The 72,089-nt window shown below is 46.3% G+C and overlaps 1 protein-coding gene across 3 annotated transcripts; it reads right to left on the bottom strand.

The window, feature by feature from the left end:
- Positions 1-54,210: 54,210 nt before the first annotated feature.
- On the bottom strand, positions 54,211-66,451 carry LOC140910039 (threonine synthase-like 2). Of its 3 annotated transcripts, XM_078852402.1 has the most exons (9): positions 66,229-66,451; positions 63,888-64,082; positions 61,104-61,256; positions 59,774-60,004; positions 58,744-58,892; positions 56,218-56,343; positions 55,180-55,318; positions 54,847-54,865; positions 54,211-54,504 (listed from the first exon to the last, which is right to left on the bottom strand). In XM_078852402.1, the coding sequence occupies exons 1-9, from the start codon at positions 66,449-66,451 to the stop codon at positions 54,303-54,305; spliced, it is 1,437 nt and encodes a 478-aa protein (XP_078708528.1). In that variant the 3' UTR covers positions 54,211-54,302. The 3 variants fall into 3 exon arrangements, with proteins under 3 accessions (XP_078708528.1, XP_073196253.1, XP_078708527.1); XM_073340152.2 differs by lacking the exon at positions 54,847-54,865 and having other exon boundaries at positions 54,211-54,507; positions 55,167-55,318; XM_078852401.1 differs by lacking the exon at positions 54,847-54,865 and having other exon boundaries at positions 55,167-55,318.
- Positions 66,452-72,089: the final 5,638 nt, after the last annotated feature.

The raw sequence follows: 72,089 nt of genomic DNA, 5'->3' as shown, positions 1-72,089 counted from the left end.
TAAGTTCAAGACTGCAGAGTTAACACTTGTAGCAGAGCAGCCAGTCAGGTGAGAGGGATGGTGAAGAACTATACAGGTGAGTTAAGTGACACTAGTGACAATAACAAGCAGCAAACAAAGGGGCAGAAATGGTTCAAGGTGTTTCCTGCCACATGAACTGGTCTTTTGCCTCCTGGGGGAGGCAGGGGTTGGGGCAGAGAAAAGTCAAATACCTAGATTATTATTTTTGTGGATAGATCCAGAAATGTGTCCAGACTAGAATCCCATTTCTGAACCTGGGGCTAGCTCCCAACTTTACTGAGCCCAAACTGGAAAGCCAACTCCAAACACCTGCAGTTTAGAGTTAATTCAAATCTAATCCCAGGTCCAGCCATCATGGTTCTCTCATGAATACTGGGTCATAGGCAAGGTTTGAAAGGATTTTAACTTCAGGGTACAGGCCAAACTCCACCTTGGCTTATTACATGCTGCCCACTTCCCCGTCCCCTTGCAGCTTTGATTGGTTACAGTCTTCTACACGGCCTTTCCTGCAGTCTTGTGAAAGTTATTTACATGCCCTTTGTTCATTGTATGCCCTGTTGTCACTGCTCAATTCAGGATGGGGCTCCGAAACCATTTCTTTGTATAGCCTCAACCAGAGCAGAAATATAACAGAGATCAGCAGTCCCTGAGGTATGAGCAGATTCCAGCTTAGTCAACATGGCATGAACACATTACGCCAATTTTCAGTTAGGGGCATAAGTGTTCAGGGGCATGTGGCAGGCCTCTCGTTCTGCTTTAATCCCAAAAGGGAAATGGGTAGCAGCCCACTGAAGCAGATGGGAAATGAGTCTAGTGATAAAAAAAAAAGTCTTTGAGAAAAGCTGGGGGGTACCAGCACAAAAGGATGGAATTGCTAATGCAAGTTTGGGATCATGGATATCTAGAAGATTATGAATAGTATTAATCTGTTGTTTTGGCCTGGAAAATGAAAGGTAAAGAGCAAAGCGTGGCATTTAGACATACATTAGAAAGGAACAGTAAATAACAGGCAAGAATGAAGCCAGGAACTGAATGATTTAGGATTGACACAAACAACAAAAGTTTGTCTCTTCCACTAACTGAAGTTGGTCCAATAAAAGATATTACCTCCCCTACCATGTCTCTCTCACAAACGACAAAGGCAGCTAACTGCAGAGTCTGGGTGACTGAGCATCAGAGTAAGGAATACAAAGTCAAACCGGGCCTGATCCTAGGCGATGGAGCACGTACTCAACTCCCTTTGAAAGCAATGGCCAAAACTTCCTGAGTTCCTGTCAAGGTTCCTTCCCCACTCTGAACTCTAAGGTACGGTTGTGGGGACCTGCATGAAAGACCCCCTAAGCTTATTCTTACCAGTTTAAGTTAAAAACTTCCTCAAGGTACAAACTTTGCCTTGTCCTTGAACCCTATGCTGCCACAACCAAGCGTGTTAAACAAAGAACAGGGAAAGAGCCCACTTGGAGACGTCTTCCCCCAAAATATCCCCCCAAGCCCTATACCCCCTTTCCTGGGGAAGGCTTGATAAAAATCCTCATCAATTTGCATAGGTGAACACAGACCCAAACCCTTGGATCTTAAGAACAATAAAAAAACAATCAGGATCTTAAAAGAAGAATTTTAATTACAGAAAAAGTAAAAGAATCACCTCTGTAAAATCGGGATGGTAAATACCTTACAGTGTAATCAGATTCAAAATATAGAGAATCCCTCTAGGCAAAACCTTAAGTTACAAAAAGACACAAAAACAGGAATATACATTCCATTCAGCACAACCTATTTTACCAGCCATTTAACAAAAGGAAATCTAACGCATTTCTAGCTAGATTGCTTACTAACTTTTTACAGGAGTTCTGAAGAGCATTCCTGATCTGTTCCTGACAAAAGCATCCCACAGACAGACAGACCCTTTGTTTACTGCCCTCTTCCCCCCCTCCAGCTTTGAAAGTATCTTGTCTCCTCATTGGTCATTTTGGGTCAGGTGCCAGCGAGGTTATCCTAGCTTCTCAACCCTTTACAGGTGAAAGGGTTTTGCCTCTGGCCAGGAGGGATTTTATAGTTCTGTATACAGAAAGGTGGTTACCCTTCCCTTTATATTTATGACAGTTCCTTACTCAGTTTTACTTCCTAGGGAGTCGTGTCAGAGTAAGGATTGAAGATGAAATGAGTACGGAGCTATGTATTTGGCCAAATAGGGACCTTCCACACAGGGCCGTCCTTACCCATACGCGAAGTACACAGCTGCATAGGGCACCAGGAAATTTGGGGCACCAAATTTCCTTGTGCCCTGCGCAGCTGCATGCTATTCCAGCCCCTGCCCCGCCTCCTCCCCAGGGCCCCCACCCCTGCTCCACCCTAGCCCTCCCCTTCCCGCCCCTGAGGAGTGCAGTAGGGCTGGGCCTGCACTCACCGGCAGCAGGAAGTGCAGCGGCCCGGCCCCAGGCGTGCTGCCGGTGAGTGCTGGGGGGTGGTTCCCCCCTGTCCTCCAAGCCAGCTCCCCACCCCACGGAGGGCTGCCCCCCCCCCAATAGGGGGGCTGCGTAGGGCCCCAGAATAGCTAGGGACAGCCCTGCTTCCACATCTCACAAGATCAGGCCTCATGTCACAATCCAGGCTAGTTGCCATGCATCTGGAGCTGACAAGAAAGGAGCTCTCTCACACCCCAGAGTAGGTAACTGACGACTGAGTCTACCCCACAGAGCTGAGTGCATCAGCCAAGAGGAGGAATAGGAAATAATAAAACAGGAAGAGGGCAAGTTTGCAGGGGTCTTGCCTGGTATCCTACAAAGCAGCCTGCTTCAGCTTCTGACTGTAACTGAAAAGAGGCTCCATGTGGAGGGTGAGCGGCAAAGGAGGTGGTAGGGTGGAATAGTGACACTTCACTGCTCTAGAGCTGCTTAAGCCAGGAGCTGCTAGAGCTTTGCAAATGGAAAAACCAAGGTGCAAGAGTAGATGTAAGGGCATGCGGACACCACAGCTGCACCTGGCACCCTCCTGACTGTGATGCCCCACTGGGGCCGGGAGCTGCCTCGGTATAGCTTGTCTTTCACAAATTCAGCTCCCATTGGAGTGAATGGAAAGAGCTCCATGTTGAGATAATACACTGCTGGTAGCCATGTAAGTACTCAGAGTAGACAGAGATATAACTAGATTCTGCAGAATTGGAATGGGGATCTTAACAAAGAAACAGATAGACAGGCCAGGGCATTCCCAGTGACGGATGGTGTGAGCAGCACCAGCCTCCTGCTGGCTTAAGTGTCTGAAAATCAGGTTCCTTCATTTAGCTTTTTGAAAAACAAATGTTTAAAGTAAGTTTGATGGAGTCTGGGGATCATCAGGATAAGCCAAAGACAATCAAAGCCTTGGGAGAAGCCCTCCTCCCTGGTTCTGTTGCGCATACACTAGACCAGGCCGGCACTGCAGTATCTGGCCCTGTCTCACAGAAGACGGATTAAGCCAGGACACTGAATCTTGCCAAGGAGAGAACAAATTGAATTCTCTCTCTCTCTCTCTCTCTCTCTCTCTCTCTCTCTCTGTGATAGTTTTGAGAGCCTTCTCGCTGCTCGCCCAGAACAGAGACCTGTCTTGAGACAGCCTGGAGTTCCAGTCTAAGGGTCTGTCTATACATGCAGTGGCATAGCTGTACCGGTACGGCTGTGCCCCTGCAGAGCGTCTGGTGCAGACGCTCTATGCCGACGGGAGAGAGCTCTCTCCCGTCAGCGTAAAAATATCACCTCCATGAGCAGCAAAAGCTATGTCAACAGCAGAAGCTCTCCTGCCCCCATAGCACTGTCCACACGAGTGCTTATGTTGGTGTAACTTATGTCGCTATGGGGGTGGAATATTCACACCCCTGAGTGGCATACGTTTTGCTGACATAGGCTGCAGTGCGGACATAGCCTTAGTGTACTTTCTGCAACAGAATCTGTCCCCGGAGTACTCCAGTCATCCTCGGAGCTAAACAAGTAGCAAAGCAGCACCCACATTGTCTGCCAGCCAGTGATTAATAGCAGAAACAGTGGCATTCATTGAAGAAACCAGCCTGTTGAACCCAGTTCATCCACTTTAAGGGACTGAATCAGATCAACAGGGAGTTCCATATCCCTAGAATCTCACTTTGGCAGGTGCCAGATTTATTCCTTATGTCTCACCAGATCCATTGGAAGTTCATGGGGTGGGAGAGAGCTTGCAGACGTATGTGGTCAAATATGTTCAAAGTTCAATCAGATCTATATTTTTTTTTAGTCTAAGATGTTTAGGTTCTTATGTTGTGTCCATCACCATGGTCCCGCAGCACCTAGATCTGCAAAACTTCATTTTCTCAAAAGCAGGTTTTTTAGAACTCAGTTTAATTTCTGACAGGTTTCAGAGTAACAGCCGTGTTAGTCTGTATTCGCAAAAAGAAAAGGAGTACTAGTGGCACCTTAGAGACTAACCAATTTATTTGAGCATGAGCTTTCGTGTGCTACAGCTCACTTCATCGAATGCATACCGTGGAAACTGCAGAAGACATTATATACACACAGAGACCATGAAACAATACCTCCTCCCACCCCACTGTCCTGCTGGTAATAGCTTAAATAGAATTTAATTTCTGAATTATCCAGCACTGATTACTTCAAATCTGAAAGATTATGGCCTTTAAATTGCTACGGCACTGGTATTCTACTAATATAACAATAAGAGAGCGACCTGGAACAGATCCCCCCCAGCCAAAACATTCCCATCCCCAAGCTTGGGTGGGTCTGACTCCAGATCCAGATCTGAATTTCACAGACACTGAGCTGAATCAAAAACCCGGAAGCACATGTAATGGCAGATGGCCAAAAACATACAGACCCCACTGCCACCCCCAGGCATTGAACCATAGAGTTTCAGCACCAAAACCAAAGACCTCTACTATCTGAGCTAAAAGAGAGCTCCTTTAACCATGGGTAAGAAGCAGGCTGACAGAGTCACTTGAGGTCAGCCACTAGCTACAGTAGGGGTCCCCAAACTGTGGGATAAAGTTGGGGGAGCACCAAATTTTGCACCTCTGCTCCACCTTTAATAAATGCAGATTGCGAATAGCTATTGGCATTGAATGGTGAATCTTCTTGGTTTCCTGGCCCTTATCAAATGGCAAATGTTCTCATCCATTCTTGAACAAAGGATTATTCTCTGTCATGACAATAAATGAATGGTGCTACTCACTGGCTCTCTAGGTGGTCGCATATAAAACTATTTGACTTAGGCAGAACATCAGAAAACCTATCCAATGCATTTAAGAAGTCCCCACAGGGCTGACAAGGCAACCATAAGTACATAGTATGGGCCAGATTCTCTACTGCTGTAATTCAGCGTTGCTTCGTTGATGTCAATGAAGCAACACTGATTTACACCTGCTGAGGATCTGGCCCTATATCTTTAAGAAACTTGATACAAAAAGTAGCTAATCTCTCACGATTTAACTTTGCAAAACAAGTTATAAGGCATTTCAGTCAGTAAACAAAACATTAAGGTACAATGTGCTCAACAAATGAAACAGGAAGGTACTTCTCTGCCTGGAAGAAACATCTGTCTAGAAAGATTTTAATAATGACTGCCTTACAAAAGGGCCTTACTGAAGGGCAGCGAATGTACTCATTCAGCCTGTGAAGAAGATCCTCTTAATCCCAGTGCACATGTTTTCCTGTAAAACCAGACTCCTAGGAAAGAATAAATGTGGAAGATGCAATCAAGGGAAGACACTGGGAAGATTACCCATCAATTACACAGTGGCCGGGGATCTCCCTTCAAAGACCTGTTCAGTTAGACATCCGATTTGCATGTCTTTTCCATTTGCTGTAGGTGCTCATTAGGAGCATTTCAATACAAACCCTGATTTCAACCTCACAACGACTGGGGTGGACGCTTTTGAGGACTAAATTTTGTTTTATCTGGCTCTCAGAAGTTGCAATTACTGTGGACCATTCAATAAATTGCTTTATCTCGCCTCTAAATCTTCTGGGATTAACCTCCCTACTATTGTAAAAAATGCCATTGGGCCAGTAAAGACCACAAGTGATCAGGATCTGATTTATTAAGTTCCATTTGAAAGACAAGTATACCCGGCAGAACAGTGACCCCAGAATTCCGACTTTTGACTGAGTTTGTAGCCAGCTGGCAGCAGGGTTGGCTCTCAACATGGGTTGTGTCTACCCACTACCAGGTTAAGGCTCAGTTGTTGAAACTGACTGTATTTTACCCTGACAGAGACCTAGGCTGGTACATGGCTGTTTTCTTAGCTCAGCTCTCTGTTTTTTGTGGTGGGGTTGGGACTTTCGTGCTGTCCTGGTGTGACTGGTTTTGCTGGTCCTTTTTCCTCCCAGGTTTTTGTGCAGCAGAGTGCATTTTCCCACATGCTTCTGGTGGCACTCTGTGTGCATTTCCCCTTAGCACTCTGTCACCTCCTTTGAATCCCCCTATTTGGATTAAGAGTGTCCTATTTCAATGCAATTTAAATTGATTTCCTACCAACCTGATTCAGTTCAAAATAGGACACGTTTCATCAGAAATGAGAGTGTCCATAGACACACTTGCACTGAAAAAACTAAAGGTGGAAATGACAGCCAATGCATTCTTTGGTTCTAGTTTTCATACAGTCAAGCCAGTCCATGCCCACTCGCAAGGAAGACTTTCCACACTTAAAAGGGGCAGGGAGACCTTGCTCCGTGTCAGAAGTGAAACAAAGATGCCAGCTGTGAGCAACAACGATATTTGCAGGACTCCGCACATTCTGTGATGCAGGATCACCCCTGCACTGCAAAGCAAGCAGCCCGGGGCAGAGTAAAGGAACACTGTTGTTTTTAATAGTGATCTTAGAGTTTGTGAGACGTGCTAGGGTGGATAACACCAGAAACTGAACTTTCCTATCCAGAGAATGAGTCCAGCCTAGGGTTTTGCAGGGCTCCGTTGACAAAACTGTTCATGAAAGCCCAGGACTGAGTTACTAGGGGGTGGTATAGGTCAGAATATACGTGAATTGGCAGACCAGTGTAGCAGTCCATCATTAGAATAGCAAAAGGTACGGTAGGTCAGGGTGCTACACTGGCAAAGCTGTGCCACACTAGTATAGCAGAGGGGGTTGCAGGTTTCCTTTGAAGTGCAACGGCAGAGCAGTGCATGGGTGCCCAGAACTGCAGGCATGGACTGAGGTGCTTTGGCAGAGATATACACGAAGACCGAGGATGGGAATGATGGGGTGTGGCAATGTCTAGACTGCTCGCACAATATCTGCCTGGCTGTATTGCCCGGCACTCCAAGCCCTCCCTTCCATGGGCACCAATAGGCAAAAAGCTTTGTAACAAAAGAAAAAAAGAGAGTTGCTCTTACGACAACACCCTTTTCTTTTCTGCTGGGATGCTATAATGTGCCTGTGCTATAAAGGGGGGTGCTTCTAATGGGATTACACATTGCAGCAGGTTGTGAGCTATTAAAGAGCTGTTTCCAGTGGGATTAAAATGTATAGTACACGGTTCTGGAGTAATTGCATTACAACAGTAAGAGGAGCCTGCATTGTAAACTGAAGGCAGGTCAGCGACTTGGTGGATGCAGTCTTGCTTCAGTATCTTCTTAGACGCCTTCCCATTTTAACTTTTTTTCTCTCTTGGATGGAGAACAAAGAGGGAGAAGATTTAACACAGTGTCAGGAAGTGACTGCAGGCTAATCCCTTTGCTGACACTCCCCAGCACCAGGGGGAAGTAACTGAGATCAGCCAAATTGGCATATCAAAAGCCTTCTAATTATGTCACTGGTGACTTGAGCCAATTCCTAACATTCTTATTCATGGAGTTTCCAGCACAAGAAAATGCTTCTTAGGCAAAGCTGCTGCTTTGGAAAATGTAATGTCATGGGCTGGCTTTTGTTTGTTACCGTTCAAATAGCCAGTACTTGGTGTTTATGGCATTTCAGGGCCTGCCCCCACTGAACTCAATGGCAAAACTCTCATTCAATTCCTGCGATTACTGTTTGTATTGGAGTAGCACCTAGGACCCAACCGAGATCAGGCTTCTTTGTACTAGGCACAATACAGACATATCGTAAGAGCGAGTCCTGGCCAGAATACAGTATAAACAGACAGGCCAAAGTGTACGAGGGAAAATAGAGGTGAAACAATGTGCCCACGGTCACACGGCAGAGCCAGGAATAAAACCCAGGGCTCCGGTCATCCTATCTACTAGACTACAGTGCCACCCTTTCACCAGCAGCAGATGAATGGCTCCAGTGATGAATGTTTAAAGTGTTACCAATGACTATGCACTTCTACAGCACCTTTCCTCTCGGATCTCAATTCTCTTTACAGATATTACATCCATTACAAATATGTCTTTACAAATATTACGGATGTTCTTTTGGTTTTGTGTTTTGTCTCAACCTATTTAACACAAATGCTTGAAAAACACTTGGAAGAAAAGATATCTTTGTTAAAGATGCAACACTTTGCCTCTTCCGTGAAGAGCTGAGAACACACAGGGTATGCCTAACCCGCAGTTAAACACTGTGGCTCGCCCAGGCCAGCTCTCTGGAGCTTACAGGGCTCTGGCTAAGAGGCTGTTTAATTGCAGTGTCATTGCCTGGGCTCTAGGACCGTGTGAAGTAAAAGGGTCCCAGAGCTTGGGCTCCCGCCCAAGCCTAGAAATCTGCACTGCAATTAAGCAGCTCACAGTCTGAGCCCTGGGCGGCGGCCAGCCACAGGGTTTTATTTGCAGGGTAGACATACCCAGAGTGCACATCTAAGACCTTCCGCATGGTCTCCAGCAAAACTAGGGAACGCCGGACTTGACATGCCAGGTTTTCTTACTCTATTCTTCATGCACAAGGAAACAAGGGCAAAACACCCATTTTTGTTCTATGTAGGTGACCACTGATCTCCAGTACCCTCAGCTGTGTTTAGGGCAGAGGTACACAGAGATCGTAACATTATCTTGCTCTAGCATCTTCCCCTGGAGAAACTGGAAGCCCGTTAACTCTCAGAGGTAGGTGAGTATTATCCCTATCTTACAAAGGGGGAAAATGAGACTCAGTGATTACTCGAGGTCACACAGCAAAGCAGTAGCACCCTTAGGACCAGAACCCAAGCTCCTGATTACTAGGGCTCTGATCTAATCAGGAGACACACCCTCCCTTAAACCCAGCCTGAATCTTCACTGAAGCACTTCCATGGGAAAAAGCTCAATGGGATCAATGCTTTCCTTGCAGGATTTATCTTCCCATGCAGCACTCAACCACAAGTACGAGATAAGCCAGGGAAATGAAATGATGACTCACCCCCTTTGAGAGGGCTTCATAGAAAAGCTCCAACAGACAAGAATGGGGTTTAATGCCAAATACTTAGGGAAAAATTCTGCCCTCAGATCCACCCAGCTGCTCTAGACTAACACTGTTCTCTCGCTAAGCTAGGAACTCTGAACTCCCATCCAATATTCCACACTCCCAACATACATGGAGCTATAAGATCACGAAAGCTCATGCTCAAATAAATTGGTTAGTCTCTAAGGTGCCACAAGTCCTTCTTTTTTTAAAAAAACATAGTGACTTAGGCACAGGAAACAACAGGCAATTGTTTTTGTTTAGGTTGAATTTATACAGTGTTTGTGTCATGTCTGGGCTTCTTAGAGTAGATATTTATTAATTATTATATTTTATTTATTTATTTATTAAAATGCATTGGACACTTCACAGAAGATATTTGCCTACCCCAGAGAGTTTGCAATCTACAGTTATTCCATGGCTATGTCTTTACTGCAGAATTAACTTGGGCTCTTACTTGGGCATTGGTCCTAACTTCTCTCCCATCCACACACAAAACCCTCTTACCTGAGTTTGGTAGGACTTTAAATCAGGACTTTGCAATGAGGACACAGGCTAAATCACTCGAGTGCTGACATATGCAGTATTGTAGCCACATTGGTCCCGGGATATTACGGGGACAAGGTGGGTGACGTAATGTCTTTCATAGGACCAACCTCTGTTGGTGAGAGAAACAAGCTTACACAGACCTAGAGCTCTTCTTCAGCTCTTCTTCCTGTAGTGCCGCTAGTCCTCAGAATACCTTCCTAAAATTCACCCTGCCCCCCCATGTGCCAATATGGACCTGACAAGTTCTCCCACAATTCACTGGGAAAGATGGATTGAGCAGCTCAGTTTTCTGCAGCACAAAGACCCGGGGCTATGACTCCTGAAGTCCTAGTGACACACCCAGGTGACATGAGTGCTGCTCCAATGAGGACACAGTAACTCAAGTCTGGCTTTGCAGTGTGGCTGCTTAGACCTGAGCGAGGCTAACTGGGCGCTCTGACCCGGATACGGATCACCTGGGTTAACGCTGCCGTGAAGACATACCCTCTGAATGCGTGCTGTCATCATTTTGTGACTCCTGCCTATATATTAAAATAGGAAGCCATTTATTTTTTAAACAAATAATATACACATGGCCACACCTGTCAAGAATGGTGACTAGATGTTTCCAGCAGCCTGAGCAAATTCAGTGAGAGCTGAATGCTTGTGCAGTTGAAGTGCTGTGCTTTCTCTCCAGCCAAATCTGATTCTCTCAAGTCTTTGTGAAACATACGATGGTATGAGATGTGTAGCAAACCTGTCATGAGGTGCATAGACACCCATGCTACTCCAGCCACTAAGGGGTTAACAGGAGACTGGCTAGCTCCCCGCTGAGGCTAATTGCTGGAGTTGTACAGCTGGGAGGACACAAAGGCTCAGCTGGAAGGACAGGAGTGGCTACCAAGGAGACTGAGGGACTACTAAGGCCTGGACTACACTAGGAAACTAGGATGATATAACTACATCTCTCTATAACTATGTCTCTCAGGGGTGTGAAAAATCCACACCCTGAGCAATGCAGTTAAACCAACCTGGACCCCCCCCCAAGTGTAGACAGCACTAGGTCGATGGGAGAATTCTCCCATCAGCCTAGCTACACGGGGAGGAGGAGTTCCTACGTTGATGGGAGAACCTCAGGTAGTGTCTTCCCTGAAGTGCTACAGTGGCACCGCTGCAGTGTAGACAAGGCCTAAGCCTAAGTGTAGACAAGGCCTCAGAAGTCAGACTTCCAGAGTGGGAGAATCAGAAAGTGATCCTGGGAAAAGCCTGCAGGAGACGAGAGGTAGGAAGCAGTAAGGGACTGGGAGGAAGCAGTTCCAGCTGCTTCACGCAAGGTCCCTGGGCCAGAACCCAGAGGAGTGGGTGGGCCCAGGCTCCCCTACAATCACCAGCAGAGAGGATAATAAGGGTTTGGAGCAAAGGGGTCAGTAGCCTACTGGATCCTGGAACTAGTGAACCTTGGCTAGGGTCATTAGACTCTTTGTCTATTAGACTCTTGACTGTCCTGGTAGGGGAGAGACAACTAATGACCAGGCTGGAGTCAGTACAGCAAACCCCCTGACACAGAGCTAAATGATTATTGGTAGGATTGGGGAAACTGAGTCAGCTCCACTGCACCACCCTGCCGTGCTCCAAGAGGCCGCCAGCTGGTGAAGGCAGCCCTGGATAGAACCAAAGGCAGAGAGTTTGCCTCCTCCAAGTCTACTGTATTTCAAGGAAATTTCACTGGAAAATGAAATCAGTTAAAGCAACAGTTCGACATTTTTCTCATATTTCAGGCAATCACCTGCCAAGCACAATTTACCAGGTGTAAAAAACTCAGCAGGATGGCAGGTAGCTGATGTTTTTACATAAAGGGAGAAGGATGGTGAAGAAGATTTAGCACAGATTTGCGATTCACTTGAGAGGTACTAGAACCCCAGGGAAAATGTCCGCAGTGACAGACATTTGTAGGCCCTGCATCAATGAGTCATTCAGTGCATCTGAGACAGGCTTAAAGCTCAGACATATGAAACTGGGGAACCATGTGACTCCTTAATAAAAGACAGGCTAAAATATGGCATTCCAATTACTAGAGCTGCACAGACTGCTGCAAGAAGCTGATTTAACCTTAATCCTGGCCATACATATTTGTGGAGCCATGGAGGACAGGAAGTTTCAAAAGGCCCAATTTTCCTCTTGCTTACATTTGTTTTACACCAGTGTTAGCTGTAGCTCACGAAAGCTTATGCTCTAATAAATTGGTTAGTCTCTAAGGTGCCACAAGTACTCCTTTTCTTTTAGTGTTAACTCTGTTGACCTCAGTGGAGTTACTCCCATTATTGTTATCTACTCGGGACAAACATTTAAAAATCAACAGGGCCAAATAACCAAGAATCGTAGATGAGTTGACCGAGGCGATTCCTGGCCTGCTGATGTTAATTTTTAATAAATCTTAGAATACCAGGGAAAAGGCAGAACATTGGCAGAGTGCTAATGTTATGCTAATATTCAAAAAGGGTAAGTGGGATGACATGGGCAACGTAGGCTGGTTAGCCTGAGATCAGCTACAGGCTGAATAATGGAAAAGCTGATACAGGATTCAACTGATAAAAAAAAATAAAAAGGATAAAATATAATTAATGGCTGTCAACATGGTTTTATAAAAAATAGAACTTGCCAAACAACCCTGATTTCATTTTTTGAGATTACAAGTTTGGCTGATAAAGGAAACTGCACAGATATATTATACTTAGATTTTTTCTAATTTATTAGACGTAATATCTCATGACAAAAAGCTGGCACTGCCTAATGTCAGTAGTGTACACGTTATCTGGAATAAGTACTGGCTAACTGACAGATCTCAAAAAGTACTTGTCAATGGGGACTCATCATCAGATGGGGTTGTTTCCAGCGGGGTTCTTCAGGGATCGGTACTAGGCTGGATGCTCTTTAACAGTTGAATTGATGATCTGAAAATAGATATAAAATCATTGCTGATAAAACAGGATTGGCAGAGTGGTCACCCAGAGTGATCGGGCTCTCTTGATAAACTGGGCCCATTCAATCAAACAAAATATGTTTTAAGACAGCCAAATGCCAAGTTATACATCTAGGAAGAAGGATGTAGGCCCTACCTATAGAATGGGGGACAGTGTCCTGGAAAGTAGTGACTCTGAAAAGAATTCAGGGGTCACAGTGGACAAGCAACTCAACCTGAACTCTGAGTATGATGCTGTGGGCAAAAGGGCTAATGCGATCCTTGGATGTATAAATAGGGGAGTAGTGAGGAGGCGTAGGGAGGGGATTTTACCTCTGTATACAGCATTGGTGAGACCCACACCAGAATACTGCATCCAGTTCCTATGTCCACAGTTTTAAGAGGATACTGAAAAATTAGAGAGGATGCAGAAAAGACCACAAAAATTATTCAAAGGCTAGAGATAATGTCTTAGAGAGCTCCAGCTGTTTAGCTTATCAAAGAGGAGATTGAAAGGTAACTTGATTACGGTGTATAGAAGTACCTTCCTGGAGAGAAAATTCCAGTTAGAAATAAGGCAAAACATTTTAACAGTGAGGGGGATGAACCATTGGAGCAAACTACGAGGGTGGTAGATTCTCCATCTCTTGGAGTCTTCAGATCAAGGCTGGATGCCTGTCTGGAAGACGTGCTACAGCCAGACACAAATGCTGGCATAGCTGGGTGAAATTTAATGGCCTGTAATATACAGGAGGTCAGTCTGCATGGTCTCTTCTGGCCTTAATCTCTATGTAGCTATGAATTATTTATTTTATGGTAGCACTTAGATGCCCCAACCAAAATCAGGGCCCCATTCCACTAGGCACTGTACAAACACAGAGTGAAAAAAAGTCCCTTCCTCAAAGAGCTTAGAGACTCAATGGACAGGACAGACCAGGGATGGGAGGGGATAAACAGGAAACAGAGGTGAAATGACAAAGTCACACTGCAGCTCAGTGATAGAGCCTGGAGTAGAACCCGGTTGTTCTGACTCCCAGATGCATGCCGTATCCTCTAGAATGATCATGCTGCTCCCTGAAGAGAGCACTTCCCAGCTAATACCTCTTACAATACAACTTGCCCTGTCTCTATGAAAGTTTTAAATGATATATTAGCTTGTTTTAAACTTGTTTTAAAAAACCAAAAAACTCTTCTAATCTAGGCAAGTCCATTGGTTGAGTTTACCTACAAGACTTTCACCATATATTGGCTTCAGCATTAGTTCCACCCAGCCTTTCATACAACAGTAGGTACCTTTGTTCATTATCTGCGAAGTGTGCTCATTGTTAATTACATTTCTTCCTTAAAATAAACACGTTATCTTTAAATGCTGTGGTTACACTTAATTAGCAGCAGAACTTCTTAAAATTAATTGTGTCCTTCTGGGACATCTATGTCTATAATGCTTTAAATAGTCTTAATTTTTCCATACAGTTTCTGAAACCAATCCTTTCCGTATTTAAGTCTGATTTCTCATGAAAAAGGATTTTATTTCCATAACGTCACCACTGACTAAACCATTTGTTCAATATTTCAGAATAAACCAAATCACAGAGTTTGTTGTTGTGGCTAATCATCCTCAATATGCATCTTCGGCAAAACGTAAAAAACTTCTGCTGTTGTGTCAGGAGGTAAGACCTGTGATCCATTGAGATGCATGTTACGGTTACTTATTATCCATATTCTATGGGTGTCCTCATCACAAGATCAGGTGTTGCCTGGATACGATGTTGATTGACACTTTGGATAGACAGATTAGGTTAGAGGTTCTCAAACTTCATTGCACCGTGACCCCCTTCAGACAACAAAAATTACTACATGACCCCAGGAGGGGTGATCGAAGCCCGAGCCACACCACCCTGGGCAGAGAGGCAGGTAACCTGAGACCCGTCACTCAGGGCTGAAGCCCTCGGGCTTTGACTTTGGACCCAGGCAGTGGGGCTTCAGCCTCAGGTCCCAGCAAGTGTCACGCCAGCCCTGGTGACCCCATTAAAACAGGGTCATGACCCTCTTTGGGGTCCTGACCCTCAGTTTGAGAACCACTGGATTAGATCAATTGTTTTTTGCATGTCCATTGTTCTTTTCATCTGAGTACCCCAAAGCTCTTTACAAGGATGGATGGTGTTATTCCCATTTTACAGAAGGGGAAATTGAGGTGAAGTGACTTGCCTGAAGCCACACAAAGAGTGATTCGGTGATGGAATTTGGAATCAAATGCAGGTCTCCTGGATCCTTAGAAGCTGCTCCACTCTGATACAGATAACCTATTAGCATAATGTTAAGAATGCAAGGCATGTGAAAATACTGTGTACTACCCTCTGTCAGACAGAATAAGAGCTTACAACCCTATGAGAACCCTTAGCATTCTGGATAAAGGGAGGAACAACTGGAATTGTCCCCAATTTGCACTTTTGTAAAGCAGTTATGATCTATTGCAAACAAATTCTAAAGGAACCAATTCTTTAACTGCCACAATTGCCTTCCTGGGCATTGACCTGAAATTTACCACATGCAAACATAGCTAACTGTGTTCACCTCTCGTTGTTAAGATTCTCAGGTGGCCCTGGTCAAAGGTGTTGTGTATGGCAGGCAGCATAAATCAGACCCCCTTGCGCTCAGACTCCTTTATGTGTACATTTTAACAGTGAAACTAATTAACCATTGGGACAATTTACCAAGGGTCGTCGTGGATTCTCCATCCATGGCCATTTTAAAATCAAGAGTGGATGTTTTTCTAAAAGATCTGCTCTAGAAATTATGTTGGAGAAGTTTCTGGCCGATGTTATGCAGGAAGTCAGACTACATGATCCATCTATGTGCAAGGGCATCTAAGCTGATCACACGCCAAGGAGCTGGAAGAAATTAATAGGCAGCAGGTGTAATGCAAACAAGAGGAAATACTTTTCCACACAATACAGGATGTTGTGACGGCCAAAAGTATACCTGGTTTCAAAAAAAGAACTAGATAAGTTCATGGAGGATAGGTCCATCAATGGCTATTAGCCAAGATAGTCAGTAACATAACCCTGTACTGAGGGCCACCCTAAACCTCTGACTGCCAGGAACTAGAAGAGAAAGACAGGGGTGGATCTCTCCAACTTGCCCTGTTCTGGACACTCCTCCTGAAGCTCTGGCATTGGCCAGAGATAGGATACTGGGCTAGGTGGGCCATTGGTCTGACCCAGTATGGCCGTTTTTACCTTACGAGTTTAACCCCACATACACAGCAATAGGTAAACTTCAAGCAAGTGCTCGTTTTTGTATTTTGCTACAAATCCAGCATTAACAAAGAGTTTGGCGAATCACCAAAATGGGTTGCCCAGGGAGAAGATTAGTCCACTTACAATGACTCCTCCTCAGCAAGCTCTATGCTTAAGGCATGGACGCATCTACCCCAGGCATGGGACGTGTATGAGCCACGCTTACCACTGCAGCGCGAACGTTCACAGGTGAGCTTGGAAAGCATGAGCTTGCATGCATGGGTACGTGGACCCGTGTATACTATGCAGTAGTATGCTATACATATTCTTTGTGCCAATATATGGTCTCCATTTCTCTGGCGTAACTCTATTGGCAGTGCTTAAAACGGTCTGAAAAAGTGTTTGTGGGGGAGGTCTATCACAGGCTGGGAGCAGCAGCTTTGGTAAGACAGTGCTTAAAGTGCGCTCCTCAGCAACATGGCTTGTTTGTTTAATTTATTTATTGACCAGGTCTGTGACCCCACCAACTTTAAGCACTGGCCATTGATGCCTGGTCTATTCTTCTTTACTTCCTGTCCCAGACTACACTGACATGTTTTTTAAATGGTGCATTTCCCATTAGTGGTGATCGCTACAGACAGACAAATCAATCTCCAGGTCCTTGTTCCATTTTTATTCAGTCTGGTAAACTCCCATTGAACTAAGGACCTCAAGATTTGAACCTTAGCTTCTAAAGTGCTTTGGGATCCTTTGGTGTTACATAAATGCCATGGGCTAGATCCTTATCTGGTGTAAACTGGTGGAGCTACACCTATTTATACCAGAAGAGAATAGGGCCAAATGGTGTAAGAGGCTATAGGCAAACTGTTTTTGCTGTTAAGTCATAGGAAGTAACTAAGCCAAAGACAAAACTGCCAGTTTCATTTCATTTCACACAGGAAAATGATAAAAGACAAGGACACGCTTTTACCAATGGGTAAACACTTTTCACAAAGTGATCACTCCATATCTGACCTCTCAGTCCTCATCCTCAAAGGAAACCTGCACAACACCTTCAAAAGACCAGTCTGGGAGCCTAAATTCATGACTCAGCTAGACACTAAAAAACATGGACTCAACGGGGAGACTGGTTTTATGGCTCATTACAACAATTTGCAACACCGCCCCCCCATCTCCCCCCCCCCCGCTAATCCTTAAGTATCCACTTCATTTTAAGTGGTCTCCCACAACATGTGTTAACCCCTTACGTTTAACAGCCTGTCTCAACTTGTATTTATCTCAGACACTCGGATTTCCTTCCCTGGACTGGAAGAAGAGTTCTGTTAATCTTTGAAGCTTGCGTGTTCCACCAACAACAGTTGGTACAATAAAAGATATTACTGATCTTGTCACTTTCATTAATACCAGACACACTCCCACCCTGCCCTGCTGACTCCTGGCACCATCTGCAGTGCCAGGGGCACCCTTTTCAGCCAGTCCCGCTGCCACACTAACCCACCGTTCTGCTTGCCGGTCAACAGATGTTGGCTGCCCTCTGCAAGCTGCTGAATATTTAAGGTGTTGGAAAACAAGACCACTGTGCACCTGTTTGGCGCATATTAGAAAATTCTGTTGCTGCCGGTACTTAACGGCCAGGGTTATCCCATCAGTTTAGCTCCAGTGGGAAAGTACCATTTTGTCTAACAGCCAGCTGGACCAACAAGGATTAGAGACACAATGCACCCTTCCATTAAAGAATGGGTGAGACCTTGTACTGTCTAAATCCTTCCTGCTCCTGATAACGCCTGATCTTCCCCCCAGCATATCCCATCATCCCTTTGATGTCAACTGGAGGCACTCTGTCTAAAGCAGCCATTAATGTTGATTAGGCCTAATCAGTCCCTAATGCCCTCTTAAATCCCATTTAAAGGCGAGCTATTCAGCGCATCCTAACATGGAGACAGCACTAGCTAAAAGAGACATTCAAAGGTCCAGGATCAAAAGGAGAGAGTGCTGGTCAGGTAATTCGATACAGCCCGGTGCACTTAATGCAGGTGCCATGCCTCCAGTTATCAGCTGACCCAACCTTCAGAAAAAGGGGAGGCATCACACAGCTCTTTGCTCCAGGGGGTTGAATAAAATATGCATTTCCCCCACTGGGGAAAATTAGGAGTAACTCTACAGAAATGAACAGCGTTAATAAAGGGTAAAACACAGGTCCCGATTCTCCACTGCCTCAAGCTGGGTGATGTCATTGACACCGGACAAAGACAGTATAAATTGCTGTTGTTATCCACTGGCAAATGTGCTACAGGCCCCTCTCTGTGCTCATCTGCAGAGGATATAACTGCTAAACCTGGCCTACACTAGAAAATTAGGTTGGTTTAACTATGTCTGTCTAGGGTTTGAAAAATCCACCCGCCTGAGCAGTGTTGTTAAACTGACCTAAATCCCCAGGTAGACAGCATTCTAGCTAACACTTCTGGGGGAGGTGGAGTATCTACACTGACAGGAGAACCCCTCCTGCTGGTGTAGGTAATGTCTACACGGAAGTGCTATAGCAGCGCATCTGCAGCAGGGCCAGTGTAGCATTTTAAGGGTAAACAAGCCCCCAGAGAACTTTAATTGGAGCTACAGTAGCGGCAGCTCATGCTTTTAGCTCTGAAAGTCCCCAGTGCAGCCCCCAGGGTGTCTGCTAAGCTAGCCATCACATAAAGGGGGTACTCCTGTAATACCCCAGTGGGTTACATCTAGGTTGTAATGATTCATTCACTTTGTCCAGGTGTAAAGGCCTGCACGTGGTCTAAAGCTGTGGAGAATGAGGCCAGGATCAGATCAAGCCCACTAAGCCTGATGGGATGTTGCCCAAGCAAAGTTTATGTAGAACAACAAGGGCATTTCGTTTTCATGGGCTTTAGTCAGCTGTTCAGTCCCCCAGGATTGTGTTCAGAAGCTTTTATAGGCCCTTAGCAGCTGAAGATGGGAAAGACCTAGTGGATCATCACATCCATTTTCCTGAAAGAAGTAGCAGATAGGCTCTGACAGAGGGCATATCAAGTGTAGTATTTGTTTAATATCTGATAGCCAGGCTCCAAGTCTCCTAGCCTCATGCAGCATGGAAGGAAGTAGAGGTGTGTATCCTGGAACTTGATCCCAAGTCATTAACAGACTACGCAAGAGTCTAAAAAGGCTTAACGCAGAAGTAGACAATCCTAAGACCTGTGGTCTGCCAATGTCTTCTCCCTGCGACTGTGTGATCTGCCCAGCATTTGCCAAATGCGGGGGGGGGGGGGGGCGGGGAGGAAGCCAGACAATGGTTGTGATGAAGGATGGCTCGTTCTGAATTTGGGGCTAATAGAAAGTTGGTCCAAGTATGAGCTGTCACATATCAGAAAGCACAGTTTCAAACAAAGCCCCTTTCACCAAGTTTAGTTGAGTTACAAGAGACTGTCCTGGAAGGCCGCGCCCCAGGAACTCCTGCAGAGTTAATATCTGACCCAAAGGTAAAAAACTGCTGTGGAAAATGCCACTAACCTTAAATGCTTAAATGCACCGAGGAGCCACTTGTAGCTGCCATTGGCAGAACCCAGGAACACTCTTTTAAAAAGAAAAGTGAATTTAGGGATTGTAAAATGGACCAGGGTTCAGATTCTCATGGGAAAGGCCCATTTCCCGTAGGAGTTAGGCACTTAAATACCTTTGAGGATCTCTAGGTGCAGGTGGATAGCCCTGCAGACCGAAGCCCTCTGTTGAGTCCAAACAGCAGCAGCCCACACTTTGTTTACCCCACTGCTCTGATAATGTGCCTTAAAGGAGACCACACCATCGGGTGTGGACCCTTTTTTTGTTGTTGCCTTTTTGTGATATAAAGGGACAGCCTGAAAAGTCTGTGTTTCTGTTGTTATTTTTCCTTTCCATTACATTGTGTTGTACTGTGATATTTTGATGAATGAATAGACTCAGTACTGGATTAAGTGTAGTGAAATCAGCCTGAGCTATGCCTGGCTGCTGTTTATTTCTCAATCAAAAGAAACAAAATAAACATCATTACTACATTACTACATTTGCATTACTACCAAAAGTTGTTATGACAAAGATCACAGCTGAACCGAGAACCCTAATGGGTTAGACACTGCGCAGTCCCCTAGCAGGAGACCTGATGAGCTTGTGTAAACCACTGGTTGGTGTGTTGTTACATGTCCCTCTCCATGACACAGCAACAGAGGACAGGAGGCTATTAGGGTATGTCTACACTGCAGCTGGGAGAAACCCTCCAAGCCCAGGTTCATAGCCTCAAGCCTTCCCAGCCCTCAGCTACAGATCCTGGCTCTTTAGCTCAGCCTGTGGGGCAGTGGTGGGCAACCTGCGGCCCACAGGCCGCACATGGCCCGTTAGGGTAATCCGCTGGCGGGTCTAGAGACAGTTTGTTTACATTGACCGTCCACAGGCCTGGCCGCCCGCAGCTCCCAGTGGCCGCGATTCGCCGTTCCCATCCAATGGGAGCTGCCAGGGTGGAGCAGGGGTTGAGCACCCGTGGGAAAATTAGAAGCCAGTGCGTGTGCAGCAAAGCACATACTTACATCTCCCTCTGTTTAGTGCATGCTTAAATACCGCTAACTTCAATGGGTGGCCGGCGCTTCTTTAATCACGGCTTGACTGACTTACTGAAGCTCAGAGCTGGGAACTGGAACGCAGTTTTTCTGAGTTAACCACGTGACCAACCTTCCTTCTTTAGCTCTAATTTTTTCCATCAACGAGGCCCTTATTACAATGAATTTTCTGTGTGTGTGGTAAGAGCGATTAGATCCGCAAACCAACACACCCACCAACAGGATCATGTGTCTGCACTGCCGTCACTTCGCCATCGAGTTCAGTCCTGCCGAGACTGTAACTAATGATTTTTCTATCTTGGCTTGAAGACAGTGCTGATTCTCTCACACGCACATCCCTGCAGTGTACATGTGTCTCATTAACATAAAGTGATCCACAGATAATGGAATTGTAAGAGAGTGGTTTGACTCACACACGGCGTTTGTATCTCCAGGAGATCCATACCCCTGAAAACAAAACCATATGTGATTTCATAGGCAATTTCCCACCCCTATACACCTGTTCACATTCTTTTCTTTTTAAGGGTGTGATTCTAATTTGAGAGATTCTGATTTTATTATTAGGAATTGGGCCAAAGCCCCCTGAAGTCCATGGGAAGACGATGAGCATTGGCATCAAGGGATTTTAAGATCAGAACTTTCATGAACAGGCCCCTACATAGTTTATTATTGTTATTATTAATTATTATTATTATTTGTAGGGTGTGTGATGATGCTTTACTGATGTGAAGGGGCCTGATCCTGATCTCACCTACACTGGATTTATTCCGGTGTAACTCTGTTGACTTCCGTTGAGTTACTCCTGATTTATGACTTGATCCTGCAAGGCGCTGAGCACTTCTGAGAGATGCTGAGCACCCTCCCGTCCCATGGACGTCAATGTGAGCTGAAGGTAGTCAGCAACTCTCAGATGACCTCAACGCCTTGCAGGATCGGGCCCCCAGAGGAGACATTTAGAAGGGAATCAGGCCCAAGTTGCCCGCCCTGTGGAGCTCATGGGATACCGACAAAAGGAAGGGGGTTGGACAGTGACACAAAGCAAAGTAATGGGTGGTGATAAAGCTCAATTCACGTCTCAGGACTTGTCTCTGGGGTTGGGGGGAGGGTGCACGGGTGTAGTTCCACTCGTGCAAGCATCTAGGGTATTGTAATGGAGGGGGGACCTATAACACACACTCACCAGTGGGTTAAACAGAGACAGGACAACAGCCTAACAAGCAAGACACACTGCACGGGTCCAGTTAATTTTAACACTAGGGTGGTGCATCTATTCTGTGGGGTTGCATTGGTGCAGAACAACCCAGTGTAGACAAGGCCTAATTACTGCCAACGTTTGTTTGGGAATTTTTTACCCTGAGTTTCCGGACGATAATTTTCCCTGGCCTGTTAGTTAACATGGCAGTGGTATTAATTATATTGCCATAGCGCCGAGAGGGGCGACTGAGCTCAGGGCCCCTTTGTGCTAGGTGCTGCACAAATGCAAAGAGCCAGTCTAAGCGGACATAGCAGGAAGGATGTATTAGCCCCATTTTACAGATTGGGAGCAGAGGCGCGGCGAGATTAAGTGATTTGCCCAAGGTCACATGGGCAGTCTGTGCATACACCACAGGGACAGCCTTCCTTTCTAGGGGCACTGGCTTTATAGGAGTTTAAGAAAAGATGCTTTTTAAGGAGGAGCTTAAAGACCTAGGCATGGGCTCAGTGGCCAGGTCAGGGAAGTGGTTCCAGGGTGGAAGGAGTCCCAGTGAGAGTGGGAGCTAGAGGGGATCACACAGACCAGCACCCCTGTAACTGGGTAGTGTTTTTATTGAACCTCAGCAGACTAGGATATAGTCTATACGGGATGTCTACACTGCACACTAAACCTGGCTCTGACTCAGGTCTGAGCGCAAGCCCTCCTTCCGTTCACATGCAAATCAGTCTGACTTGGGTCCACAAGCACTCAGGACTGGCGTCCTAGGATGCTGCTTAAGGGGTGGGTTAGAGCCCGAGTCCTGCTGTGCCTTGGGTCCAAGCCCTGTCATTGCGCAGTGTGGACGCAGGCCAAGCTGGAGACCTGAGTCAGAAGGTCTGCACAGTGCAGTGTCGATGTGCTAACATGGCTGTGAGACTGGGTCCAGAAATGGTAAACCCAGGTTTGCAATGCATTGTGGATGTTCAAGCATGGACTTGGAAATACTGAGTCCACCAGCCTGGGTCACATGGAGCCAGGCTTATTGTGAGGTGTAGACGAACCTGTAGTGGCCTCTGCATAACAGGATTCTTCAGTGCTTAAAGTGGGCTGCTACAAGGAACAGTCTGTATCCTGCTCCCCTTCCCTAGCCATCATTCTACTCCATGGGGGAGCAGCAAAGCAAAATTGACAAGATTTCCATCCTCTGAAGGTCTCTTGAAATTTACAATCTTTCTGGTGGCGTTACAAACCATATGCTTTTGTGTGTCTTTGTGCTCTTGTGTGTCCTGGGGACAGAAACAATGAATGAAGCTGCTCTAACAAAGCCTGGGCTACAATTCCACCAATCAAAACTGCATCCAAGTAGAGGCGGGGGCTCAGATCAGGGGGAGGAAAAGACAGTGTTACTTTTACAAACTCTGCCACAGAACAAACTTTGCCCACATTAGGTGCCACTGACAGCAGAATGGGCAGAGGTTCAAAATACAAGCACACAAAATCTCCGGGCTTGGCTCCCCAGTGGGTACATTTACACTGCAAAAAAACCAAACAAATCCCTCAGCTGTGAATCTTAGATCCAGATCACTTGACTCAGGCTCATGGGGCTCAATATAGCAGTGTAGACGTTCCCACTTGGGATAGCTGCATCTACACTAGGGCTTTTGCGGCTTGACACCCTGAGTGCCTTTCCCAGACCCGAAGAAGAGCTTGGTGCAGTTTTTAAAGCTTGGCTCTTGCACTAACAAAAGTTGGTCCAACAAAAGATATTACCTCACCCACCTTGTTTCTCTATCAAAAAAATCACATTTCTAGTTGACACCAGTGTACCGGCAAAAACGTCTGGTGTAGACCTGGCCTCAATTCTGGAGAACAGAAGGCATCATGAAAGACGGCACTGCACTGCTCCAAGGCCTAATGTAGGCCCAGTCGGTCCTGGGGATGTGTCTGGGAGCATGGCTACACTGGAAACTTCAAAAAAACTGCCGCAGGAGTGCTCCCGCAACAGCGCTTTGAAGCGCGAGTATGATCGCGCACGAGCGCTGGGAGAGAGCTGGTAATCCACCTCCACCAGGGGATTAGCTCCGAGCGCTGGGAGAGAGCTGGTAATCCACCTCCACCAGGGGATTAGCTCCGAGCTCTGGGAGAGAGCTGGTAATCCACCTCCACCAGGGGATTCACACCCCTGAGCCAGCAAGTTAGAGCGCTATAAAATGTTAGTGTAGCCATGCCCTAAATTACAGTGATGGGGGACCAGTCTTTGGTATAGCTGACTACACCAGTGCAAATTTCTAATATAAACAGGCAAAGCTACTACAAACGGTGATTTACACCTGCTTGAAGACAGATAGCTGCTTATCTATCCCAGGCCTGCTCTACACTAAAAAGCTCGGTTGACCTAGCTACGCTGCTCAGGGGTATGGATTTTTCACACCCCTGAGTGGCATAATTAAACCAGCCTCGCCCCCAATGTAAACAGCGGTAGGTCAACAAAAGAATTCTTTCGTCAACCAAGCTACTACCTCTCCGGGAAGTGGTTACCTACGCTGAAAGGAGAACCCCACCCATCTGTATAGATGGTATCTACACTGAAGCATTACTGTGGCCTTGTCTACACTTGCAAGTTAGAGCACATTAAATCAGCCCCTAACTCCTGAGGTGCCCTAACTCCTGAGGTGTCCACACTGGCAAGACATGTAGAGCGCTCTGACTCCATGGCTAGAGCGCTCCTGGTACTCCACCTCGGCGAGTGGAATAACGTTAGATAACTGGAGTGTGGACGCCCTGGCCTGTCAATGCGCTCTGATCGGCCTCCAGAAGTGTCCCACAATGCCTGTGCTAGCCACTCTGGTCATCACTTTGAACTCTACTGCCCTGCCCTCAGGTGACCAAATATCAGACCCGCCCTTTAAATTCTCTGGGAATTTTGAAAATCCCCTTCCTGTTTGCTCAGCCAGGCGTGGAGTGCTCTCAGCGCATCTTTCCAGGTGACCATGCCTCCATGTGCCAAGCGATCCCCAGTATGGAGCAATGGCGAGGTGCTGGACCTCATCAGTGTTTGTGGGGAGGAAGCTGTCCAGTCCCAGCTGCGTTCCAGCCATAGAAACTACGATACCTTCAGGCAGATATCAAGGGCCATGCTGGAAAGGGGCCATGACCGGGACACTCTGCAGTGCAGGGTTAAAGTAAAGGAGCTGTGGAATGCCTACTGCAAAGCAGTGAAGGGATTGAAATGTGGGTCCCATACACCCTGAGTGAATGGCCTCGCTGCTGGGCTATTGGGACACCACCCAGCCTCCAAAAAGTCCCCAGCTATAGTTTGGGCAGGGTAGGACCAGACTGGGGTGAAATAGGCAGGGGAATGCCCAGTTTGTGACTCCTGCCAGAGTTTAGGTGTGAGCCAGGACACTGAGCAGCATGGCAGTGTTGGTATTTAGGTGGTTTTGTGCATGCAGAAACTTAGCTACCGAGGGAATTTAGGTGCCTACAGGATTAGCCAGCAGCTGAGCAGGGGTTTTAAAGATCTCAGTGATGTCTTAGTGTTGGACTGTGGTGCCTAAATCCCATTATGGATCTAGCCCTGAGCACCTTCCAGTGGGGCGTTAAGCTACATGACTAACATCTGTCACATGTGGTTCATTTTCTCTTGCATCTTCTCCTCTCTGCTACAGTAATCGGCTCAGTATAAGAACCCAGACAGGCAACTGATCAACTGCTAGGAGCCTGCACACAACCAGCATTATAGGCGGCCCTCACTTGACATTTCTTGCAGACCCACTTCATTATAGGAACCCTAGGGAACAGCTTTGTTTAACGCAGAAAGAAGCAGTGCCATCTACTGGCTAAATCCCAGCATTGCCAGAAAGCTGGGGTCATAGTCTGATCTGCTTTGCACCAAAGCCAATCCAGAGTCATTCCCTTCATGAAAAAAAAAGGAGTACTTGTGGCACCTTAGAAACTAACCAATTTATTTGAGCATGAGCTTTCGTGAGCTACAGCTCACTTCATCGTGTAGCTCACGAAAGCTCATGCTCAAATAAATTGGTTAGTCTCTAAGGTGCCACAAGTCCTCCTTTTCTTTTTGCGAATACAGACTAACACGGCTGTTACTCTATTCCCTTCATGGTGTCAGTAAAGATCCTCATGAGTGTAAATGAGACCCGAGTCTAGCGCTCGGAGTCTAGTAAAGGATGGGAACAGGGCTGAGTTCGTGGATCGGTAATACCCTGCGCACCTCCATATGAGCAATCTGATTCATGCCCTGCCCGTACGTCCATAGCGTCACTCGTGTACGTGGCACAGGACAAGGTGCTGAATGCGTTAGTGGTAAACAAATGGCAGGTCCTGGCTCTGCTGGAGAGCTTAGAGGCTGCAGCGGTGAGGTGCTCATCTCCACAGGGTGTGGCAGAGGGTGAAGACTTTTGAGCTATTCCTTTAGGGACCAGAACTGGCTTACGAAAGTAACAGTAGAGCAGGAGTTAGGGCGCCAGGGAATTACCCAGTCACTAACAGATGAGCAGTCGCCCATATAGGGATTTGAAATTGGGATCGTGTCCTCTTTGTCTTATTTCAGATGCATAACAAAGTGCTGGAACGGTATTTTATTGAGTTTGTCCCCAGAAAAAAGGTTTGGGGTTTTGTAAATTTTTTTTTTTTTTGGCTTGGTTTTTTTTTGGCTTTAAAAATGCCAGGAAAATGAAGTTTTCTCTCTCCTGATTTTGCAGGAGTGCTTGATGGAGGATGGGCATTGCTAGCTCTCACACCTAAACTGAAGAAGAAGGGTTGCTGAATCTTTATCCAAGTCTTCTTTTCTCCACAAAGTTCATTAGTCATGAAAGCTAACTAAGTGCTAACCAAAACAAAAAACCGGACCTTATAAGCCGCCTGACTAAAACCCCCGCCCTCTCCCATTGGCTCAGCTTTCACTCCCAGGGCTTTTATGACGTCACCATTTCACTAGCCTCAGAGAGTCTCTGAAGGTATGAAGTGAGTGTAGCTCACGGAAGCTCGTGCTCAAATAAATTGGTTTGTCTCTAAGGTGCCACAAGTCCTCCTTTTCTTTTTGCAAATACAGACTAACATGGCCGCTACTCTGAAATCTGAAGTTATATGAGACCCGAATGGCTAATGCAAAAAACAAAGGTTTTAAAAAGGCAGCAAACTTTTCAGACTTTCTTCATCCATCATAAAGAAGCAAAAAGGGCACCGTCCCAATTTTTCCCCCCAAAGTCACTTTTCGTCATTACATCACGAAATAGCTGACAACTACCATGAACTCAAAGGCCCTTGGCGCAGCATTGTGCTAGCTGTACAAATGCACTATGCAGTAGTTTCTATTATTCCTGTCTGGACTAGTAACGGCTTTGATCCGGTGAGGTGTAGAGGAACCTCTTGGGCTCAGTGATGGATTTTTCACACCCCAGAACGCCACAGCTCTGTCACCCTAAATGTTAAGCGTAGACCGGGCTTTGTATCAGCATAGCTATTTCCATATGGGAAGGGGAATAAGCTGTAACTTAAGGGTATGTCTACACTACAGAGCCTACACCGGCATAGCTATGCTGACATAGCTCCCTAATGTAGACACAACTTATGCTGCCCGAAGAAGTTTTTTTGTCAGTGTAGGAACACCTTCTCCCCAAACAACATTAGCTGCATGGACAGAAGCACTCTACATTCGGGGGTTTTGTTGGCAGACGGTGGTCAGGGGGGTGATTGTTTCATGCCCTGACTGCTGTGGCATGGCTATGCTGACCTAACTTTTATGCATAGACCAAGCCTTATACTGGCATAGCTTATTCCCTTTCCCGTACAGGAATAGCTATGCTGACATAAGCACCTTTATACTGATATAATTGCACCCCTACTAGGGGTTGTACTGGGTATTTCAGTCAAAAAATCATGCCCCTAACAAAACAGTTACACAAGTACAAAAATCTGAGTGTATCATAGAATCATAGAATCATAGAATATCAGGGTTGGAAGGGACCTCAGGAGGTCATCTAGTCCAACCCCCTGCTCAAAGCAGGACCAATCCCCACTTAAATCATCCCAGTCAGGGCTTTGTCAAGCCTGACCTTAAAAACTTCTCAGGAAGGAGATTCCACCACCTCCCTAGGCAACGCATTCCAGTGTTTCCCCACCCTCCTAGTGAAAAAGTTTTTCCTAATATCCAACCTAAACCTCCCTAGGCCTGGTCTACACTAAAAAGTTCGGTCGACCCAGTTACATCACTCAAAAAAATCCATATCCCATAAAGACATAGTTAAACCAACCTAACCCCCGGTGTAGACTGCACCAAGTCAATGGACGAATTCTTCCATCAACCTAGTTACCACCTCTCAGGGAGGTGGATTAACTACAGCGATGGGAGAACCCCGCCCGTCAGCAGAGGTAGGATCTACACTGATGTGCTACCGTGGCATAGCTACGTGGCTGCAGCACTTCAAATGTAGTCAAGCCCTCAGGCTTGGTCTATATGTGAAATTTTGCTGGCCCAGCTGGGTCACCTAGGCGTGTGAAAAAAATCGCCCTCCGAACCAACACAGCTAGGCCGGCAAAACCTTACCATAGAGACATGTTTACCGGTGGAAAAGTCATCTTGACAATGTAGCTTATTCTCAGAAGGGGAATGTGCTGGGTCTGTTGTAATTGCTTGTTCTTGGCACGTAGGTGCAGAGCAGCTGCGGGTTTTCCTCTTCGTTGGATTGTATTTTTAATGTTGGTACAGTGCCTCGAGCTAAAGGTGGGTGCTATTTGGTCTATCATGGGTGTGATTTGCAAGGCATTTTGAAAAGATTTTCTGTGTAGACATGACTCTCCTCCCCATAGGCACTGGCTCCGTGGGTGCTCCACGGCTGGAGCACCCATTGAAAAAAATTAGTGGGTGCTTAGCACCCACCAGCAGCCAAGCTCCCTCTGTCCCCCCAACCCCTCCTGCCCGCTGGTGGCCCCGTTGATGAACTCCTCCCCCTCCCTCCCAGTGCTTTCTGCATGCTGCTGAACAGAGGTTCAGCAGCATGCAGGAGGCGCTGGGGGGAAGGGGAGGAGCGGGGACAGGGCGTGCTCAGGGGAGGGGAGGGTGCAGGAAGAGGCAGGGAAGGGGTGGGCCTTGGGGAAGGGGGTGGAGTGGGGACAGGGCTGGTGGTGGACTGGGGCAGGGCTGGGGCGGAGGTTTGGGGGAAGGGGTGGTATGGGGGCAGGAAGAGGCAGGGCAGGGGTGGGTGCTTGGAGGAAGATGTGGAGTGGGGGTGGGCTTGGGGTGGGGGGTCATGGTCTAGCACGCCTTGGGTAGAGAGGAAGTGGGCACCTATACTCCTCCCACTGATGTCAATAAGAATTTACCATTGACTTCCATGGGAGCAGAATAAAGCCAAAACTGAGAACTTTAAAAATCTACCCTATATATATGTAAGGCCTTGTCTGTACTAGAAAGAGTTTGTTGGCATAACTATACGAATGTGGCTATAACAGTAAATCCCCATAGTGGAGACTCAGTTTGCACCAGCCAACTCCGACCCCACAAGCCAAATTAGACCTGGTCTACACCTAGAACTTAGGTCAAGCTAGCTCAGAGTTGTGACAAATGTCATGCCCTGCCCGATGTATGTAACACCCTTGGGGTTTAGAGAGCATGGCCCCTTTCAAACCTTGTCCTGAGGCAGAGGAAGGGCTAGTTGTTGCAGATGGAGGTGTATACCAATCCCACCCAGCCGTATGAGCTCTACATTGATGCAAGCTACACTGGGTTAGGAGCCATCCTTTAACAAGAGCACAAGGGCGAACTCTGACCAGTAGCTTTTGAGAGTCGAGGCCTCATGCCCCCTGAGAGAAACTACCCTGCTCATCAAGTGGAGTTCCTGGCATTAAAGTGGGCTGTGGCAAAGAGGTTCCATGTCTATCTGCGAGGCCAGGTTCATCATAAAGATTGATAATAACCCTTTGACATACATCAAGACAATAGCGAAATTATCCATAGTGGGGCACCGTTGGTAAGTGGCACTCTCTGCCTATGATTTCACCCTGCCATACTGGCCCTGGGCAAACAAACATGGGTGCAGATCCCTTGTCTCATAGGCTTCACGCTAAGGATTTATCGCCCAATGATCAGATGAATGCGGGGACCCCTGAATTGACAGGAAGTCAGCGCCTATGTTCCAGTGCCCCTGTTGGGAACCGTGTGAAGCAAGTTCCCTTGTCTGATTCCACAACAGTGTGAAGATTAGAGGTAATTTTTGAGGATTGGTTGTCAGCACTGCTTTCCGATTTAAAAAATGCCAAATACATGACTCTTGCAGTGGATGAATCAAGCGATTTAAGTGACACTGCCTAGTGATCGCCATTTGTTGAATTTTCTGGTGGTGAAATTTTCAAGGAAGAATTTTCGTGCTTAATACCATTAGAAACCTACAGCACAGGAGAGGTAATTTTGAAAATGTAAAAGGTTTTTTTGAAAAAAATGTTTTAGATTTGCAGAAAGTAAATTTGTTTGTTCCTTCCGTGACAGCGAAAGAGAAGGGCTTTGCTTCACGTTTGGCAGTCTGCATCACTTCACTGCATCGTTCATCTGACTGTCCTGTGTAGTTAGTTGTCTAGGGACTTGAAAAAAACCAGTGGGTATTGTGATGCAATCAGTGAACTATATATGCTCAACTTCTAGCTTGCAACATCATCTGTTTAAAGCTCTTTTGCAAGACAGTTCAGCCAAATACAGTGACCTGATGCAGCACTATGATGTTCACTGGTTAAGTAGGGGGCCCAGGTCGGTGAGTTCTCATGCGCTTCAAAAAGAAATAATAGAATTTCTTCCAAACCACAAGATCAACAAGGCTTGCGTGTTCCTGAAATTTATGAATGATGTCCCCTCTATGTCAGAGGTAGCTTTTTTGTGTGATACGACTGGGCACTTGAATTCCCTCAACTTGCAGCTCCAAGGCTGTGCAAGCGGTGTTGGGGATCTGTTTGAAAAAGTGTGTATCTTTCAGAGGAATCTTTAAATCTTTCATACAGACTTAAGAGGAAAGATCTTGCACTTTCCCACATTGAATGTTGTTGCGACAGGTGAAACATCCATGCAAATGATGCAAGAATTCCTAGACAATCTGACTGAAAATTTTAAAAGGCGATTTGAGAATTTTAAAATGCCAAAGGATTTGTTTTTATTTGTTCATGATCTGTTGGTTGGCTCTGCCAATAGACCTTTCCCTTCTGAAGCAAAGAACATTCTTGATTTTAATTGGCGAAGGTGCCTTTCAATTAGAAATTGTCTTGGAGGCAAAATTCTGAGAAATGGGATTGTGATTTCTTAGACTCAATATGCTGACCACTTTCAGAATAGCCAGAATCTAGCCATCTATCTTTTAATGATATTCAGAGCACCATACCTCTGAGAATCTGGGTTTCCTACCATGAACATTATAAAAAACAATCCTGCAATCGCCTGACATATGAACATCTTTACCAGTGCATGCGCCTTGCTCTGATCTCCTAAAAACCCCTCTTCACAAAGCTTGCCAGAGATCATTGATGACTCCTCTCCCATTAGTCACAAACACAGGTAATAATGTTGATTTATAAACTTTGTTAAAAGATAGAAACACTAATATGTATGAATCTGATGAAGTGGGCTTTAGCCCACGAAAGCTTATGCTCAAATAAATTTGTTATTGTGCCCCAAGGACTCTAATGTGCCCCAAGGACTCCTCATTCTTTCTGCTGATACAGACTAACACGGCTGCCACCGTGAAACCTAATACGCAATCAAGATCTTTATTTATTGGCAACTGAAGTTTTCTGGGTAGGGGGTGGGAGTATCAGTCTTCTGTGCAAATGGCCTGCCTCTTGTCATAACATTCTCAAATCACTCCGGGGATACATCTAATTCAGTATCACTGGTCTAGGGGCACCATCGGAAACAATACCCACAGACTATTCAACTTTTACTAGAGTTCAGGACTGTCAGTTTCCCAAACTGAAGGATCAAGATGTGGAGCACACCCAGGGAACTGATCCACAGATGATGACGGAAAGGCCACAAGGGTGCTACAATTACACGTAGTTAGGTAGACCCAACTCCCACTGTAGATGCAGCTCTCGAGGGGGTAGATTTACTACAACAATGGAAAAATCCCTTCCGTCACTGCAGCAAGTGTCTACACTACAGACTACAGCGACATAGCTGCAGCGGTGCCACTGGCCGTGTAGACATACCCTCTGGTACACCAACAAATGCGCAGGCATTTTGCTGCTATAACTGCATCACAACTGGAGGCGTTTGCCGGCACCGCTATGTCCGTCAGGGATCACACCTCGTCAAGCCCCTGCCTGCACCGATGGCATCAGAAGTCTATAGTGTAGACGTCGCCTCAGTAGAAAGAGTTAAGTTTTCTTTTCTTTCTTCAGCTGCAGCTCGGCAGGGAATACCATCCCCTGAAGAGAGCAAGGCTTATCTACAAACACAGGTTCATAGAATACCATAGATCATAGAATACCAGGGTTGGAAGGGACCTCAGGAGGTCATCTAGGTTGTACCATTTTAACTGTACCGGTCCAGTTAAAGCAATACAACCTTACCAGGTTGTGGTGGCCATTATACCAGTATAAATGTGCTTATAGCAGTGTAGTTTATACAGAAAAAAACCCACACCTCCTCACTGACATAGTTCTACCAGTACAAAAAATGTATTGACCAGGTCTCGGCTCATTCTTAAGAACAAATTCTTTCTTCCCCCAGGCCATCACAAGTGTATCATGGGGCTGGGGAGTTCCCAAAGAATATCTCACAGGTAGCCCTAGATCTAAATGTATTACACATTTTTACTAATTTGTCTGATTTTTTTGCCTTTTTGATCAGATCAATTTTTTCAAAAATTTGAAATGATGATGACTTTTTTCATGAAAAGTTATTATTTTTCGTGAAAATGTTCACAAGTTTTCTACTTTGTCTCCTTTCTCCTCCATTTTCCCTGTCAGTGGCACATTCTAAACAAAAAAACTAATTGCAGTTATAGCCCTATTACTAATCATAACCATCACATCAGGTTTCAGAGGAGCAGCTATGTTAGTCTGTATTCGCAAAAAGAAAGGGAGTACTAGTGACACCTTAGAGACTAATCAATTTACTTGAGCATAAGCTTTCGTGAGCTACAACTCACATCAGGATCTGTGAATAGTTTCTACAATGCTTGAAAATTGACATTCCTTTGTGTGTACAAATATTTATTTTTTGATTGTGGCTGCAGCTTGAAATACTAATAATAGAATGCATTTAACTCCTTCTATATCCAAAGTGCTGTGGAAATATTAATTAATTAATAGAAGATAATTAAAGGGTATTAAATATGTCTTTTCAAGTATGGGAACCAATCAACTTCCTTTGAAGTGTTCTGAAATGCACTCTGCCCAATGCAGGGATTGTAAGTATCTTTCTAATGTTAAATGAATTTTCTTTAACATTGACTGGGCAGTCGCCCCCTTGTTACCAGCAGCTACAATCAAGCTGTCTTCCTGACATGTGTTACACTGTGTGTCTAGGACACAGGAAATAGGGTTTGAAGCTCACAGCTAGGAGCAAAAGCTAAAATTGAGGATTTAATGAAGCTGGGATTGAGTAGCTAGGGTGGTTCAGTGAAGCAGTAAATGCAAACACATTATCACCTGAGAACTTGCTCCAATTTCACACCAATTAACTAGGAATGAGAGAGGAGGGCTTGTGCTGGATGCAGAGATGGCTGATAAGCTGAATGGGCAGAAGTCGTTCATATGCAGAGCACCTTGTGCCAAAATGAATTTCTTTTAGATAACACCAAGTTCCAGCAATTCTGTCTTCAGGAGAGAGCATGTAGTTACTGGACCAGCTTTTATTAGCAGATATTTAAAGAATTTGTAGAAATTAGGATACCCCAGAAGAGAAGTAAGGGTGGAAAGTAATAAAGCGATTGCTGCTAATCTGAGCAGTTTTCTGACAGTGGGACATACATCAGAGGGCTGGGAAGTTTCAAAGGAAGCATCTTGTGAAAAACGGAGAAAAAAGCACAATGCAGAGGAATTATCAGGGCTGATTCAGGTCTCTCTAGAAAGCCATTTGCCTGAAGGCCGCTTCTGTTAGTCTCAAGAGTCCCAATGCAATCTGCTTCATGCCTTGAGGTACAGAGATTGTCCCTGGTTCTAATCCAGTTCGGAGAGCACCCAAAGCCATACACAGGCTGTGTGACTTGCACTGGTCTCACTTCTGTCTCAGGTGCAACCACTTGGAAACCTTGATTGACATTTCAATAAAAAATTGAAGGCTGAAGACTAAATTGCTTGCTTATCACCTGTAGGCAAGGCCCTGTGGTGAGATGGGCCTAAATGCTATGGCAGGGTGCCTGGCTTTTCAGTGCAGCAAGCTGGAAATTCATTCAGGTTAGTTCAAATCTCTATCTATTGTATGGTATTACTGAACCGCACGTCACTGTAGTGTCTGTGGGCATGTCTACGCTGTAACAAACGAACAAACAACCTTGCAGCAACAAGTCTCAGAGCCCAGGTTCTCCACCACTCCCTCCCTGATTTCATGGTATTCTTCATAACTGTATGGTCTAGAAATAAACACATTACATGTATTGTACAATTTGAAAAGAAAAACTTAGATTCTGGAGCTTAAATCAGTGCTAGGGAGGAATTCTGGGACAAAGCCGCAGAAGAATCTCAAAATACATAGGGCCATGCCAAGAGGTCTGCAGGTAAGGTCTGAGGCATAATAGCCAGGCCTGTGGAGAAGTTTCCATTGTCTGATCTAATCTGTCTATCGGGGTGTTTCTAATGCCCCCATCTGTGGTGTTTGAGCACCAACACATTTACATACAGCAACCACTCAGTCATAAGGCACCAGGGAATGCATCCTCCTCTTCCTATACTACCGAGAGAGCGCCTGTGAATGTTTATTGGTCATTGTTATCGTTGCTGGACTAGACCCCAGGCCTGCAAACAGAAGTCAGTGTGATTCCATGTGGGTGCCTGTACTGTTTAGAGAACTGGGCCTTTAGCAGCTGTTGTCTCAGGGAAGGCCATTACTGTGCAAAGCTGTTGCAAAATGATGAGCCTCTACATTTTGTTCTGATGGTTAAAATCAATGATCTTTCTCGTGGATTATCCTGGTGGATACCCCCCCTGCCCTACAAGATTCACTCTTTGCACTAAAAGAAAAGGAGGACTTGTGGCACCTTAGAGACTAACAAATTTGTTTGAGCATAAGCTTTCGTGAACTGTATTTTCCACTGAATGCATCCGATGAAGTGAGCTGTAGCTCACGAAGGCTTATGCTCAAATAAATTGGTTAGTCTCTAAGGTGCCACAAGTCCTCCTCTTCTTTTTGCGGATACAGACTAACACAGCTGCTACTCTGAACTCTTTGCATTGTCAACTCCAGTGTGCCTGAGGAATGTGCGAGCTCATGGCCATTTCTATAGCCAGGGTGCAGCCCATGGAATCCCTGTGTACCTGTCCTGCAAATAAACCAGAGCCTTCAGTTTCATGGCTGGTGCACATGAATATTCACAAAAGGAGACAATCTTTCACAAGTACCCCTGGGATGACTCAGTGGAGAAACATGAGCCAATGGAGCCCGGCCCAGATCCCAAAGCTATATAGGCTCCTAACATCCATTGAAATCAATAGAAATCAGGTGCCTAAATACCTTTGTGGATCTGGGTCTAAATCCATCAGCTAGAAGCAGGACCAGACTCATAAACATCTGATGTGAACCAACCACTGGAGGGGGACAGACACCCCTGCGGCGTTAATGTGTGTTGCACTTCCCTGCCCACCCCAGCATGGGAAAGCTCACCCTGGGCATCAGAGCTCCACAGCAGTTCAGATCCCTTTAGGGGTCCTCTGCGGGCAATGGACCCAGAACCATGGGCTCTTCAAGCCTGGGCCTCTGCTGTGCTTATCCAGCAGATTCCCGCATTCTGGTTGCTCAGGGCACAGTGCGGTTAGGAGGGAACACGACCCTATCCATAGGATGGGTGTGGAAATAGCTACAAATACCCAGCTGCCCGCACATCCCTTTACGAAAACAGTGATAAACGTCCCATCTCATGTACTGTATGCAACTCGGTATTCCGGCGCCCGTGCAAATCCACAGTGCCATTCCCATTGCCGTCTGCAGCCTGTAATTATCTTAATGGTAACAATTAAACTATTGAGATACATGTGATGGGTTCACGGCGCATGGACTAGGCAATCCCCACAAACCTGCAGAGCCAGCAGGAGTGTGAAGCCTGGAAGCTCAGTCAGAGCTGAGGGCAGCTTTCTGGCTGGCAGTTGTTACTAGTTTCAAGGGCCTGCAGCACTCCAGAACGGTGCCAGAGAGAGGACTGTGATGACATGCGCATCTCTGCACAGAACAGGTACAGCGGGAGCTGGCGAAAGCTTCCCCGTGTTGCCCCATCACTGTGCCCTGGAGGGGCTGTCTTTCTGCCCTGGGAGCAGGGGTAACTCAGTCTCCAAACCTGTTCAGTCCTTTTCCTCTCTGCTAACTATTTATAGGAATTTGGTAAATTGATCAAGCACCGTTTTTAATTCTGTTCTAACCCTCTCCGCCCTCGCAAAACCTGGGTTTAAAACCCTGTTGAGGCTACTAAATGGCTGGCAACTGTCATATTCTAGAGACAAGGTGGGTTTATATAGTATAATATCGTTTATTGGACTAGCTTCTGTTGGTGAGAGAGATGAACTTTTGAGGATCTGAAGAAGAGCTCTGTGTAAGCTCGAAAGCTTCTCTCTCTCACCAACAGAAGCTGGTCCAATAGAAAATATTACCTCACCCACCTTGTCTCTCTAATGTCCTGGGACCGACACTGCTACAACAGCACTGCATACAGCTGTCATAGTCTGTCTGCCTTATATACTTCCCTGGCCCCAGTCACTGTAGGATCTTAGGGTGGGATCCATAAAGGGACGTAGGCATTGCAATGCTGAATGTCATGGCACCTAGCTCTTAGGTGCTTAGAAAATCACAGGAACAGCACTGCGATCGACAGACCCAAGTTAGTTGCTCAGGCTCCCTGGGGAGAGATAGGTGCCAAGGATGGAGTGGAGGGATAGCTCAGTGGTTTGAGCATTGGCCTGCTAAACCAACGGTTGTGAGTTCAAGCAGGGGGTTGGACTAGATGACCTCCTGAGGTCCCTTCCAACCCTGATATTCTATGATGTGATCCACAAAAGTCAGCACGCTAGGGAGGAGCCACCTAAACTAGCCAATGGGAGATACCGACAACAGGGGTGTGTGCTAAGCCCCGCCCCTCTCGGAAATAGGCAGGTGAGTGCTCCAACCACCAGGTAAAGCCCTTCATGGATCCCACGCTTAGCACCTCACATTCTTTAGTGCATTGATCCTCCCCACTGCCTTATAGACAGGGCAGTGCTATTGCCCTCATTTTACAGAAAGAGGACTGAGGCACAGAGGGGCTAAGTGACCCACCCAAGGTCATACAGAAAGTCTGTGTCAGAGCACAGAACTGAACACAGGTCTCCTAAGTCCTAGGCTAGCACACTAACCAGTGGACAGTACTTCCTCTCCTCTCCTAGCTTTTGATTGTAAGCTCTGTGGGACAGGGATCATCTTCTTCTTCTGCATTTGTACAGCGCCTAGCACCATGGAGTTCTGCATCCGTGACTGGGGCTACTAGGGGATAGCACAATAATAATAATTTCTATTCTGTTTAGGTTCTTATACCATCGCTGTGCAAGCCCAGCGCCTGTTTATTATTTCCTATTTATATTGCAGTACTAGCCAGAGAGCCAGCCCGGAGGCAGGGCCCCATTGTGAATAGTGCCGTACAAACATATATGAAGACGTGGTCCCTTCCCCAAAGAACTTTACAACTAACAGTAAGGAAATGAATAGCTAAGGACATCATAAATCTCCCACTGGCCACATAATAAACTGGTGTTGCCAACTCGTGCAATATTGAGTGTTTTTCTCAAAGCCCCAGGTCCTGGAGTCATGTGAGAGTCCCAGCTTTTATTTGGTTATTAAAAAGAGAGTTTCTGGTTGCTGAGAAAAGCTGGAAAATGTGAACCCAGAAGGATCAAAAACTAGAAAGCAGATTAAAAAAAATCTAGAATTCCTTATTTTTCAAATCTTGTGCATTTTAAGCCAATCTCATGATTTGTTAAACCCTGGACATTAGTGAATCTGCTGACCCAGAGAGCCAGTCTCTGCTCTGGTTCAGCTCTTTTTCACAGCCTCAGTGGCACAGAGGGGCTGTAAGGCTGGTGGATCCTCCAGGCTGGGGGAGCAAAAGGGAGTTTCCAGCTAGGATAGAGCCAGCCAGCACCCAGGCTCCCTCATGGGGAGGACGTGATGAGGGAATAACTGCAGCCCTACGGCTCCTTGGCTATACTGAGCTAGTGTATTACAGGTCTGGGCTCATAGCTGAGCAGCGTACTTTAGAGCAGGCTGGAGGTGTAGAACCTACCAGGGAACTACACCCAGTCCCTATGCAGCTGCACCTGGTGAATGCTGGCTGAGAACACAGTACAAAGAAATGCATATTTCATCACAACAAGCAGATCTGACTCCTGCATTGTCTGGCGTTCTGTCTCAATGTAGTTACCTGTTATCAGTGGCAAATATCAATATATTTATGGACTGGTAGAATTTTTTAAATTAACTCGTTATTGCTGTTTGTTTGGAATAATGTTGTATGTGAAAAAAGAACAGGAGGACTTGTGGCACCTTAGAGACTAACCAATTTATTAGAGCACAAGCTTTCATGGGCCTGGCAACTTCCAACTTATCTGTATGTATATATATTTCTTCTTACTATATGTTCCACCCGATGAAGTGGGCTGTAGTCCAAGGAAGCTCATGCTCTAATAAATTGGTGAGTCTCTAAGGTGCCACGAGTCCTCCTGTTCTTTTTGCAGATACAGACTAACACGGCTGCTACTCTGAAACCTATTATATGTGTAGTTTCACATTGCTAAGCCCTATGGATTTAAGGTAGAATTATGTCCCTATGTGGAGTTGTGCTTGATGATTACATGTCACTAATGTGCACCTACGTTATTTTTTATATTAATTTCCAGAAGGCCTTGATGCTGTGTGTATATTTTGAGATTGCTGATGAAAGGTGCCTACGTTGTGATCCAATCTGCATTTCTTTGCATGGGATGAGAACAAAGAGCATACAGTATGTTTACCGTGAGCAGGGGAGGATTTAATTTAAGCCCATATTTTTAACAGTGAGGGTGAGTAACCGTTGGAGAAAACTACCAAGGAAAGTGGTGGATTCACCATCTCTTGAAGCCCTTAGATCAAGACTGGATGCCTGTCTGGAAGATATGTTTTAGCCAAATACAAGTTACTGGGCTGTATTCAGGGGTGACTGAGTGAAATTCTGTGGTCTGTGATACACAGGAGGTCAAACTAGGTGATCTAAAGAGCCCTTCTCACCTTAAAAATCTATGAGACTATGAAAGAGTAAAATCTTAAGGTGGCACACCCTTTGCACAATATGTGGGGCTTGTATCTTAACACAAGAGTATCCCTTTAATTTTCTTTACCTGGTCGCTTTCCCCACAAAGGATATGTATACTGGTGAAACTGGCTTTGTCTCATGTTCTACTTCTCTCCTGCTGCACAAAGGGAAACATACAGCTCCAAAAAGGCCTGCCTGCCTGCCGCTCTCTATGCAGACAGAAAGGGCTGGGTGTCTGTGCTTAATTACACCCTGGAAGAACTGCATTTAAAAGACAACAGTGAGGTATTTAATTAATACTTATCATTAGCACATGTAGGAATGCCTAGCAGCAAATTGCAACAACAAAGTATTCACTTGGGATAAATTAATTTAAAAAATGAGTAAATAACCCATTTGCACCAGATCTGTGAACCTTTGATGCAGTGGGACCACTCTGGAGAGTAAGTGCTATGTGAGGGTAGTACGTATCTGTGGGATGGAGCCTCTAGATTGTCAACTCTTGAGGACAAAAGCCCTGTCTTCATCTGTCTATTTATCTTTCTATCTAGGCAGTTTTATTGTGTTCATCACCACCATAGCATCCGAGCACCTACTTGTCCATAAATTACCTAGTATCCTGTGGGCACTATATATAATAATTCAATTCCTAAACCTTCAGTACACAGTTTTAAAGAATTGGCCTATAATCCACCGCCATATTGCCTCCTTCTCTCCAGCCCACAAGGACAATGTTACATAATTAGGATTAGGGTCAGAAGAACATCACTCCACAGCCAGCCTAGGAAATGTTTTGCAAAAGCATCTGATGAAATGGGTTCTAGCCCACGAAAGCTTATGCCCAAATAAATTTGTTAGTCTGTAAGGTGCCACAAGGACTCCTTTACACGTTGCCTCTCAGTATTGTACACATACACTCGTTCCACTCTAATTGATCCATGTTGCCCCAGTGTTTTCATTTGCCACTATTCTTGATAGGGGTCCATCCAGCAAGCTGCTGTGAGACCTCACCTCCCATTCAACTCAAAGGTGGTGTAAAGGCACTCAGCGCCCCTTGTGGGAAGTGATCGGTATCGTGCGGGACAGGGCTCTAGCTGCAAAGAGGATTTTCTCCTTGGAGTTTTTTTCAACCATATTTTCGGTCAAATTAATATGGTGGTTCTTGTACCATGTGAGTTATTACAGTTGTTACCAAACCCCTCCCTGCAGCATTTCAGTCTAAGAGCCAGTGGCTGAAAGTTGAAGCCAGCATAGTTCAAACTGGAAACATGATGTCATTTCAACCACAAGTTTTTGGGCTAGATGCAGAAATCACTGTGTGGGATTCTCTGGCTGTGCTATGCAGGAGGTCAGACTAGATGACCACAATGGTCCCTTCTGGCCTTAAAATCAAATAAACTAAGAATAATATTCAGGCCCATCACATCTGATTACAACACTCAACAAATACTTAAAGATGCTAATACGCCAAGGTTATCACCAAAATCTCTGCTTTCAGAGTAGCAGCCGTGTTAGTCTGTATCCGCAAAAAGAAAAGGAGTGCTTGTGGCACCTTAGAGACTAACCAATTTATTTGAGCATGAGCTTTTGTGAGCTACAGCTCACTTCTGTAGCTCACGAAAGCTTATGCTCAGATAAATTGGTTAGTCTCTAAGGTGCCACAGGTCCTCCTGTTCTTTTTACCAAAATCTCTAGTATTCATTTGGTGGCTCCAGCCAAACAAACATTACAGAAGACTGCCCTCTACTGGAAGGAAATATTTCTGCCGTCATGTAGTAGTTTGAGCTTGAGGCCTTTTCATTTTCAGCCTTGGCTAAATATCTTTAAATGATTTTCTCTGCCCATTCCTGCCACAAAATGGTTGTTTCTTCAGTATCCGACATCTGGAAGGGACACTGTGACAATGCTACTTGTTTCTAGAACCGGTTGAATAATGGGTCGAAAAATAGATGTTGGAAATATATTTGTGAATAAGTGACTTGAATGATTCATTGCTCTTCGTGTGTTTGTGCTTGTGATATTTGGATGATCACTGGTATTCATGAAAATATTTGCCCTAGAAGTTTACTGAGGGCCGTATTCATTATAATAATTCATTATTCAATATTGATCTTTTTTTTTTCCAGTTAAAAAGTTTCCACAGTCTGAAAATAATTTATCCAAACTATTAGGTGAATACTTCTATGTATCTTATATATTTATATGGCCCCTGTTACCTCAGTATCTGAGCACCTCACAACACCCCTCTGAGCCAGGGCGGTGTTATTATCCTCATTTCATAGATGGAGAACTGAGGCACAGAGATGGCAAAACAACAGAGAGTACTGAAATCTGGATCCTGTTCCTGGGTGTTTTCCTGATTTGCTATGTGATCGATGACAAATGTCTTTGGCCCATGTCAAAGGTATTTAGGCTCCTAACACCCATTGATTTTTTTTTTTTCCAGGGGAAGTGAGCATCCCAAATGCCCTTGAGGATCTGGATCTAAATGACTTTTCTAGGATCATACAGGAAGTCTGAGACAGGACAGAGAATTGAATCCAAATCACCCAAGTTAGCATCCTAGACATTGGACCATCGTTCCTTTTCAGTAATAAAAATGATACTTATTAATAATAACAAATCCACTGGCAGAACTGAAGAATGGTTTGCTTACACATCTCAGTTTTCTTTCCACTGATATTCTCACAGCTCGTGGCCACAGTTAATCCACCGGCCAGAGAGACAGGAGCTAGTTCAGAATTCTCTCACCGATCTATTGCTCCCTATGCCAGGATTTAGGTCAACTTCACTACGTCGCTCCGCGGTATGGATTCTTCACATCCCTGACCGACAGAGCTGGGTTTACCTAATTTTCCAGTGTAGACCTGGTCAGAGTCTTAGGCCTGGTCTACACCTTACCTTAGGTCAACCGCCATATGTTGCTCAGGGGTATGAACCATTTACACCAGTGGTGGGCAACTTGTGGCCTGCGGGCCACACGTGGCCCTTCAGGGTAATCCACTGGCAGGCCGCCAGTTTGTTTACATTTTCATGGCCACCCGCAGCTCCCAGTGGCCTTGGTTCGCCATTCCCGGCCAATGGGAGCTGCGGGAAGTGGCAGCCAGCACATCCCTGCAGCCCGCACCGCTTCCCGCAGCTTCCATTGGCTGGGAACGGCGAACCATGGCCACTGGGAGCTACGGGCAGCCGTGCAAATGTAAACAAACTGTCTGGTGGCCCACCAGCGGATTACCCTGACGGGCCACAGGTTGCCCACCACTGATTTACATCCTGCAAGACATAGTTAAGCCAACGTAAGCCCAGTGTAGACAGCACTAGGTTGACAGAAGAATTTTTCCATTAACCTAGCTACTGTCTCTCAAGGATGTGGATTAACTCCAGCGATGGAAGAATCCCTTCTGTTGCTGTAGCAAGTGTGTACACTATGGTGCTGTGTGTGCACAGCTGCAGTGCCATAACTGGGCCATTGTCGCAGCTGGAGTGTAGACATATCTCGGGGAAGACAGATGGGGAAAGTTCTCTGCATGTATTAGCCAGGCAGAGGAAGTCAGTGGGAGGCGGCCAAAGAGCTAGAAAGTAGGGATTTCAGCCCAAGCAAAGTTCTCGTATTCTCTTACAGCCTAAAAAATCCCATGCTTATTCACTTCACAGCACTTACTTTTAACCTGCCAAATGCCACCAAATCTTAAAATTAATCCTCCTACTATGGAACTTATCTTGACGTTGAAAGGGGATTTTTTTCCCCCAGTGTAATTATTCCTTTTTTTTTTTCTTTTTAGTTATACACTATTCCTCAAAATCTATGACTTGTAGAGGCAGCTCCCCAGCTCACTTACACATTGTGATACTGTACCAATATATACGTATATAAAGTGCTATTAAAAGAGCTGAAAGTGAAATCCCTAGGCAGGGGGAAATGCCCATTTCCCATTTATTTCAGTGGGAGTTTCCCTACAAAAGAGCCTGCTGGGGGATTTGGTCAAAGGTTGCAGTGCAGCTGACAATGCAAGATTGGAAACTAAGATCACTGTCACTAGGCATTGTACCACATGCCAGATCTAAAACCAGGTGAATGCTGGTTGAATATTATTTGCCTAATAATGACGTTCCCAAGCTTTGCCATTATTAGTTGAATGCATGATTCAACTAACTGCACTTCAGGTAGGCCAGGTGTACACCTAAAACTTAGGTCGCACTTGCTATGTCACTCAGGGGTTTGAAAAAAATTCACACTCCTGAGAGATGTAGTTAAGTTGACCTGAGCCCTAACGGAGACCCGACTAAGTCAATGGGAGAACTCTGCCTCTTGGAGGTGTGGATTAACTACAGCAACGTAAAAGCCTCTTTCAGCACTGCAGCGAGTGTCGACACTATGGCAGTCCAGCAACACAGCTGCAGCGCAGACCTTGTGCTTCTGTAATGTCTGTGGCGTAGACCTAACCTCTGGCACTGATCAGAAATTCCTTGCCTTTCACTCTGCTTGGGCAAGGAAAACAGATTAATCAGTTTCACTCATTTCTAGTTATTTCACCTTCTGGGTCTCATGTACTAGCCCAAAGCTGCAATCGCTAGGCTGCAAACTCTGCCGTGGATTGTTTAAATACACACAGCCCTCTTTACCCATCCTTCCCTGTTTTCATCCGAACTTTTACAAATAATGGGAGACACAAGGTGACTGAGGTCATATCTCGTATGGGACCAACATCTGTTGATGAACCAGACAAGGTTTCAAGAGCTTGTCTCGTTCACCAACACCTCTTCCGAACACTCCCTTACTTCACCAGGAGAAGGGCAGAACCTCCAGGTCTTCACCAGGAGAAGGGCAGAACTCACGCTATTGCCTCATAATTGAGCTGAGGAATGCATTCACATGACACTCATCCATCCTTCTTTAACAGGCCTCAGGGCCTTGAGCATACCAAAAGGCATGGCTCAGGCTACTTCGCTAGCTCTTTGAAGAGGATGGCGTGCCCTGAGGCTGTGCATGCAGAGTGGCCTTAGGGGCAATGCATTTGGGATGTTCTACAACACTGAAGGCTCAATTCAGGAAGGCCTTCTCCATCTGCAGGAAAGCATCCAGCACATGCTTAAGACCTATTAAAGTCAATGGGAGTTAAGCACAGCACTTGCTTTCCTAAATTGGAGCCAGAGAGCTAGGAGAAAGGGAGGCCAGACAAAGGGACAGTGTTAGGGATCCCTGCAAATTTATAAGGAAACCTTGAGTCAGTCTAGGCCTGGGGAGACAGGGGTGTGACTAGAGCATTGACCATGTTGTGCATGGACACAAACTATGTTTAGAGCCAACAATGCCTCTAACTCAGAAGGTCTCAGAGAAGACTGTGGTTGGTGACTAGCATTGCCACAGCTACTGTATATGGAAGCCTTATGTGAAATACCTCGACTGTTGAAACAAACTGGTTTGTTTGTATATGGTTTTCTCAATGGGAGATGTCAGTCCAGCTCAGGAATATAGGACAAGGACTGATTGTGCTGCGTTAAGGCTAGAGAACTGTGTTTTGGAAGCCGATGACCCTTTGTTGTATTTTTCCCCATGATGTACATATTCAGGTAGCTGAGGACTGTGGGAACTTTGTACATTAACTGCCATAGGTTATTAGATTTCTTAAAAATAAGATGCATTAACTAATAGGAGCGTTCTCTTGCTTCTAGTTTGGATTGAGGGGAACTGCTGAAACCTCTATAAACCAGGTCAAAAGCCAAAAGATCCATTTTCTCACTAGTGCTAAAGATCACCCAAGATTATATTTATGAGACTTCTTCCTATCAAGAAACTGCTTAAACCCTGAGAATTAGCAAATGTGCCAGAGGGCCGCCCCCCCCCCCCATCATTATCCCAACAAAAATATCTCAGTCAGGATGTATAGTGCCTTTGGGCGATGCACAAGCCATCTATCAAGTGAGACAGGAACGCAAAGCCCCCCCAACATGCCCACGGCAGTCACAAGACCCCAAGTGCTGTGCTCGTTTGTTTACACTTGGATACGGCAGATGGGCCCAAACAAAAGGCTCCTGCTAGTGTTTTGCCATAATCCATCTCCATTAGGTGGACTGCTAGGATGACACTTCCTAAAGCAGGGCAGGATAGGAATGGTAGAGATATCTGAGAGCTTCTTTTGACTGGTCTGCCCCTGAAATATGCACAGCACTTGCTTTTAAGTCATTTATCATAGTCTAAGAGCAGTGACAATATTTCTGACACTTGTGGAGATCACATTATTCTTGAGTAGCAGCTAGTCTACATTAATCTGCCATCGCCTCCCACTGAACTGTGTTCATTTCTTCACACAGAACGACAGGTCTGGACCATGATGAGCCAGTGCTGACCGTGAGCAACAGTGTTATGCTTACCCCTACACCAGCAATGCAAGTGATTGCTTGGGCCCAAAGCTTTTGGGACGCACACTTGCAACAAACAGGCTGGCCTGCTCTCCCCTTCGATGAGCATGAGCAGATGGGCATCCCCACCTGATCCCATTCCACTGAAGTAGCGTGGGGCCCACGAAGGGTAAGGTCAGCTGTTAAATGTATCACTTTAATTCTGCCAGTATCTCAGCAGCCGCTGATGGCCATCACTAGTAGACCCCACCTTACAAAGAAAGTCTTTGTTGTAAAGAGAGACTGGATCTGTGGTTTTGGTTCTGATTTAACATCTCAGAACTTGGGAGATAATTGGATCTGGCTTAAAAGTTTGAGCTGGATCCTCTCTTTTTATAGTAGACAGAACCCAACCAGGCCTTTGAATTAACAACTGAGAAGCTGGTTTCAGAGTAGCAGCCGTGTTAGTCTGTATTCGCAAAAAGAAAAGGAGGACGTGTGGCACCTTAGAGGCTAACCAATTTATTTGAGCATAAGTTGCATCCGATGAAGTGAGCTGTAGCTCACGGAAGCTTATGCTCAAATGAATTGGTTCGTCTCTAAGGTGCCACTAGTCCTCCTTTTCTTTTTGAGAAGCTGGTGTAGTCCAAGGACTTGGAAGGAAGTAGTTGGGTCCAGCGGTTAGGCGTGTAAATACAGCTGGTCACAATATCAAATTTCTATTCTGTGGGAAATTCCAAAATTTTAAATTTTCTTTTAATTCTCAACTGGAAAAAAACAAACACACAATTTCAACATTTCCTGCAGCACAAGGTCTTGGGGGAAAAAAATTATTTTTGGTCAATCAAAACATTTTGTTTCAATTAAATTGAAAAGTTTCATTCCAATTTTCATCCTGATTTTTATTGGCTGTTAATGAATACATCCTATATATGTCCCAGTGAAAAGTCGTTTAGAAACAAACTTTTTCCAGATTTTTTTAAACAAAACTTCACTGAAATAGATACATTCCCACGGAAAGTTTTGATTTTGACAAACCCACATTTTCTCACAAAAACTGTTGAGTTGGAAAATGTTCAACCAGCTCTAGCCCTACAGTTAAGGGAATTAGCTCGACCCGTATAAACGAGTCTATACTTTGGGCTCGTGCTGCTGTAACTATACTGGTTTTAAACTGAGCTAGTTACAGTGGTGCAGACACTGTAATGCTGTGTAGACAAGCCCTCAGAAAGGCCCGGGTCAAGGGTAAAGTAACAATCATTCATATTTTTATAGTGCTTTCTAACCTAATATAGCAAAGCATTTTACAAACGTTAGTGATTTAAGGTCAACTTCCCCGTTAGGGAAGTAGAGTCATCCCTGTTCTACTAATAAGGAAACTGAGGCACAAAGAGGTGAAGGTACTAGTCCAAGGTAACCCAGAGATGCTGTCGCTACAAGTTCCTCCCAGGAGAATATTGCAGCCAGCTGGTCCTAAGCCAACATGCTTGGCAGACATTTTCCAATGGGCGCTATAAAAATGAAACAAATGTTGGAGGGAAAAATGGAAAAGAAAATCAATGGGTGTTAAGACCTGCTTTCCATCCATCTCCATGGCTTAAGCAGATGCCAGAGCAGGCAATAACAAGGGTCTATTTCTTCTTTAAAGCGTATAAAAAACAGAAAATGTGGGTGCCGAGGTGCCATCCCAAAGGGAAAAGGGAGAAACGTCCAGCGTCCCCATCCCTGATGACATTAGACAACAGGGACAGGCTGAATCTTTTCTGTAACCGGCTCCAAGTTAAAGTCAGCACAGGTGGCAAACCCAGGGAAAGGTGGGACTAGCCGACAGTCTTCCCAGGCTCCTCTCCAGTATTTTCATTTCAAAGTTAAATAGGTGCCGAGTCCAGCTACTGACACACTGAGAAACAGTCTTCCGCAGCACAAGGCGGACCAGGCCTGGCCTGTCTTGCATTGGCGCTAACTTGGAGCAATTACAAAAACCCTAGCAGTGCACACCCTTAGTAGAGCACTTACACCAACTGAACACTAAGCTAAATCAACGTGAGCACGATTCAGCCCAGTTTAGGTGGATCTCTGTTCAGGCCCCTGGTGAGCTGGAGCCGGTTCGCGCGAACTGGTTGTTAAATTTTGAAGCTGGTTTAGAACCGGTTGTTAAAGGGGTTCTGCAAACTCCAGCCCGCGGGCCACACACGGACCACAGGACCATCCTGTCCATCCCACCTGAGCTCTCGGCTGGGGAGGCTCCCCTGAGAATTTCTACTCACCCGGCAGCCCTGCGGTCCTTCGGCGGCGGGTCCTTCAGTCGCTCTGGGTCTTCAGCGGCACTTCAGCAGCGGGCCCTTCGGTGGTGCCGAAGACCCGGAGTGACTGAAGGAACCGGTTCTTCAGCTTCTGGCAGCTCATCACTGGTTAGGGCCTGGCACCAGTTTAACTAGATCAATTTTAAAATCAGCTTACTTACACTGGGGCAGGTTTTCTAGCCCTCAGGTTACCCAGTTAGCCATCAGTTGCTGCCCTTTACCATCAGTATTAGGCATCTAAATGTTTGCACTAGGCTTTGAAAAATGGAAACGATTTTAAGAGTGAAATATTAGTATTGTCTCCCAGGTGTAAAGAGGTTCTTTGTGATCCAACATGTACCTGGTAAATAGGATCCAGTGTAGAAAGGCACAATGCCAAGAGGCCTAGTGTCCATCACTTAGACCAATTTATAGATACAATCTGCTTTAAGAAACGTCATTTAAATCAAGACCAGCTGCCTTTCTCAAATACATGCTGTGTATTTGTTGGGGGGGAATTCTGTGGCTGGTGCTATACAGGAGGTCAGACTAGATGATCAGAATGGTCCCTTCTGATCTTAAATCTATGAATCAGGCCTGGGCATTGTCACCTGGAGAGAAGGTCCTTCGTTTTCAGTGTTTTTACTGATTTTTTCCAAAAGAGTCCTGAGTTTTACCAAAGCTGCTATTTGGTTTTTACAGATTTTTCTCCTGAATTTTGGACCACTCACGTACATGAAAATACTGATTCTATTAAGAAATCCCCAATACATTACAACAGACAGCCTTGCATTTACACTTACATGTGTGTGTCAATAATCAGTTAGGCTGTCTGTTACAGTAAGGCCATGTAGTAGAAGATACACATAAATGCACGTGTACGTACTGTGAATGTAGACGTCATTAAATATAACGCAGCGTTAAACTGCTTTTACTTTCAATCATCTTTCTTTTCTGTTTGTTGCTTTTACTCTGCCCTCCTGTCCTACGGTATTAACCCTGATATTTACCCAGAAAATGGTGATGTTAATTTTTTTGCACCAATTTTCACCCATTTTTAAATGTTTGTAGTAAATACTGGTCAATTCCTGGGAAATGTTTAAAAAAATAAAAACGGAAAACAAAGAGCCTCGTTTGTAAATGACAAAGTCCTGCTAAAAATGGTCACGCTAGTAAATAATGGCTGTTAGTGACTGGGAAAATGCACTTCTAGCACCGTGGTTCAGTGACAGTGGTGCTTTTAACGGTAAAGGATTCATAGGTAATTCACCTTGACTGACTGACGCTCAGACGCCATCGCCACCAAAGAGCTCATTCTGGTGTAAATAATGCCTGGCTGCTGCTTGACCCCTGCCCACTCCAGCATCACAACTGTCTCAATTGTTGTTTACAGGAATGCCAGGGCCAGTTACGTGCCTATTTGGCATTAAGTACTAGACTCTGCCCTCAGTTATGCCCATGCAGCGAGTCAGAATCAGCTGAATTGAGCAGATGTAAATCAAGAGAGTTTGGCCCCGAGAGCATGGCACTGAAGTAAAATTGCAAGTGTGTAGTAGTATAAAATGTCGAGAAGTCATTTATCTGTTAGTCTTTAAAGGGCCACTGGCCTTCTCGTTGTTTTTGTGGATACAGACTAACATGGCTACCCCTCTGATACTTAGCATAAAATGTATCCATCTCCTTCCTCCACGGCAGTTAAAATGTTCAACCTTTCCTCCCATCCCAACAGCTAAAACACTTGGCCATGCCCTGCTCAACACCTCTCTGGATTATTCTAACCTTCTCCTCTCACATGTTCCCGGCATGCCCCCCGCAACTCAAAATGCACCCTTGCATGATTTACAACGGCCCCCACAGTGGATTTTCCAACTCCAAAATGGTTTCCCACTGACTGGTAGCAATCTGGAAAGTCAATTTTCCACCACGTGATCAGGTGCCAACTCCGTGGGTGCTCCAAAATGGCGGGTGCTGAGCCACGTCAGCAGCCCCCCATCAGCTCCTCCCCAGCACACCCTGCTCTCCGGTGGGCCCTGTGGATCAGCACCTCCCCCTCCTTCCCCGCGCCTCCTGCCCGCCACGATCAGCTGTTTTGCAGCATTCAGGAGGCTCTGGGGGGAGGAGCGAGCGCATGACGCCCAGGGGAGGGAGCGGAACTGGGCGGGAAGGGGCAGGGCCTTGGTGGAAGGGGTGGAGTGGGGGCAGGGCCTGAGGCACAGCCAGGGGTTGAGCACCTCCCGGCACTTTGGAAAGTCGGCACCGATGCAGCACATGCTTCTCCACTGTCAGGGCAGCTCTTATGTGGGTGTCCCTGCTCTGGAGGGCTGAGGAGAGCTCGGCACACAGAGCCAGGAACGTAGCCTGGCACATCCCAGAGTTCTGCAACCCCTGCTCGTCATCCCAAGCCTGCATTACGATGCAGTCGCCGGTCATTACCCCGGTCGTCGGCAGGCAGGATCAAACCTGGGCCTTATGGAGCTTAGTGCACAAGCCTCTCCCGCATGAGCTAAAAGCCAACTGGCCCTTAGCTCAGGCTGCAGAACAGACTCATTAATCTCTGAGTGGTCTCGGTGCCGCAAGAGGGGACAGAACACCACACTCAGGAGGTGTGTGGGTTACAATCTCCCCAGTCAATGCTGGTTTCTCAGGCTCCACTGTTTGCAGCTGTTATGCGAATGTCACCACCAGCCGTGACTTGGTTCTTGCTACATCCCACAGCAGACTGACCTCCAGGAAATCGTCACGTTCCTCACAGGTCTTCCAGCGGCTCTGCAAATAGCATAAGGCGTCCCGTGCCCGCAACGCTCCTGACAATAGTGCAGAGCTGGGCAGGCTCCATGCTTCTGTCAGAGATAGTGGCCCGTGACAAATCCTGCACAGGTTCATGGGATTTTCGAAATAGGAGTGAAAATTATGGGCTAGAGGTGGCATTATGGGGGCACAGAAAGTTACAGGACGGGAACTTGACCCTGCAGTCCCAGTCACCCCTGTGCGACTCGTTTCTGCCCCACCATGCATTGCCAAAGCTTCCCAAATGTCAGTGCACTGGATGGCGGTGAGTTGCACCCTGGGATACCTACCCCATGGTGCACCATACTGTGCATCAATACAAGCACTTCTGATGAGTACGCACTGTGCCATGCAAGGAGCCAAGTACATACACGCACAAGCAATATACTAACTGAGGGGGCTTTATGCCCATGCGACTGGCGTGGGCAAAAGGTTGTAGTGTAGACATGCCCTATGTTATTCTCTTATTACTGTAATTCAGAACAAAAGACTCAAATTACCGAAAGGACTAATTTTTCAATTAATTTTAACTCAAGCTAATTAACGGATTTATTTGTAAATTCCCGTACAATTAAGTAGAGTAGGGCTCTGAATCAAGAAAGCACTTCACACGTGCGGAAAGCGAAGCGTACGCTTCTAAGTGCTTTCCGGCATTGGGGTCCAAGTGCAGTAAATTGGGGGAGAATACACTATTAACAGAGAATCCCGGTTTTAGCTGCAAAACTCAACTAAATCGCATCTGGAGCCAAGACCAGGACCTCCCTAGTTCTAATCCCAAACCAATTCCACATACTCCCATGCTGACCAAAAAAAAAAAAAATAAAATAAATCTGTCCAGCTGCCAAAGCTTCCAGCTTCCAACCTTCCAGCTTCCAATCTACAATGCACTAATACATTGTTCCTGTGAGGAGGGAGCTGGCTGATGTGATTGCAGAGCCATTGGCCATTACCTTTGAAAACTCGTGGCGATCGGGGGAGGTCCTGGACAATTGGAAAAAGGCAAATATAGTGCCCATCTTTAAAAACGGGAAGAAGGAGAATCTGGGGAACTACAGACTCACCTCAGTCCCTGGAAAAATCATGGAGCAGGTCCTCAGGGAATCCATTTTGAAACACCTGGAGGAGAGGAAGGTGATCAGGAACAGTCAACATAGATTCACCAAGGACAAGCCATGCCTGACCAACCTGATTACCTTCCATAATGAGATAACTGGCTCTGTGGATATGGGGAAAGCGGTGGACATGATATACCTTGACTTTAGCAAAGCTTTTGATACGGTCTCCCACAGTATTCTTGCCAGCAAGTTAAAAAAGTATGGATTGGATGAAGGTGGATAGAAAGCTGGCTAGATCATCGTGCTCAATGGGTAGTGATCAATGGCTTGATGTCTAGTTGGCAGCTGGTATCAAGCAGAGTGCCCAAGGGGTTGGTCCTGGAGCCGGTTTTGTTCAACATCTTCATTTAATGATCTGGATGATGATCATTTGTCTTCCACATGGACACACACAAAACTGTAATTGCCATCATCAGGCTATGGTGACATCAAACCATGCTTGAGTTCATGAAGTTACTACAAGCCTTGGGTGCTCCATAAATTAAAATCTACCTTTTGGAGGTTGGGTTCGGCTTTTTGTTTTGTTCTGGTCATGCACGCATCCACATTTTAAGACAAAAAAACCTCTCCCCAGCATCTACAGCTTTCCTTAACGGAAACAGCTTCTCCTCTTTGGACGCAGAACGGCGAGTTTCATTGTTTGGCTACCCCCTGTTATTTTCAAAGATGTGACTTATACCGCATTTGAAAGTTAGTTGCCCACATTCACGAGTGCCAAATTGCCTGCCTACCCTGTGAGCCCTTGTAGTGGGGCAACTGCCCCACTCCAGTAGAACAAGGGTTAAAAGCAGCCCTGGAGAGGGCTGGGGCTGTGAAAGGCTAGGCTGATTGGGGAAAGCAGCCACAGTGGGGCCACACCCCAATCAGGCCACAGCTGGCCCTATAAAAGGGCTGTAAGCCAGGTGCTGAGGAAGTCTCTCTCTAACTCTGTAGAGAGAAGAATCTAGCTGCCAGAGTGAAAAGGGCATTTGGAGCAGAGCAGGGTTGGGGAAAGGCCAGAGGAGCTCTAGCCTGGCAACTCCCCAGGCTGAGGGCTTGGTAAAGGCCTATGCAGGTACTGGCGCTGGGAGGTGCAGCCCAGAGATAGGCACCTGGTCCAACCTCCTTGCCAATGATGAGTGGCTCTCACAGACTGCAGTTTGCCCCAGTGAGCGGGGGCTAGATGACGACTGGCAGTAGTCACTGAGGCAAGGTGGGTTTAGAGGGTTGGAGGTTCCCCTGGAAGGGGAGACCCAGAGCGTGGGGGTACTGCTGGGGCAGAACCCTGAGGAAAAGGGCACTGGGGTCCGGGAGGGACATGGGGCCAGCGGCAGGCGAGACACCGGCCAGAAGGAGGTGCTCCAGAACTGAAAAAGAGTTAATTCCCCAACGACCAGCAGGAGGTGCCACACTGGTGAGTCATCACTTCGCTACAGCCCTATTACCCCAACTGCCCGTTCAGCTCCATTATTTGTGCATGCAAATGGCCAGTTAGCTGCATTACCAACTGTGACAGGTTTCAGAGGGGTAGCCGTGTTAGTCTGTGTCAGCAAAAACAACGAGGAGTCCTTGTTGCACGTTAGAGACGAACAAATTTATTTGGGCTAAGCTTTCATGGGCTAAAACCAGTTAAATGTATTACCGACTCTGCAAGTACCCCATCTGCAGGCATTGAATGTCTGTGCATGCAAATAAGGCATAGAATTGTCTGTGGAAAAATTCACATCCTGAATTGTGACGATTAGTCCCTGGAAGTATTGTTGAAGCATCATCTACAGGTGACAACTGGTGAGCCCTCTTTCAATTTATGATCTATTTTAAAATATGAAAAAAAATTAGATTGCAGTGCCCTCTGGTGGACAGTTAAAGAAACTGATAAAATTCAGCATTATCAAGATATCAAAAAATGGATACAGTAGCCAGAATGCAGCACTGATTTTACTTAGTGTACTTTGGACAACAGTTCATTTGTATTAATTATTCAAATTACAACATAACTTTTTAGGGGAAAAAAAATCATTACAGCAATTTGTATTCTATCCCTTTAGGGATTTTTTTCTAGGGAAGGAAAGATGCAGGATTGTAATAATTGTGTAAAGCCTTAGTTAGATAATGATTCATGTTTGTAAGGCACTTTGAAGATAAATGTGAAAGAACTTTTCCAGAAGCATTAACAGGGATAAAAGCAATATGAGTCCAGAGACTTTAAACAGGATTCTATCGAAGTTACTCTAAAAACCCTATAGAATTTGACAGACAGATCCTTTCTATAATTTTTTAAACCATTCCATAGAATTTGATAGAGAATTATATTCCTGTTACAGAATTCTATCACTTCAGTTACAAGTTATATGGAGACGTTATATTCCTCTATTGAGTTCATTAGGACTTTCTTAGGAAGGGAAATTATCAGACAGCTTAAGCATCATTAAGTCAGCCTTGTCTTTTATATGGAACTGCCCAGGCATGGCACTATTCAGGATCAGACGAACTCTACCTATGTGTGTCTGCGCATGGCGATGGCTTCTATTCTGTCTCTTAGGGTTTTTGCCCAGTCATCTTCTCTCCTCAGTGTCGTGGACCTGGTCTCCATCGCTTTTAAAGCTTGTATATCGGGTGGAACTTCAGGAACAAGCTTCACTCGGAGCACGGCATCTGGGAACTTTGCTGCTGAGGCAGGTGCTAAGCAGCACCTGGGTCTGCTGTGAAAAGAGAGAGCGAGACCTAGGATGTCGTGTACTATTAGTAGTTCTGGGGTCAGTTGGGTGTAGACCCACCCAAAATAAAGGGCCCGTCTCCTCAGCTAAAGGGGCAGAACCACCAAGCCTAGGCTCTTAGCGATTTCTGGGGACAATTAAAGAGAAAACAGGAGTGGGGTCAAAGGTTAATAATGAGGGAGCCAGAGGGGCACACTGAGGAGAGAACTCCAGACAGCGCCCACGACTCCTCAAAGGTGTCGAAGGAGTCAATGGACACTGCCCAGAGGAACTCTGGCTGGAGGTCTGATCTGAAAAGGGAACGGAAATAGGCCCTGTTGTCGCAGAGCACTCCCTGGTCCAGCTTCCTCCTCCCAGTGTGGTGGATGGTCGACCTGGCCAGTGCCAGGAGGAGGTTGACAAGAAGGTCCAGCAACCCTGTGGGGCACAAACGGGGTGTGATTGGATCAGGAGGTGCAGCCACAACCTCAGTAAGAGGTTATGAAGGAGCTGGAAGAGAGGCTGCAACCTGAGGCACCCATGCAGATGTGAGCCAGGATCTCCCTCTTGCCGCAGAAAGAAGCACAAATGCTGCTCTCATAAGATCACCCGGGATGTTAGCCACTTCCTGAAAGGAATCTGGCCTTCCATTAGTAGCTTCTTACTTGCTGACATGGCAGTCCATCTGCTGATAATGGTAGTGAACAGCCACAGCTGAGTGGGGACACAACAGGTAGTGATTATCTTCCCAACAGCGTCTCATTGCTTGAACAATGTCTTCGTCAGATGCTGAACATGAGCTCAGCGCTTCAGAAAGCTGGAGAACCAAGGAGAGGGAAAAAAACAGAAACAAAACCCCCAAAAATCATAGACAAAAACCACACTAGAATTTACAGATCAATGTCAAATCATTTTTAAAAATGTATTAAAAGTTCATTCTGTGATATTACCACTTGTATGTAAAACCTTCTTATTTGTTAGTATCTTGAATGCAAGAGAGACGGGTACTTCTGTCAGACACATTGATATCATCACCAGAGTCAGTCCAGCTATATCAGTTAATAACTGCCCTTTGTTGGCGGACACAATGCAACTGACGCTGGTATTTGAGGATATAGATCCCAAACCCTGATGTTTGTGATGGGTGAAATAATACATATCTTCTACGATTTAACAAGGGCATTGCTAGTGTTTCTTTCCCATGGAGATAAGAAACACTGAAACCATTAGTTTACTTTTCACCTTTGATTTTTCTCCCTTTCAGCCTGATGCTTGATTCACCAAAGCTCTTGCTTAAAAGGTTAAGCATGCATGTAGTCCCACAGAAATCCATACAACCACTCACAAATTTAAAGTTATGCACTTGGTTAAAAGCTTTGCTGGCTCAGGGTGTTGGACAGTGAAACTACATTGTCGGGGAGTGTTTTGGTCCTATGTACAAATAATGCACATGCTACTGGACTGGGGTTTCTAGGACTACAGGGGAATGTTTAAATCCCAACAAAATGATTGCAATTTTAAAAGATACCTATGCACACAGGTTTTGTAAATACCTGTCTTCCACCACCCTACCTACAGATACCTACATTTTAGGTTTGAGATGACGTGGCATGATCCCTTCAATACACTTGCAATATTAATATTTATTCTGAAAACAGTTGATTTAAAAAAATTGTGATGGAAAAGTATTTACTAAACACACATGAAGGGACTGACCTTTCTCTGCACTTCTTCTGGGAGTGTAAGGTTTTTCGACGTGTAAAACTGTTCCATCAGAGTTTTAATCAAGCTGCCATCACAGTCCGAAAGCAGCCACAAGATTCTCTCCATATTGTAAGGTTCCTAAAAAACACACAATACACACATGAACCTCCATCCACAAAGAATCAAATTCAGAATCTGGAGCACCGGTGATCTCTAGTTGGATACTTAGTGTGGTAGATACTACTGTACCGCACGGCTGAGTACCTCTTGTGTGCTCAATGAGAATTGGAGATACTCAGCTTCTTGCAGGATCAGGCCTTGTATATTTGTGTCAAAATAAATAGGGCTGGAAACACCCAGCTACCTGGCTCTATTCCAGGCCATTTATAAAGGTACGTCAGCACATTTGGGAGCTTTTACTGGCCTGTACATTGCTGTCACTATTGTCCTGGAATTTCTCCTCCTAGGAAACAATTCACAGCTCATTTCACATTGAGAGGGGTTGCCTGTATGAGACACTTTTCTGGTATAGCTTCAGTTTTGTCGGCCTTCACTCTCACCCCCCACAGGATTCCAGCCTCATTCCATGGCAAACAATGGAGGGTGCTCGCTGAATGAGTAGACATTCGATATTTCTCTTAATCTTCATTTGTACATGGAGAAACATAATGAAGTAGAAATAATGAGGAGTCCATGTGGCACCTTAGAGACTAACGAATTTATTCAAAGCAACCTGCATCCTTTCATGTATTTATACCTGCTCCTGTATTTTCGCTCCATGCATCTGATGAAGTGGGTTCTAGCCCACGAAAGCTTATGCCCAAATAAATTGGTTAGTCTCTAAGGTGCCACAAGGACTCCTCGTTATTTTTGCGGATACAGACTAACAGGGCTGCCCCTCTGAAACCTGTCATAATGAAGTAGCCATCTAGTGGCTTATGTGGAAGAAATTCTTTAAGGGACTGGTCTCAGTCTAGTTGCTAATCAAAACCTATAAACCACACCACGAAAACCACCAGTGCCATGGGAAGTTCAAGATTAGGGCCCCCTTGTGCTCGGCGTTGTCTGGACAAAGAAAGAAGATAGTCCTGACCCGAGCGAGCTCAGAGTCTAGGGGTTTGTCTACACTTGAAACACCTCAGTGGCACAGCTGCAGCTGCGCTGCTGTAGCACTTCAGGGTAGATACTACCAATGCCGAGGGGAAGATTCTCTCCTCGGCCTCGTTAATCCACCTCCCCAAGAACTGGTAAGTAGGCTGATGAAGAATTTACCGCTGTCTACACCGAGGGCTTAGAGCTGCTTAAGTCCATTGCTCAGGGGTGTGGATTTCCACACCTCTGAGCAATGTAGCTGGGTCAACCTAATGTTTTAGAGTTAGCAGGAGGACAAAAAAGAGGAAGAGGACCCCATTATATGGCCCAGTGATGGGGTGTGCATCCTAATAGGCCCTGAAGGGGTTAATGTGGGCCTGAGAGGCAAAAGACTCAGGTGTAGCTGATCATGAAGCCTGCTGGGTAGGGGCTGGCTGGATAGTATAAAGCCAGGAAGTTGAGAGCAGAAGACAGCTGCAGGGAGATCTGCAGTCACTCCCTAGAGCGAAAGGGTGTTGGCCATGGACAAGGAGGAGATACAGTGGGAGAGTAAACCTGGGACCCTGCCCAAGACTGGGGATTCAGGCAAGAAAGGCAAAGTAGCCATGGGGAGCAAAGGAACCGCCGGTGGTAAACCAGAGGTAGGGAGGTGGAGTAGGAGCCCTAGGAAACAGCAACAGGGTCTGAGAGCAAGAAGCCCTAGGTTGTTAGTCACAGGGTCCCTGGGCTGGAACCCAGAGTAGCAGGTGGACCAGGGCTCCCCTACCAGCCACTGGCAAAATGGCACAGGACCTGCAATTGGAAGAGAAGATTGCCTGAGACAACATATGAACAGCTTGTCCAGCGTGACATTGTTACCCCAGAACAGGGGGATAATATAGTGACCTGGCTAGAGGTCAGGAAGAAAATTAGCAGAATTACTGACATCTTGGCAGAGACCCAGGATTTTTTCATTGCGCTCCTGGATGAAGAACATGGTCAACAACTCCACTTCTCAGGCACAATGGAACTTTCTACCACAGGGGAAAAGCTCGTCTATACAGGAGACAGAGCTGTCTCAAAGGCGGTCTGAGACTGTGGAATGACCTATCTGGAACTACTGACCATCACAAACCTCCCCACTTTCTCCAAATGCCAGGGAAACGTCTTCAGTCTGCTGTTGGTAGTATAAACACAGAGCAACACGTTAACAAAACAAAAAAATCCATAACAAAACACCACACTGCACACAGAATTCTCCCACTAGGGAGACAATCAGAGAGAGAATGAACCACACATGACATGTTAGTTACATCACTTCATGCACTACTGGAAGGCACTCAGACTCTGCAGTAATGAGGGTGGTGTCAGAACACTGTAGAACAGAATCTGGAGAGCAAAATAATTTTAGTAGATTCATCATTCAACATAGTATATATGATCTCTCTTTCTTAAGCAGACACGTACCTGAATATCCATTGCAGAAGCTAAAGTTGGCTTAACGCTCCCCGAGAACGAGAAATCTCCATGCTGAATTGCCCTGTGCATAATGTCGTTATTATTCACCACAGTGACGAGTCGGATTGGGAGTCCCATTTTCTGGGCGATATATCCAGCTGGGAAAGAAAGCAATTACACCTGGGCTTCAACCCCGTGATGAAACGCTCAGAAAGCGCATTAACCAATAAAATCATTGCTCCTCCATTTGTGCAAATTTATCAGGAGAGGCCAAAAATTATGTTCCATAATGCAGCTCTATCTTTAATATACAAGTATAGCCCAAAGAAACTACAGCTCCCTGTATACAATGCTCCATTTGAGCAGCCTCACAGCAAGAGAGAGCACCGCATGGTTGGTCCTGGACTCTGCGGCCCCCACCATCCTATTAAGAGATGTTGTGAAAAGAGGGGCCTCTGGAAGATGCTTTTCATTCAAATAGGATGTGACTTTTGAACTCTTGGCAACATGCTAATGCAGCTTCATGCAGATGCTCCTGAAATATCATGAATGCAACTTTTTACATCACCCCTTGTATTGCTTTTCCAGTAGATATGATTCCCCTAAAGTTAAAAAGGTCAGAACTGTAAAGTTAGGAGAGAGCTGTTACCATGATTGCCCCTCCTGCAAAATAGTATAGAGTTCATGTGCAAATGGACGTATAATAAGCCACAAGTACACACAGGCCAGATTAGTTGTACTACTACAAATGTATTCACGTCTAATTTAGAAAAATTAGATCTGCAGTATTTTCTCTCTTCAGTTTCCAACTCATTCTCTTCACGTGTATTTCTAACATGCTCATCCCCATATTATCTATATATGGCACCATAGCACTATTTGGGATTATGTATCACGTATGGCACCAACAATGCTGTTTGTTCTTAAATATTACTAATCATGATTTAAGTGGTTCAGAAAAAAAATACAACCTCCCTCTTTATCACAAACCAGTGTTTGGTTTTAAGACCCAAAGAATGTCTCCCCCACCCCACCTAACCTGTGAGGTTTCCTCCAGCCCCTGTTGGCACAACAATTTTCACAGCCGGAAGTGGAGTCATGTCCATGGATGGGGTGCATTGAAAATAAGCATAGAAGTAGTGAGCGATCTGCACCATAATCCTAGACCAGTTGATCGAGTTCAAACTCATCAGATTGTGTTGTCTGGCAAAATCTGCATCAGCGAACAATTCTTTGATCGACTCGTCAATTTCATCACTATTTCCATGAGCTGTGGAAAAAGAGGAAGGAACAATCAGGAGTATTAACTGAAGTGTTGCTGAAATTAGTGAATTAGGCATAAAATAGTTGTTTTCGCCTACCAAATAGGATTCAAGATCGATAGGTTATTCTAGCCATCGAACTGGAGCTGGGGTTTTGGTTCAGCCATCACACATATAGAGGGTCCAACAGCAATATTTGGATCCAGATGTGGGTTCCAATTCTAAATTACTCAGCATTCCCAACTTGTAAGAGTGTTTGGATCTGGGACTTTGGTTTGAGCTCATCTCTAGGTTATTCCAAGGTCATAACATGAACCATCAGCAGAGTCAAGACTTGAATGCATGTCTTATGGCTCCCAGAGTGCTGCCTGGGCCAAAGTGAGTCATGAAAGATCCTTCTAAGAAGAAAACTGACCAGAACAACTCAAACTATTTACAAGGGAGGGGAAGACTGAGCACCAAGGAGGATAAATTACCTTGGAGGGAAGGTCTCATTCTTTTAGTGCAAACCAATTATCTGTGTAAATACTATTCAGACACTGGGGAATAGTTTTAAACCTATGACTAGAAAAGAAGGAAACCTGAGCAGCTCTGAGTCAACTGGTGAACAAGTCAAGAGAGTAAAGCAACTCCAACTAGCCTCCAATTAGTCAGAGGCCTGGCGTTCTGAAAAGTGAAACATTGAAGTAACAGTCATGCTGAATAGAGAGAAGCGGGAGAGGGTAATATATTTTATTGGACCAACTTCTGTTGGTGAGAGCGACAAGCTTACAAAGAGCTCTTCTTCAGGTCTGGGAAACATACTCAGACCTGAAGAAAAGCTCTGTGTAAAAGCGAAAGCTTTTCTCTCTCACCAGCAGAGGTTGGTCCTATAAAAGGTATAACCTCACCCACCTTGTCTCTCTAATCTCTAGGGACCCACATGGCTACAAAATACTGCATACAAGTCATGGTGATTGATGGCCCAAAATGGTACACCCACAGTGGGAGCAGCGTGTAACACAATTCCCCCGAGGCTTTCTAGAATTAATGGCCAGTTCACATTGGGACTGACTTTACCATCAACCCAGCAATAGTATAAAATAGATAATCTAACAACATGCAAACCAATAAAGACATGGACGTTCTCTTCGATCACCGTCGTCATCTGCAGTTCTTGTATCTGGCTGCAGAGACCTTTGGGTAACAGAACAAAGATGTCCATGTTGTTTTCCCCTCGCACACTTTCAATTGCCGCACTACCGGTGTCTCCCGCAGTTCCTGTTTCACATGAAAATAATCAAGGAGAAAATAATTATATCTACTAATTAAGAGTTAATTAAAGACTGAAAGATCAGCCACATTTGTGTTTTCACACAGAAGAAGGGTGCAGTTCTCAGTCTGGGATACTTTTGGTTAGTGCCGGCTGTGTGGCATTTAATACTGGAAAATGAACACCTCCCAATAGGCAAATGTCTGCATCACAAACCACTACCACCAGTGGCACCAAAGAATGAATGGGAGGCTGAACCAGTAAAGATGCCTTCTAGGTCAAGTGAGGCATACTGGCTGCCCTGTTCCGGAGATAACCCTGGAGACTTACATACTAGTTATCAATCCAGTTCCACGCATAAGCACTAATATGAGGCTAGAGTACATGGACCATTTTGGTAGCCTCTGACTGGCATAAATTCCAAGTACATTGCTTGCACCCATCTGTTTAGCTGTAACCTACTGTAGGGAGCCAGGGTGGCTCCCCTCTGAACCAGAGGGTAAAGAGCCACCCTCTCAGCCTGATCCCCAGAAGGGGATCAAGCTTCCGCCAATCCCCGGAAGGGGAAGGGTGGGACAGGAAGTATAAAGGGCAGGGCCCTCTGCCCAGTGAAGAGAGCATCAGGGAGGGAGACAGACACAGGCTGCTGGCTGCTCCCTCGCGATCCTGCTGCTGACCCAGGCAAAGCCCTGGGCAAGGAGGAGCCTGACCGGGAGGAAGGCCTGTGGCAACCAGGGCTGCCAGCCGCCGAATACCCAGAGGACCTGGAGGGGCCTGACTGCAGCCCGGGCCAGCATGAGTCCGATACCGAGGGGGAGCGGGAGTGGCCCGCAGCGGAATACTCGGATGAGATGGAGGGACCGGAGCTGCCCGCAGCAGAATACTCGGACGAGATGGAGGGACCGGAGCTGCCCGCAGCGGAATACTCGGACGAGATGGAGGGACCGGAGCTGCCCGCAGCGGAATACTCGGACAAGATGGAGGGACCGGAGCTGCCCGTAGCGGAATACTCGGACGAGATGGAGGGACCGGAGCTGCCCGTAGCGGAATACTCGGACGAGATGGAGGGACCGGAGCTGCCCGCAGCGGAATACTCGGACGAGATGGAGGGACCGGAGCTGCCCGTAGCGGAATACTTGGAGGAGATGGAGGGACCGGAGCTGCCCGCAGCGGAATGCCCGGAGGAGATGGAGGGACCAGAGTGGCCCACAGCGGAATACTCGGACGAGATGGAGGGACCGGAGCTGCCCGCAGCGGAATACTCGGAGGAGATGGAGGGACCGGAGCTGCCCGCAGCGGAATACTCGGACGAGATGGAGGGACCGGAGCTGCCCGCAGCGGAATACTCCGACGAGATGGAGGGACCGGAGCTGCCCGCAGCGGAATACTCCGACGAGATGGAGGGACCGGAGCTGCCCGCAGCGGAATACTCGGAGGAGATGGAGGGACCGGAGCTGCCCGCAGCGGAATACCCGGAGGAGATGGAGGGACCGGAGCTGCCCGCAGCGGAATACTCGGATGAGATGGAGGGACCGGAGCTGCCCGCAGCGGAATACTCGGATGAGATGGAGGGACCGGAGCTGCCCGCAGCGGAATACTCGGATGAGATGGAGGGACCGGAGCTGCCCGCAGCGGAATACTCGGATGAGATGGAGGGACCGGAGCTGCCCGTAGCGGAATACTCGGAGGAGATGGAGGGACCGGAGCGGCCCGCAGCGGAATACTCGGACGAGATGGAGGGACCGGAGCTGCCCGTAGCGGAATACTCGGAGGAGATGGAGGGACCGGAGCTGCCCGCAGCGGAATACCCGGAGGAGATGGAGGCACCGGAGTGGCCCGCAGCGGAATACTCGGAGGAGATGGAGGGACCGGAGCTGCCCGCAGCGGAATACTCGGAGGAGATGGAGGGACCGGAGCTGCCCGCAGCGGAATACCCGGAGGAGATGGAGGGACCGGAGTGGCCCGCAGCGGAATACCCGGAGGAGATGGAGGCACCGGAGTGGCCCGCAGCGGAATACTCAGACGAGATGGAGGGACCGGAGCTGCCCGTAGCGGAATACTCGGAGGAGATGGAGGGACCGGAGCTGCCCGCAGCGGAATACCCGGAGGAGATGGAGGCACCGGAGTGGCCCGCAGCGGAATACTTGGACGAGATGGAGGGACCGGAGCGGCCCGCAGTGGAATACTCGGACGAGATGGAGGGACTGGAGCTGCCCGCAGCGGAATACCCGGAGGAGATGGAGGGACTGGAGCTGCCTGCAGCGGAATACCCGGAGGAGATGGAGGCACCGGAGTGGCCCGCCTGAGAGACCGGGTAGGAAGTAGCCCAGGGGCCGAACTACACCGTGGGGTGGGTGTGTTTGGTCAGCGGGTGCGGACGGCCCCGCTGACCCAGCGGCGGGACTTTTGCCTCCCGCCACTGTCAGGGCCCTGGGCTGGAACGCAGTGGAGTTGGGTGGGCCTGTGTTCCCCTACCCCGGCGCTCCCCTGCCCGAGGGGCGCGCTACTGACTCGTGCCGGCACACCTTCCCCGCTAATTCCCCAACGCCCGGAAGGTGTGGCTGAGGCCTGCCAGGGAGACCATAGCTCTCCGTCGCCCCTAGGGGCTCGGAGGACCGACCGACACCTGTCACACCTACCAACTAGAATACTGATGTGCTTCTTCCTTTTCTTCAGGAAGTACTGTAAAAACTGCCCTGTGCAGGACAAGGACAAGTCCTTAAAGGCATAAGTTACACCATGCCAGAGCTCCAAAACATTCAGCCCATCCTTCAGCCTGGCGAGATGCACAACGTTGTTGTGCCGGAACCTCCGGAAGGCGCTGTCAATCAGATCTGGAGGGAAGCCGTTGAAGGGGACTGTTAGAACAGGTACCAGGAACAAACCTCCAACACGTCACCTGCATGATCATGGTTTGCCAAGCTCATGAGAATCTTTACTGAAAAACCAAAGACTCTCCAGTACCACAGAGCTGAGGAAGTGATAGACAGAAGCCCAACACATTATTCTCTTACAAATTAAGAGTCTGCTCCTCAGTGTAAATTGGACAGCTCCACTGACCTTAACAGAGCCATGCTGATTTATACCAACTGAGGATCTGACCCAATCAGAACTATTTGAACAATTAAAACAAGAATCAACCAATGTTGCAGTGAACCAGCTCGGGTGGATGGTCCCCACTGCCCTCTAATGGACGCAGTGAGACTTTGGATAGGTGCTATAATAAAATCTAACTGTATAAACAAAACTGCGCAACTGTCTGTCAGAGGCCGTTTACAGTTGACAGCTAAGGAGATGCTGCTTTTACAGCAGGAGAATCCAAACTTTTTTCCCACTGTCGGAGAGAAATTTGAGCTTCCATGGAGTGCACCACAGTGACATTTCTGAAGCACCAAAAGGCCACTGATTTGTTACAAGTTTTCTTTACCAAAACCTACACCTGGCTTCATGTTACATGCTTGTTTTGTGATCCATTTTGCCAAGGGAAAATATAGAACCAGGAATTTCTGGTAGAAGAAGGAATCGATTTTCTACATTTGCTTTTACATCTGTTTTCAAATATGTGTTACTTAAAACAGTCTGGGCCAAATTCTGACAGGGTGCTACCCAAAGGCAGAGAAAAACCCACACACACAGCAAGAGAGGAAATTTCCTCCTTAATCCTGTCTACACCAATCAAAAACCACTTAGGGCTTCACAGGTCTTCTATGATAGGAGCCACAAAGGTGACAGAGCCTGCTTGCTTATCTTTTCCATGCACACCCTGGGATACACCAAAGGTCTCATCTGATATGATACCATGTTCCTAGGAGTTTTCTACATGGAACAGCAGTGTGTGGCTGGCGCTGCTGCAGCCAGCATAAAGGTGCCCAAAAGCACTGATTTTGCAGCTTTATACACACTGTATTTGCACCCACTTGCAGCAGAGATCTGCCTTCCTACAGCAACCTGGGAAACTGTATTAGCCATTTAAGAGAATGATTTTTATAGACAGAGACAGAATTTGGCCCTGTGTTTGTTTAAAGAGACTCTTCTGCTAGTCTTCAGAATAGAAGCAGATTTCCAACAATCTAGTTCAATGACAAGTGGATGTAACAATTGGGGGAGAGAAAGGACAGGGTAACATTAAAAACATTGTGCTGGAAATGGCCCACCTTGATTATCATACACATTGTAAGGAGAGTGATCACTTTAGATAAGCTATTACCAGCAGGAGAGTGGGGTGGGGGGAGAGAAAACCTTTTGTAGTGGTAAACACCCATTTTTTCATGGTTTGTGTGTACAAAAACATCTTCTGTATTTTCCACAGTATGCATCCGATGAAGTGAGCTGTAGCTCACGAAAGCTTATGCTCAAATAAATTGGTTAGTCTCTAAGGTGGCACAAGTACTCCTTTTCTTTTTATTAAAATAACTATTGAGATTCTGGCCAGTAAGGGCCTCCATAGGTCAATTGAGGATCAGGGTTATTAGACTGATGGATTAATACAGGGTCACAGTGATTCTCAAACTTTTTGTATTGGCGACCCCTTTTACACAGTAAGCCTCTGAGTGCAGCCCCCCCCCTTATAAATTAAAAACATTTTTAATGTTTAACATTATTTTAAATGGTAACTTTATAACCCTGTTCTTCAAAATGGATTTACCTTTTATCATCAATTTCACATTAAGACTAACACACATTTTTATTGAATTATTGTTATAAGCAGAAAAGAATTTTTTAAACCATTACTGTTTAGTACTGGGGTTGTGAAGAAACTTTGCCAATATCACTTTTCACAGCAGATTTAGCGCCCCATCGCCACCCTTACGGCACTGCCTTCAGAGCTGGGCAGCTCATGACTCCCACATCATAACCTCACAACCCCCTGATAGGATGCGACCCCCATTTCGAGAACCGCTGTGGTAAAATAATAGTCTCATCTAAGAGCTTTGATACAAACAGTGTGACCCCTACAGCATGTTTCTGGTTTGCGTTTACCATTCAGCTCTTTCCGTGGGATTAGTTCAGATGAGATGAAGAGTGAACTCAGCTCTTTCACCAGCTCTGGATAGGAGAAGGCACTCCATGTTCGCAGAGTGTTATAGTCCAGGGTAGGGATTTCCTGGGGCACAAAAAGGCCACCATCCGGTGCATAGCCAGAAAAGAGGGCTCCTTCAAAGTCAACGCTCCTGGCTTCTCCTCGAGTGCTGACGTACCTCATGTTTCTGGCGTCACTGCAAGAGACGTGACAGTTACACCAGGGGGAGAAGTCTGGGGTATCGCAAGACAGGGAGACAGACTGACGGGTATTCTGTGGCTGCTGCTGTTATGCCCTTTACTGATCTGTGTCATGGAAACAAGGAACAGGACTAATTCACCAAGGCAACTAGTTCTGTGGAAGTAAAAAGGAGTATTCTCAGGCCAGGACTCTCTGAGGAGATTAGAGGTACTCTGCATATTCCATGGGGCCTGGGAAATTTATTTGGGGAAGAATAGAATTCAGTGGCTTCCGAATGCAGGGCCTGATCCCAAGAAGCGCTCAGCACCCACACCTCAGAATGAGACCCAGAGTGCGGACAGGAACTCCAAGCCCCAGTGTGTCCTGAGCCAACAAGGCAGGGGGAGCCTTACACACTTAACACTGGGAAACCAAAATTCCAGAGGATTCTCCTCTTACAACATTTAGTTCTCTGCAGCTTGAACCCCCTCCCCTCCGTACATGCCCCAAATATATTTAAATTCACTTATTTTCAAATCAGAAAAATAAACGTCTCCCCGTCTTTAAAAGGACCCAGGCAACAACAGGGCCCAGGCAACCTGCCTGGGCCAGACCCATCTCTCCACTCTCTTCCAAGACGTGCCTCTGGCAGCCACAGCTGCAGTGCAGCCTAAAGACGTACAGTTTTGGAAGCAGTACAGGACAGCCTGAGTAATGGCCCCCAAGCCTCTGGTTAGACTCTCCCTCCTGGCTGACGCAATGCTCCCAGCAACTCCCATCCAAAACATTCCCTCCCTCCCCACAGCAAATGCTTTACAATTCAGTTTCCTTCTGTGTCCAGTTCTAAGCAGCCTGTTGGAGTCCCCTTCACAGCAGTAGGATCCCAGTTGCTGGTCGTTCTTTGAGAGGTGGCTGAGCAGTATTATTTGCTGTGCATTGGCTCACTGCGTATTTCTGACGCTGTCAAGGCAGAAGTGGATTCAGCATCTAGCGGGCATTAGAAACACCACTCGATTGGCTGCACGAAGGCGGCATGATTATTACTGCCACAGTCGTGTTACGCAGGAGGGCAGGGTAGATAATCATAGTGTTCCCTTCTGGCCTTGTAATCTATGTAAAAGAGCTGCATTTTCTGCACCCTTTCACTGAGCCTTTCTAGCATAACCTGAAGGGACTTTTCATTGCAAACAAAATCCCAAATTGATACAAGGGACATGATGGCCCCACCCAGAGAACTATTGACCCTGCAAGTCAGAAAACTATTTGCAGGAGTTACAGTATTTCAGAACTTCAGCAGTGCTGTTTAAAGCCAGGAATTTGTTTGGTTTTGCAGCTGTGGGAGTGATAAGAGACAGAACCTTGCTCTAGTCCTCCCTCAAGCACAGCATAAGAGCGGCTACAATGTTTGACCCATATGAGAGGCCTGGACCTGGAACATGGGCTTTGTGCCTGTCAGTTGTATGGGAAAATTCTGAGCCTGCCTCCACTGAGCCAGGCTAAAATCAATGTGTTCATCTATCAGACTTCTGGCTGAGTCACACGCGGTGTCTGTAGGTAGAACAGAATAAACCCCTTCCGGGGTACTCAGTCTTTAACTTTTCCTGGCCCTGGTATAGGGCCATAACCAAGAGCTTCCTCCCTGTCTTCCTGCAGCTCTCCCTGGGCTCAGTCCTTGCTCAGTCCCAGCAGCCAGCCCAGAGCTCCTTCCTAGCTCCCCTCCGGTCCCTGCCCACACTGGGCTGTCCAGGGATCTGCTGCTCTTTCAGCCAGACAGGAACTCAGGCCCCTCTCTTCCAGCTCTGGGCAGCAACTGACGGACTCTGTCCCTGCTGCTCCTTTTTAAATGGCCGATTGCCAGCTCCTGCAGCTCCTCTGATTGGCTGCTTCCCCTGCAGCCACTCTAGGCTGCTTGGAGGACTTCTCTTCTGCTCCTCCCTGGGACAGGGGGTAGCAAGACCCTGAGGCCTCCAGCAGGAAGCCAAGGACTGGATGGGACTGGAGATTGAACTACTCTCTTAGGCCTATAGGGATCGCTCTAGTGCTATACCTGCTTCTTCCAACAATATAGGGCTGTCCACACCGTCACTTAGATCGGTGTAAGTTACTTCACTTGGAGGATGGCTTATTCACTCCCTGAGTAACATAACTTATTCTGACATGAGCAATAGTGTGTTTTAAAATTTAAAAGTGGGACAAGTTCACCTCTAGAATGTAACTTAATCTGCTTCAATGGATTACACCAAGGATTAATTTGACCCAGGGCATGTCTACACTTGGACCCCCAAGTTAAGCACCCCCCCGAGTAAAGCCCCCCACCCCAGTTAAGCACGCCACCCCTGCACTCCCCAAAGCCCTGCCCCGAGCCGTAAGCCCACTCCCACACACCCAAATTGCTGCTGCTCGTCTGGGGCTGCCCAGCTCAGGCAGCCCCTGAGCCAGCACCAGCCGCTGCAGAAGTCACGGAGGTCATGGAAAGTCACGGAATCCGTGACCTCCGTGACAGATTCTCAGCCTTAATGATAACATAATTCCACTAATGCCTCAGGAGGATGTTAAACAGCAACTACTAAAGTTAGACATTTTAAAATCAGTGGATCCAGATAACTTTCATCCAAGAGTATAAAAGAGCTGCCTGACAAGATCACTGGCCCATGAATGTTGATTTTCGATAACTCCTAGTGCCTGGGGGAGTTCCAGAAGACTGAAAGAAAGCTAATGTTGTGCCAGTATTTAAACAAAGTAAACAGAATGACCCGGGTAATTATAGGCCTGTCAGTCTCTGACATCATCCCAGGCAAGATAATGGAGCAGCTGACACAGAAGTTAATTAATAAAGAATTGAAGAAAAGTAATATTTCTAGTGGGGTTGTGGGGTTTGACAGGGATCTGTTCTTGGCCCTACTTTATTTAATGTTTTAAACAATGGAAGAAAACATAAAATCATCATGGATAAAGTTTGCAGATGACACAAAAATGGGGAAGTGGTGAATAATAAATAGGACTGGTCACTGATCCAGAGCAATCAGGATCGCTTGGTAAACTGGGCACAAGCAAACACTATGCGTTTTATTATAGCTAACTGTAAATATATACATCTAGGAACAAAGAATGGAGGCCATACTTCCAGGATGGGGGACTCTATCCTGGGCAGCAGTGACTGAAAAAGATTTGGGGGTTGTGGTGGATAATCTGCTGAACATGATTATCATGTCATACCAGGGTGACCCTGTGGCCAAAAGAGCTAATGCGATCCTGGGATGCATAAACAGAGGAATCTAAAACAGGAGTAGAGAGGTTATTTTACCAATATATTTGACATTGGGGTGACAGCTGCTGGAATACTGTGTCCAGTTCTATGCCCACAATTCAAGAAAGATGTTGATAAATTGGAAAGGGTTCAGAAAAGAGCCACAAGTATGATTAAAGGATACAAAACATGTCTCATCAGTGATAGACTCAGAGCTCAAACTATTTAGTTTAACAAAGAGATGATTAAGGTGTGACTTGATTTTGGCCTGTAAGTACCTTCATGGGGAACAAATATTTAATAATGGGCTCTTCTATCTAGGAGAGAACGGTGTAACACGATCCAGTGGATGGTAGCTGAAGTTAGAAAAATTCAGACAGGAAATAAGGCATACATTTTAAACAGTGAGAGTAATTAACCATGGGAACAATTTACCAAGGGTTGTGGTGGATTCTCCATCACTGGCAATTTTGAAATCAAGATTGGATGTTTTTGTCCCTAAAACCGCTGCTCTACGAATGATTTTGAGGAAGTTCTCTGGCCTGTGCTATGCAGGAGGTCAGACCAGATGAGCATATGGTCCTTTCTGGCCTTGGAAAGTACAAATGCCTCAGAATCTCAGCTTTCATTGCAAAAATCAGATTTGAAGCCATCATGTTTGTGGATCAAAACTGGAAAATCTGAACACTAAAGGCTTAAAAACAGCAAAGAAAAAGAGCCTAAACTTATTATTTTTTTAAATCTCATGATTTTTCAGAGGCCTGAATAATGATTTTTCAATTTGGGGGGTTACACACAGTATTAGACTGTAAGCAATTTGGTGCAGGGACCATCTTTTTGTTCCACGTCTGTACAGCACCTAACACAATGGGTTCATGACTGGGGCTCCTAGGCACACCACTGCAATACAAATAATAAATCATCATACAGCGTAGGCAAACCTTTGGCTTTCCGATTCAGGCATGCAGCATTGGAAGCAGGAGGTGTCCCCGCACCACCCAGAAAGCTCTCAGACAGAGCAGGGTGAGATTTTTCAGTTAAACTCCCCCTCCCCCACAGAAATACAGATTTGGGTCGACCAGAATGTTTCCAAATTTGTGTTGAATTCACCAGATTGGTTCAATCGGGGGAAAAAATGGACATTTTCAAAAACAAAACTATTCAATTTTTTAATTCAAAATTACTTTTTATTTCAAAATCTCCTTTAATTTCATTTGAAAAAACACTTCAAACAGCTGGAGAATACAACATGCTGGAGGGCCCCAGAATGAGCCTGGTCAGAGAGCCGAACAATCAATGACCAACCCAGCACTTTTACGCCAGCAGGGGGGCGCGCTCGCCCTTGCCATGTTTATTTACAGCTTTGGGGCAGTGTTTTGCACCCTGTCCAAGCCAGAAGCATCAGCCCCGCACAATCCAAAGCTTCTGCCAGGGGTAGCGTCTGCTGGCCCCAGCCACGGAAATCACACTGGCCTTCAAATCAGAGCTAGTCACCACCCGGCAACAGGGCGCTCTGCAGACACTCAAGCACTGAGAGCCGCTGGCCCCAGGGCCCAGCAGGAGGCGGGCTGTGGGGTGCAGGAGCCCAGGCAAATACCGCCCTGGTCAGTTACCGGCTTCAGCCCCTTGGAGCTTTGGAAACTGGCAACTGATCCAGCCCATCCCACAGAGTGTGAGTGGGGAAGGAGAGCCCAGCCCCAGCCAGTGGGCTGCAAGGATGCCCCAGCAGAAGAAAGCAATGCCCGCTCACTTCCGAGCAGGGCTCAAAGCAGCCCCATACAGCCATCCTTGCCCTGCCCGAAGCAGCTGGGGTTTACTTACTAATCAGCAAGGCATGAGGCATCAGCCACCCAATGCACAAGCCGACTAGACTCCGAGGTGGAACGAAATCAGGAGTCCCCAGTCAGTGAGCTCTGCTAAGCTTTATTTACTAGCCAGTAGCAAACTGCTCTCAGCCTTTGCCTGTGTGTGAAAACAGCCCCCCACTTCAACTCAAATGTGGACTGCAGACTCCATCCGGTTGTAAGCCAAAAATCTGCATAAAGATATTTGCACTTCCATCCGTCCACGAATCTCAGGATGTTTCACAAACAATAATGAATAAAACTATACACTCCCACTGGGAGGTAGGTAAGCAACTAAAATCCATGTTATACAGATGAGAAAACTAAGGCACGGAGCAGTTATGTGACTTGCCCAAAGTCTGACAACAAGCTAGTGGCAGAGTCACTAAAACCCAACTTTCCTAGAGCCCATTCCTCTGCCTTAACCACAAGCCAATCCTTCCTCTCTTCTAGCTTCTTTTTCTTGCATCAGTTTATATAAGTTTGGTTTTACATGGCTGTATTTGGGGGAGGATGAAGAACTGGGACCTCTATTGGCTCACAGCTGGAC

Source organism: Lepidochelys kempii, chromosome 4 (genome assembly GCF_965140285.1).
Source record: "Lepidochelys kempii isolate rLepKem1 chromosome 4, rLepKem1.hap1, whole genome shotgun sequence".
Classification (NCBI taxonomy): domain Eukaryota; kingdom Metazoa; phylum Chordata; order Testudines; family Cheloniidae; genus Lepidochelys; species Lepidochelys kempii.
Note: the sequence above shows the minus strand (reverse complement) of the source record. Positions and strands in the feature narration are given on the sequence as shown.

What these genes read in the sequence shown, in the direction of transcription:
- LOC140910039 (XM_078852402.1), bottom strand. Translation starts at nt 66,451, where the DNA reads ATGAGGTACGTCAGCACTCGAGGAGAAGCCAGGAGCGTTGACTTTGAA. An exon ending in CCCACGGAAAGAGCTGAATG is followed by an intron (nt 64,083 to 66,228) that starts GTAAACGCAAAC and finishes GCTTCCCTCCAG; the next exon opens with ATCTGATTGACAGCGCCTTC. An exon ending in CAGAAGAAGTGCAGAGAAAG is followed by an intron (nt 55,319 to 56,217) that starts GTCAGTCCCTTC and finishes TTGGTTCTCCAG; the next exon opens with CTTTCTGAAGCGCTGAGCTC.